The sequence below is a fragment of the Eutrigla gurnardus genome, assembly GCF_963514095.1.
Source record: "Eutrigla gurnardus genome assembly, chromosome: 23".
Lineage (NCBI taxonomy): Eukaryota > Metazoa > Chordata > Actinopteri > Perciformes > Triglidae > Eutrigla > Eutrigla gurnardus.
The window spans coordinates 4,621,844-4,682,791 of record NC_139934.1 but is presented as its reverse complement, the minus strand read 5'-3'; the positions used below and the strand labels follow the sequence as shown (position 1 = coordinate 4,682,791).

At 41.8% G+C, this 60,948-nt stretch overlaps 1 protein-coding gene across 4 annotated transcripts; it reads left to right on the top strand.

The window, feature by feature from the left end:
- The first annotated feature begins 3,873 nt into the window (after positions 1-3,873).
- On the top strand, positions 3,874-46,476 carry LOC311008713 (uncharacterized protein). Of its 4 annotated transcripts, XM_084002540.1 has the most exons (13): positions 3,874-4,049; positions 5,135-5,279; positions 5,445-5,486; positions 40,303-40,357; positions 40,480-40,668; positions 40,788-40,883; positions 41,316-41,448; positions 43,821-44,011; positions 44,137-44,328; positions 44,448-44,543; positions 44,856-44,988; positions 45,081-45,251; positions 45,356-46,476. In XM_084002540.1, the coding sequence occupies exons 2-13, from the start codon at positions 5,137-5,139 to the stop codon at positions 45,397-45,399; spliced, it is 1,485 nt and encodes a 494-aa protein (XP_083858666.1). In that variant the 5' UTR covers positions 3,874-4,049; positions 5,135-5,136; the 3' UTR covers positions 45,400-46,476. The 4 variants fall into 4 exon arrangements, with proteins under 4 accessions (XP_083858666.1, XP_083858665.1, XP_083858668.1 ...); XM_084002539.1 differs by lacking the exons at positions 3,874-4,049; positions 5,135-5,279; XM_084002542.1 differs by lacking the exons at positions 3,874-4,049; positions 5,135-5,279; positions 5,445-5,486 and adding an exon at positions 6,158-6,179.
- The last annotated feature ends 14,472 nt before the right edge of the window (positions 46,477-60,948 follow it).

Here is a 60,948-nt window from a genome sequence, read left to right as displayed (position 1 = left end):
GGCTTTTTATGGCTGTTTTGGACTCACTACGCTCAGACTTTGATTGACATACATTAACAAGCAAATGTTATGACTTTTAAAATCATTTTTACAACAATTTATGAATTTTGTCGATTTTTCACTTTTTTTTCGACATGCTATAGTATGACTTTTTTTATTTTTTTGAAAAATTTGACCATGGCTTTTAATGCCTGTTTTGGACTCACTACACTCAGACTTGGTGCTACAGGCGATACGAGTGATTTTTATGACTTTTTAATATTTTTTTAATAATATTTTATGAATTTATTTTGACTGACTTTTTCCTGAATTTTCGACATCCAATAGTATGACTTCTTCTTTTGGGAAAAATTTGACCATGGCTTTTTATGCCTGGTTTGGACTCACTACACTCCGATTTGGTGCGACAAGCGATATGAGCGATTGTTATGACTTTTTAATATTTATAATAATATTTTATCAATTTATTTTGACTGACTTTTTCCTGAATTTTCGACATGCTATAGTATGACTTTTTTTCTAAAAAAAAATAACTAGACACAGGTAGACACAACTGTGGTCTCTAAACCCCGAAGAAGAGGCAAAAGATAGACAATAGGTGTATTACTTATATGAATAAAGTTTATTCATATTGAGAATGAAAGGTTTACAGCTTTGTGAGCAAACTGCAAGGGGGCTAACTAGACAAATCACCTTTTCAGTTTTTTATTACAAGGGATAAAACAGAAGACCTCACTAAGCTGGTCCTGCAAAGTGGGGCATCAGGATTAGCAGGCTTGCTACCACAAGGTACATAGAAAGGAAAGAGAACGGAGATTTGGGGAGGTGTGCACTGACCATAACATCCTTCACTGCGACTCTACGGTTGACAACAACACGTCTCTGCAGAAGCATTATTCAGGCTTAAGGATGCAGGCCTACACAGAGAAAACCCTGGAGGTGCACCATAGCAGCGTAACGCTCATTTACAAGGTGAACACAATCCGAATCTTGGAAAATAAAGGGCCATTATGTCGCTCCCTCCCTGCTAGCTGGTAGGTCGCATTATGATAAGTGAAAAAACGACTTCAGTCGTGACTCTACCAAGGTTAAAACATCCACATACAGTTTGCTTCTTCCTCTTCAGCACAGTGATCCTAATTCAGTGCTCACACAGCAGCGGTATGGCTCGGCTATTTACACAATGATCAAATGGAGGAGTAAATATTTGGGTATTCAGAATTTGTATTTAATCTTATTGAAGCAAGAAAGCGATGTGTAAACAGAGAGCCGGCCTCGTGTTTGTTTGATAGCAGCGCTCCAACGTACTAATCTCCAGGGTGATCGAAGGGAAATAACTGAATACAAAATTTGTATAAATTTAAAAAAAAGGTGGACAATAGATTGTTTCATTATAGAGGTTTCCTATCACTTTAAGGAACAGATTTACCGAGTGTTACGTGGATCATTTCCTTGTGCCAACAGCCAAAAACCAGTTGAATGAGCTTTTGGTTTCGTCGGCCTGTTGATCCCTTAGATCTCTACCTCGCCTCACCTCTACATTGAATGGCTTTAGAAATCAAATTAAAAGCATATAAAAAAAAAATGCCTTTGTCATTGTTTGAAATCATCAAATCATCTTTCCGGTGAAGTGACAAAGTATAGTGGGCAAAGAAAGTATATTTTTAGAAGCTACGCACACTTTCCAATGACGTCTTAACTATTACGACGTAGCAGTTACAACACACCACGCCTTTTGGTTTTACCCGTCGATTTCTGCGCTTCATCAAACTTGCGCTTGATTCACCGCATGGCTATGTGCTGAGACAAATCACAAGACTGAGTTTCATAACGCAATTCCTTCTCTGCCGTGCCAACCAAACAGGTTTGACACTTCAAGGATATGACCGCGGCTTGCGTGGCACAACGTGACTCACAGTCCATACCATTGTCTGTTCCTTTATCTTGTTTGTGCTTAACTATCTGTAGAGTGAAGCATTCACAATCTTGAATGTAATTTCACTATAATCATAAACAAAGCAATGTTAAATCGTCAACCAATGATAAGTATTTTTAACAGCTGGTCTAAAGATGTTTCTAACATCCGGGCAAACCCCCTTCACTTAAATTAGCACTTCACAGAAACGTGGTTAAGGTCTTCAGTAGGGATGGGACAACATAGGATTTTATTGCAGATTTTAAAAAAACAACAACAAAAACACTCACAATGAATTGTGGTGAATTTTCAATATTGGGATTATTGTAAAAAAAAAAACTTGAAAAATAGAGCCTGATTTAAAAAAAAAGGATACAAAAAAATATTTGTTTAAAAGTATTCATGATTTATTAAAATCTTATCAAAGAAGGACGTCCACTAAACAAAAAAAATGTGTCACAGATAAAACCTGTTCACTTTAAAAAGTCAAATAATAACTTATGAGATTTTACTTACAATCCATCGGATTGTGGCAGTAGTCCCTAGTAGGCCCTATACACATATCTGTTCATAAATTGCCAGCACAATAAAAATCTGTGGAGAGCAGATCATTTCGTAACTCATCCCGTATTTAGAGTACAGGTCACATTCTCATCTGACCGCTTGTAAAACAATATTTCTGCTTCCATTGTAAGATATCACGTTTGAAAAAGTCTATTCCTGTCATCCCACAATTATAGACTGACTGGTCAGAGTTGCCTGTATTTGCCTGCTCAATAAGTTAAAGAGGGTAAACGCTCTGAAAAACACAATGGCCATATTGAAGCAAACACGACACCTCGAGCATCTACTGACAAACCAGTTCTTGTTCTTGGCATTGTGCCACCACCCATGTTACTTTACAAATGCACACACATTTGCCCCGGTGGAGCTTGGTGTGTTATTTAAGGGCTATTGTAGGCACTGACTTGTTTTGGTGTTAAATTACATTTACTGATTGTCCTATCTATGGTCTTTCTTATTTACTGGTGTAAACAACGTTTCCATAGCATGATGACCAGGTATTAGGAAATCCCTTAAATGCGTTTCTGAAATGTTATGCTTTTGTAGCTAACATTAATAAAGTATGTTAGCAAGTCAAGGTATACGGTATGTATACAAATGCTGCTTTTGCTTTTGAATGATTCGAACAGTGAATATAGAGGCCTTGCAGGAACAGTGTTTTCAGGCAGTTCATCTTTACGCTGTCTGTAAACTTTAGCTTCTATCTAAAATAAATTGTTTTAGTATGATATCAGTTTGATATCCTGGATATATCCTTCAAATGCATTAGATGCGTCTGCTAGCATAATGTTTATTCAGGGAATGTATCTAGTGACAGTGTGGGCTCCATGGCAGATCCGACAGCTTTACGGAGAAGAGATAAGATAAGATTTCTTTTAATTAAAGTTAGAAATCACAGTATTCCCACAACTGGATTACAGCCTAAACTCACTGAAATTTCTGAAGACATAGTATGTAGTATGTATGTCTCAAGTAAGCAAGTATGTCTCAAGCTTAAAATGTAACATTTCATATTACACATTATTTACAAATATTTAATCACCACAATTAAGATGTTGTTTTCCATGACCCAAATTGTGCTACTTAATAATGGACCCAGCCATGAAGCTACGGTAAACAGCTAAAATAGCGTTTGTTTCCCTCTCCTCATCATGTCAGTCATGTGGGTTACGGCCATTGTGAGTCCTCAAGGAAGTAATGCGTTTAGGAGCTGAACCCGAGCAGAGATAAAGAGATTTAGTTATGCAATGACATGGCAAAATCCACGTGCGTTTTTTCAATCACACACAGCCTTAAACCCATATTCCCAGCCCAACCCTCTAGAAGCATCATCCATGATGTCAGAAGTTCTGACTCTTCCCAACCCCTTCATATAAATAGTGACCATATTTAAATAGGTGTCACAACTCTACCTGGGAACCTGCAAAGAACAAACGGACATCAAGCAGTCCACCTGAAAGCCGCATCTGACACTAAAACTACACCAGCTCTTCATTTCAACAAACTGCACACCTTTTTGCTTCTGAATCCAACTCCAAGCATCTTTGGAACAGGTGACAATCATCCACAGGTAGGCTTAAACATCATTTTTGATATCTTTTGGTATTGATATCTATGACTTGTGGAGGAATACACGGTGTTTCATGAATAGCTTTCGCTTCAAATTTAGGTTTCATTTGCAAATTCAGTTATTTAAATTATCGGAAATAATTATTAACTAATTACCTTCACCTATGATATATTAATAGTTCCAAATTGGATGAAATTTTGTTTTTCATTATTAAGGGTGCCATCATTAACGATCTTCTCATTTGCATAGTCTGCTGCATACTTTTACACAATATAAATATACTTCTAGATTATATAGACGTACACTTTTACAAGAATAAGATTCTGAATTTTTACTTGTAACAGTTTTTAATTGTGCTACCTTCATCCACCTGTGGTATTAATCAATGACACTTGCTCCTCGTCCTCCTCGCTCGCCTTATAATCAGCATAACCAAGTGCAAACATGTGATATGAGCCCACAGAGTGAAAGAGCATTTCTGCTTTGCGTACAAAAATGAGAGCCCTCGAGCGCAGGGCTGTGAAGAGCGTGAGCTCAACCCTCCCTGTACGCGTTCTACTCTGTCAACACTCGCTGGCTTGTCTGCTCCATAATGATTATCGTGCACTCGCAATGAATCTTATGACCACGTGAAATAGGCCATCTTCACAGCAGCCATGTTGACATATAATTGCATGATAAAGACAGATAGTTGATTAAATAAATGATGGTGCTGTTCTATTTAGTGCAATTCCATTGAGCACAATGCCAGGGCCCCGGCTCACCTAAATGGAACAGGGCCATAATTATTGGTATGAATTACACTTGTGTTTACCCTGCATTGACATGTCAAAATGGCAGATCATAACTCGCACCATCGCAACAAGTCTCAAGTCCTGTCCAAACAGCATAAAAATACCACTGTATGTTTGTAAAAGTATTGCAAATTACTTATTACTTAATCACTTATATATATTGTGTTTGTTGGGTGTTTAACCGTTATTGATCTGTCTGAACTCAACTGATACAATCCCTGACTGACACAACTACCCGAATGATGAAATATCTGTTTACATTATTTAACGGAATAATCTTACCCACTCCAGGCATGGACAATAAACTGGTCCTCACCGTCCTATTTGTGACGCTGTCCTGGATATCTGTGGGCACCTACGCCCAGGCAACAACAACAGGAAGCATGACGACAGGAAGCATGACAACTCCAACAACAACAACCATGACAACTGCAGTGTCCACATCAGGAATCATGACAACAGGTAGCATGACGACAGGAAGCATGACAACTCCAACTCCAACAACAACAACCATGACAACTGCAGTGTCCACATCAGGAATCATGACAACAGGTAGCATGACGACAGGAAGCATGACGACGGGAAGCATGACGACAGGAAGCATGACAACAGGAAGCATGACAACTCCAACTCCAACAACAACAAACATGACAACTGCACCAGGAAGCATGACAACAGGAAGCATGACGACAGGAAGCATGACAACGGGAAGCATGACAACGGGAAGCATGACAACTCCAACTCCAACAACAACAACCATGACAACTGCACCAGGAAGCATGACGACAGGAAGCATGACAACAGGAAGCATGACGACAGGAAGCATGACGACAGGAAGCATGACGACAGGAAGCATGACAACTCCAACTCCAACAACAACCATGACAACTGCACCAGGAAGCATGACAACAGGAAGCATGACGACAGGAAGCACGACGACAGGAAGCATGACAACAGGAAGCATGACGACAGGAAGCATGACGACAGGAAGCATGACGACAGGAGGCACGACGACAGGAAGCATGACAACAGGCAGCATGACAACGGGAAGCATGACAACTCCAACTCCAACAACAACAACCATGACAACTGCACCAGGAAGCATGACGACAGGAAGCATGACAACAGGAAGCATGACAACAGGAAGCATGACGACAGGAAGCATGACGACAGGAAGCATGACAACTCCAACTCCAACAACAACCATGACAACTGCACCAGGAAGCATGACAACAGGAAGCATGACGACAGGAAGCACGACGACAGGAAGCATGACAACAGGCAGCATGACGACAGGAAGCATGACGACAGGAAGCATGACAACTCCAACTCCAACAACAACCACGACAACTATAGCTCCCCCACTGATTGCTAACACCACAGTGGAACCACTTCAGGTGAGTGATGTCAAAAACTAGCGCATAGTGGAATACAATAGAACAAAAACCACATGTATTGATGGTGAACAATATCAGAGGGCACAATTCCAACCTGCTTAAAAGTTTCCAATCTTCCTTGCAGACAACCGTTTCTAGGACACAATGTGGTACCCAACAGCTCTGTGGAGCCGAGCCAGCTGACTGCGACCCCGAATCCTCAGGCTCATGTTTCTTTATTGCTGCCGAGCGAATAAACGGCAACAACTTCATGTTTGAGCTCTCAGGAGATTCAGACGGCTACCTTGCTGCCACCGTGTCATCTGGTATACTGGTATGTCAAGTTCTGTCACTCACAAAGTACCATTAAGACTTACCCAGGGCCATTCACATAGTGTGTTTGAAGTTGTCTGTGTAAACAGGGTATTTACCATTTCTGGTTTTGCACCACAGGGAGGTAGTGACCCAACCTACGTCTGTGCAAATGACAATGGTGTGGTCCGATTCTTTAGCACTCGCCTCAACAACGGCATGCTGACTGTGACTGAGGTGAGTTCAACTCAGGGTTATGGTGGTACTTAAAAAAAGAACAAAAACTCAATGAGTATCAAATAGTCTTAGATAGCTGGCTGTTGTGTATCATGCAGCTGCTACTAACACTGTACTACACAAATGTGTGTAAAGAATATTGATATGAACAGCACTAGACAAAGCTGTGGTCTGATTATGAAGCTAATTTGCATGTCTATAGTTTACTTATGTTTTAAATTGTTTTTGTTTTTGTTCTACATGTCAAATACTGAACAGATGCAATTTGAATGGTTCAATCTTTAAGTACAAATAGCTAAACGTGCAGCACGAGCAACGTCAAGGCAAACATTGATTTAAACCATCACCATCTGCGTGGGATAAAACTATTTTCATAATAATAGACTACTGAAAATGAACTATCTTCACGGTCATGTGGGTTTTGCTCTGCAGCTGAACGTGAACTCTGTGAGGGGCAGAGTTAATGGCAGGAGAATCCAGTGTACATTTGCCGCCACTGTACCAGACCAAACTACCAGGGCATCAGGTGTTTCGCTGTCAGTCTCTACTGGAAATTTCAACAGTAGTAAGTCCACAGATTGGAAACACACACACACACACACACACACACACACACACACACACACACACACACACACACACACAGAGTCAATCTTCCGATGTGCAAAAGAATATCGATAAACGTTATGTCTTCTGCTTGCACTCTCAGCTTCTGGCTCTCTGGGAAGCCCCACCGCCCAATTACAGAGCACTGTTGCAGACCTGGGAAATCCTAACGCCACCGTCGTCAACCAGATTTCAAACACCACCACCAACATGACAACTACAACTCCAACAACAACAACCACGACAACTACAGCTCCCCCACTGATTGCTAACACTACAGTGGAAGCCCTTCAGGTGAGTGATGCCAAAAAACTAGCACATAGTGGAATAGAATAGAACAAAATCCACATGTATTGATGGTGAACAATATCAGAGGGCACAATTCCAACCTGCTTAAAAGTTTCCAATCTCCCTTGCAGACAACCGTTTCTAGGACACAATGTGGGACCCAAAAGCTCTGTGGAGCCGAGCCAACTGACTGCGACCCCGCATCCACAGACTCATGTTTCTTTATTTCTACCGAGCAAATAAACGGCAACAACTTCATGTTTGAGCTCTCAGGAGATTCAGACGGCTACCTTGCTGCCACCGTGTCAACTGACAACACACTGGTATGTCAAGTTCTGTCACTCACAAAGTACCATTAAGACTTACCCAGGGCCATTCACATAGTGTGTTTGAAGTTGTCTGTGTAAACAGGGTATTAACCATTTCTGGTTTTGCACCACAGGGAGGTAATGACCCAACCTACGTCTGTGCAAATGACAATGGTGTGGTCCGATTCTTTAGCACTCGCCTCAACAACGGCATGCTGACTGTGACTGAGGTGAGTTCAACTCAGGGTTATGGTGGTACTTAAAAAAAGAACAAAAACTCAATGAGTATCAAATAGTCTTAGATAGCTGGCTGTTGTGTATGATGCAGCTGCTACTAACACTGTACTACACAAATGTGTGTAAATAATATTGATATGAACAGCACTAGACAAAGCTGTGGTCTGATTATGAAGCTAATTTGCATGTCTATAGTTTACTTATGTTTTAAATTGTGTTTGTTCTACATGTCAAATAGTATTTTCATATAAATAGACTACTGAAATGAATACCATCTTCATGGTCATGTGGGTTTTGCTCTGCAGCTGAACGTGAACTCTGTGAAGGGCAGTGTTAATGGAAGGAGAATCCAGTGTACATTTGTCGCCACTGTACCAGACCCAAGTACCCGGGCATCAGCTGCCTCGCTCTCAATCACCACTGGAACTTTCAACAGTAGTAAGTCAACAGATTGGAGACACACACACAGTCAATCTTCCGATGGGCTCAAGAATATCAATTAATGTTATGTCTTCTGCTTGCACTCTCAGTTTCTAGCTCTCTGGGAAGCCCCACCGCCCAATTCCAGAGCCGTGTTGTAGACCTTGGAAATACTAACGCCACCATCGCCAACCAGATTTCCACCACCACCACTGTCCCTCCTACCACTGACCACGCCATTAGACTACAGCAATCTCTGACACAAGGTAAGCCAGGGTTTTTATCGTAAGAGAGCAACGTTTTCCAAAAAGTGTGTTGGAACAATACTTAATAAATCTTTTTTTTTTGTTCTCCTATCGTCCCCTATAGCTCTGCTGATCACTGTCGTTCTGCTGGGTCTGTCTATTCTGTGAGGAAACTGAAACCCCCATGAGCCAAAACAAGAAAACCCTAATTACCTGTTTGTATATGTGTTCTACTGAATAGAAACATCTCACAATAAGTTTACTATAAACAGTGCAACCAATATTAATAGGATCATGCAAGATTTAGCATCAACTTACTGCAGGTGAAAGTAGGAATGGTGGAGGGTGATCACTCTTCTACAGCATTTGTGAAGGCTCTGAAAGAAACAAGTTAAAATTTAGTTTAGTTAGTTTTTACATTTAATGTGGAATGCAGCTTTGTTTGTTTTGTACCCATCGGACGGCTGGATTTCTGTCCTTTAATGACTCTATTTCCTTGGTGAAAAGCAATCTTTGCATGAGTGAGAATGTGGTGCAAATTAGAAGCACTATAAGAATTAGAACCACTAAGAGCAATCAAACATCAAATACAAATCAATTGAATCACTACCTTGCTTTCACCAGTAGATATCATGATCTACACAAATTTGGGGTTTGGGGGGTCTGGTTACCTTTTAAACCTACATTTCTTCTGTCATGTAAACACCTCATGACTTTATAATTCCACAATAGCCACTGGACTCATTAAATTATTTCTTATTGTTAAACTGTGATGTCAGGAATAGATATCTTGCTAAATTTCAACAATGCATATATAACAAATCCAGATGAGATGTAATGCTTTTGTTAACCTGGTATTATTATTTCATGTGCCCTCATGAAGGACCTTAAATATTTTGGTGTGTATGTCACTACACAAGACAAGCAGAGAAACTTTCCCTTCTTCTGTCACTCAAAATGATCCTAGAAAATGGCAGAAATGTGTTTGTCTTGTGTTTTTATTATTATTATGACTTTATTCTCTCTGCGTGAATGTACATATGGATAATTCAACTATACTTTTACAATGACGCCTTCATCGGCTGACATGTTTATGTGCAAGCACACATGAAAATGAGCAGTTGCTGCTCATAAAGAATGTTATATGATACCAAATAATTGGTGAAACTGTTTTTTGCACATTGCATTATGTAATTCATACTTCATTACATATTTTTTTTAAATAAATATTTTATGCAAAATGTCTGACTGTCTCAATGCAATTAGATATTGTCGACAGGTGCAAAACCTGAACTGTACACGACATGAAATAGTATAATGAATACATCAATGTCACTGGCTAATCAAAACTACGTAGCTAGCATACTTATTGTTAATTTACTTCAGCTAGCTCAGTTGCCCAGGCAACTAGCTAGCTATCTAGCTAGCAGGTCGAGTTTAGGTCCGTCGTCTAGAGTAAAGCTGCGCTAAATATGCTCTAAAAATAATTTTAAACGAGTGTTTACACGTTGAAGGTTACACATCACACACGGCTAGCTAACCCGTTGCTATGCTAGCCAAGACGTTGCTAGTTAGTTATTTCACGTTACTTTACTTATGTTTAGATGTGCGACTTCTGCGTACTTTACAGCTATTGTTTTATTACAAACCAAACAAATATAATCCGATAACACTTACCCGCTGTTTCAGATATTTCCCTAAATGTCTACCGACTGAAGAATACGTTATATTCCGTGGAGCGGATGACGTTTCCGGTTTCGCTACTTTTTCCGGCAACAACAAAGATGGTCGCCAGAAGTGACACGGCGTCTTGCTCATCTTGGTGAGTCAAATCACAAAAAACTATTCTCATCAACAGGTTTGTCTTCGTATCGATTATTTTTTCTATTAGTTTTCTATTTGTGGATATAAAAATGTTGAAATTACTTGAAAGTGAAATTTACATTAGGCTGTCTTCATAATGAGCAGCAAAAGGCATTCAGCCTACTAGTGAATAAGTCTGTGAGCAACTCTTCTATTTGTTTTTATTAGTTATTTTAGGATTATCTTTTTTTTTTTTTTCAATCAGTGTACCTTTTTAATAAGACTCTGTTAAAGGTAGATGCAACCTTATGGTGTGAGAGAGTTGACACAGCACTCAGAGGACACGGAGGTTCAGTAGAGAAGAGGGATACTTTTTATTTTCTCCCAAAAAGGCCAAAATGGCAATTCTTTCAAAAAAGAAGTTAACATTTCAAACAAAACAAAACTGACATGATAGTCAAAAAACAACAACATATACCTAAGTTTTGTCACTTGAGGTTGAGATTCCGATGTGCAGAGAACCGAGCCTGGACAGTCACCTGTTTTCCACCAGCCCTCTTGTCTCCATGAACACCTGGCCTTAAATAGGCCCTGCACTGATTACCCTAATTGGTAGAAACCAAGCTGCCCGTTTGACAGGGGTGCTTCAGCACAACTACACGAGGCAGTGAAATTACCCCTCTGTATATTTATATATATTAATCTGTAAAGACTTGTAATCAGTCTAAAACTCATGGACAAATCAGATTTGATTTAATGCTAATCAATGACAGAGTCAAATCAACCCCAGCAGCCTAAACAATATTTACTTTTACTTTATTTCAAACGTTCGGATCCCTATAAAAATAACAATACATGCGAAATGAAAACAAAGTGTAGCGTGGTTATTTGCTACATATGAAATAGCAAATGGAATGAAAAATACAGCAACATAAGCATAAACACAGAGTCTTTTAATGAAGGTAGCGCATTGCTGCCGTGACGGGCTGCTCGTCCCGTCACACACCCCCCTCCTTATGGGAGAGCGTCCCTGTCCGGACGCGAAAGAAAGTCAGCTACTACATTGTCCTTGCCCGCGTTGTAGCTTACAGTGAACTTGTAAGGCTGCAAAGACAAGTGCCACTGTGTTATTCTTGAGTTAAAGTCCCGCATACGGTGTAGCCACTGCAAGGCCCTGTGATCCGTCTCTAGGACAAACTCCTTGCCGACCAGGTAGTATTTTAATGTGTCCAGGGCCCACTTGATGGCCAGACACTCTTTCTCAATAGTGGAGTATCGAGTCTCGCGGGGAAAAAGTTTTCGACTGACATACTGTACTGGTCTCTTGTCCTCCCCCTCACCCTGCAACAACACAGCCCCAAGACCTAATCCAGAGGCATCAGTCTGGACGGTAAAAGGCAAGGAGAAGTCTGGACTCTGTAGCACAGGCTCGTGGCACATGCTCTCCTTGAGGTCCTGGAAGGCTTGTTCACACTCTGAGGACCAGACCACCTTGTTAGGGCTGGTTTTGCGTGTGAGATCGGTCAAGGGTGCAGCTCGGCTGGAAAAGTCTGGAATGAAACGTCGATACCATCCAATGAGCCCCCGAAATGATCTCACCCCCTTCTTAGTAGAGGGTGGCTGGCAGCAGCGGATGGCGTCCACTTTATTGACCTGGGGTTGGATTGTGCCACCTCCCAGTACATAACCAAGGTAGCACACCTGTGACCTAGCGAGCTGGCACTTGCTAGCGTTGACCACCAGACCTGCCCGGCGGATACGCTGAAAGACGTCATCAAGATGTCGAAGGTGTTCCTCCCACGAAGAACTGTAAATCACAACATCGTCAATATATGCTGCAGTGTAGTCCTCAGCGCCCCTCAGCACCTGATCCATCAGGCGTTGGAAGGTCGCTGCAGCCCCGTGTAGTCCAAAGGGCATGACCCGGAACTGGAACAGGCCGGATGGAGCTCTGAAAGCAGTCAGCTCCCGTGCTTGTTGAGACAGTGGGACCTGCCAGTACCCCTTACCCAAATCTAAAGTGCTGAGGTACTTTGCCTTTCCGAGACGCTCCACCAACTCGTCCACATGGGGCATGGGGTAGGGGTCAAATGCAGAGATGTTGTTCAGCTTGGAAAAGTTGATACAGAAGCGGAGTCCTCCGTCCTTCTTAGGCACCAGGACCACGGGACTGCACCACTCACTCTGCGACGGCTCGATCATCCCCATCTCCAGCATAGCCTGGACCTCCTGTTTCAGCACAGGGATCAGTCGTGCTGGAACCCTGGTAGCCGTCTGCCGGATGGGGCCTGGGGAGGTCAATCTGATGTTGTGGGTGGTGAGGTTGGTCCTGCCCGGCTCATCCCTGAAGAGGCCCCTGGGGATGATATGCAGCAGGTCCTCCTGCTGCTCAGGTGTCAGGTGGGTAGTGGTTGGGTAGGTGGATTCCCCACCAGCAGTGGGAAAATACTGCTCAGTCGGTTCTTCCTCCTGCTCCACTGTTCGTGCCCACAGCTGGTCCTGGATGGAGGTTGGTCGGTCATTCCACAGCTTTAACAAATTGACATGGAAGATTTGCTTTGGGCGGCGTCTTCCTGGCATAGCAATTTCGTAGGTCACCTCTCCAACCCTGCGAAGCACCTCGAACGGACCTTGCCACTTTGCCAGCAGACTGCTCTCAGAAGACGGTAACAACAGCAGCACCTTTTCTCCGGATACGAAGATGCGACTGCGAGCAGTTCGGCCGTACCATGTCTTCTGCCGTATTTGTGCCTGTGCCAGGTGTTCGTTGGCCATGGAGCTCAGCTGGTCCAGCTTCTCCCTCATCCGCAGGACATAGCTCGCGATGTTGGATAGCTGGCGTGGAGCGTCCCCCTCCCAGCTCTCGCGAAGGATGTCAAGCGGGCCTCTCACCTCCCGCCCGAACAACAGCTCGAAAGGGGAGAACCCGGTGGATGCCTGCGGAACTTCTCTGTAGGCAAACAGAAGATAGGGGAGCCACTGGTCCCAGTCGGCCCCCGAGTCAGACACAAACTTCCTCAACATGGCTTTCAAAGTCTGGTTGAACCTTTCAACCAGTCCGTCGGTCTGCGGGTGGTACGGTGTGGTTTTAATGCCCTGTATCCCTAACAGAGTGTAAACCTGCTTCAGCGTTCTACTAGTAAAGTTGGTGCCCTGATCGGTTAAAATCTCTTTAGGGATCCCCACTCGGGAAAAGAGCTGGATTAAACAATTTGCTATCTGCCTAGCCTTTGTGTTTCTGAGGGGGAACGCCTCAGGGTACCGTGTTGCATAGTCACATATTACCAGGATGTAGCGGTGCCCTGCAGTACTCCTCTCTAGGGGACCTACGACGTCCATGGCAATACGTGTAAAAGGAACGTCAATAATGGGGAGGCTGATCAGGGGAGCTTTCAGCCCTCTCTTAGAGCGTGCTGCTAATTGACACTCAGGGCATGACTTGCAATACTCTGTAATGTCCCTGTGAAAACCTGGCCAGTAAAATCTGTTTAAGATTCTGCTCTCCGTCTTCTCCTGGCCTAGATGTCCTGCCCATGGAATACTGTGCCCAAGATTTAACACTTTGGCTCTAAGAGCCTTAGGCACTACCAACTGCTCAGTATTAGCACCCACTCTATACAGTCTCCCTTGTCGCTTTACAAAACACACCTCTCCTTCTCCAATAGATTCCCTAGCTTCCTCAGAAGTCTTGGCAGCAGAAATGCATGAGCTAAGTGTAGGGTCCCCTCCTGCTGAAGCTTCCCAAATTCTACAACTAGGACTTCCTTCTCATCTAGCGGTGGGGAAGAGGAGCTTTCCTGCACTGCAGTACCTAACACCTTAGCTCTACGTCTCTCTGCCCTTGTCTTTTTAACCTTACAACCGGGCCAACTACTCTCAAATGGCAACTCTGACCAAAGCTCCTGGTCTGACTTCCCTTTGGCCTGGGCCCTTGTGGTGACATAACCTGTAGTTGTGCTAACATTACCCTGCAGCAACTCTGTCAGTACCGGCAAATCCTGGCCTAGAATCACTGGATATGGACATTTATCCATCACACCTACTGTTAACAAGTACTTCTGGCCCTTCACTTCAATACTGACATTAACTGTTTGATGCTCCGACTCATCGCCATGGATGCAACGTACCCTCACTTTGCCCATAGACTGAAACTCATCTGGCCGTAAGCAAGACCTGCGCACAAACGTTTGGCTGCTGCCTGAATCAATTAATGCTCTCCATGTCCTACCTCTGAGTTTAACAGGAATAGTTACATCTGAGGAAATGACAGAACAGACAACAGACACCTATCAGGGCCTGGAAGGTAACACAGTCTAGTGTCTGTAACCTTTTTGATGGGGCAATTTGGCTTAATATGACCCTGCTGACCACAGCCGTGACAAATGATTATCCTAGGTGTAGCAGATTGAGTGTGACTACTACTAGGGCTATTGGGCCTATTGAAGGGCCTAAACACACGACCAGTCCCACCCACAGACTTACCAGAGGTTGACTTCTCGGCTTCCCGCATGGCCCCCTGGTGATATCTCTTCCAGGATTCTTGAGGGCCCAACTGGTAGCCTCTCCTGCTTTGCCTGGCAGCAACGAAAGTTTCCACCATCTCTGCTGCTTCTGTTGAGGTCTGTGGCTTGCGTTCTTTGACCCACACCTGCAGTTCAGGGTTTAGCATGCCCAAAAACTGCTCTAGGATTAACTGTTCACACATCTGCTCTTTGGTCTTCATCTTTGGATTCAGCCATTTCTCAAACAGGTCCCTGAGTCTTGTTTGAAGCTCTTTAGCTGTTTCGCCCTCCAGGATGGTTTTGGAGCGGAACCGTTGGCGGTAAGTTTCAGCATTGATCTCAAACTTGTCCAAGATTGCGTGTTTGACTCTAACATAGTCTCTGCTGTCATCCACATTCATTGCTACATAGGCAGCTCTGGCTTTTCCTTTTGACAGGGGTACAAGGTGCAAAGCCCAGCTGTCGAGAGTCCAATTAGTGACTAATGCAAGTCTTTCGAATGTGGTTAAATAATGTTCAATGTCTTCATCCTCTTCATAGGGTGGCATCCTTGGAGCTTTCCACCCTACATGTGCTGGAGGTAAATGCATGCCCAGGCTGGAAGTGTTCAATGAGGAGCTTTGCATTCCGGACCCAGGGTCTTGAACTGCTGCTGATAGGGAGGCAGGTTGCCTGAGGAGCCCCTCTTGCGCCGTAGTGGGGCGGGAGTTGGGTGGGTTGATTTCCTGCAACTCTGCAAGCGACTGCCGCACTGACTGCATGTCATCCGACTCTTCTTTCACCAGCCGCTGTAGTTGCTGGAACTGGTGCTCTATTGCCCTCCAACGCTGGTCTTGGCGTCGAGCCTCTGCATCCCCTCGGTCCTGTTGTACCCGCTGGGTCTCTGCAACTGCCATCAGCAACCTCTCCAGTCGATCAGTCCGGTCCTCAGCCACTGCCTGTGACCCGGTCATTGCCGATGACTTGGGCCTAGCTCCAAGCTCTCCTACTGGACCCTCCGCCGGGGGTGTCAGATCTCCGCCACGCCTCTCCATGTTAGATAAAAAACAACTGAGTGCCTCTCACTGCTACTCGTTTTCCCTTTTTCACTGCCACCACATGTTAAAGGTAGATGCAACCTTATGGTGTGAGAGAGTTGACACAGCACTCAGAGGACACGGAGGTTCAGTAGAGAAGAGGGATACTTTTTATTTTCTCCCAAAAAGGCCAAAATGGCAATTCTTTCAAAAAAGAAGTTAACGTTTCAAACAAAACAAAACTGACATGATAGTCAAAAAACAACAACATATACCTAAGTTTTGTCACTTGAGGTTGAGATTCCCATGTGCAGAGAACCGAGCCTGGACAGCAGTGGCGTGTCTAGAATTTTTTTCTTGGGGGGGCAAGCTAGGGGCACAGACTGTGGAAGGGTGGCACACTGAAATTACATTTTTTTTTAATAACCCCACAGTCTTAGATCATATTAAACAGTAGGCTGAGTTATAATTTTCACTGGTATCTAAGCTTACGTCTTTGTTAACTTACAGAGACAGAAACCACCATGTTAGAAAACTTTAGATTAGCCTTTGGTCTTGATCTTAGACACAAACACAAATAATACAAATACACTTGTCAATAACACCATCAGGATGGGTCTGCTAAATGTAAGGTCTCTTAATAACAAATCATTTTTAGTCAATGATTTTATTACCACTTCTAAACTTGATTTTATGTTTTTAACTGAAACATGGCTAGAACAAAATAACAGTGCAAGCATTCTGATCGAGACAGCACCCCCCAACTATAATTTTATTGATGTTTGTAGATCTGGGAAAAGAGGTGGAGGGGTTGCTGCTATATTTAAAAATACATTTCAGGGGAAACAGATGTCCCTTGGTGTTTTTCCATCATTCGAATATCTTTGTGCTGTGTTGAAATGCTCTCCCAGAGTTCTCCTGTTAATTATTTACAGGCCACCTAAATATTCGTCAAATTTTTTCGATGATTTTACTGAATTATTGTCTAGCATCTCCACTGATTTTGACTGCCTAGTTATAACTGGTGACTTTAATTTTCATATTGATGATTTGAATGACAAGGGTGCAAAAGAACTTTGTAATATTCTAGACACATTTGACCTTTCTCAACATGTGAAAGAGGCTACTCATTGTAAGGGACACACCCTGGACCTGATTATCACAAAAGGTCTCAATGTTTCTGATGTTTTTGTGACTGATCCTTCATTGTCTGATCACTTCTGTGTTTTCTTTAATATTTCTTTCATTCCTGACACACAAACAGAATCAAATAAGGTCAAAAAGCGGTACATCAATGAACATGCCAATGTACTCTTTAAAAATGCCATCTCCTCGTTACCACCTCTAAACCCATGTCATGCTGATGATCTTGTAAACATCTTTAATTCCAAAATTCTGAATGTCATAGATGTCATTGCACCTGCTACGGTTAAAACAATTTCTGGTAAGCAAAAGGCACCCTGGAGAAAAGCTGCTGTTGTGACAGCCCAGAGAAGAGAGTGCAGGAAGGCTGAACGAATCTGGCGGAGTACTAAACTTCATATTCACCATGACATCTATAAAGAGAGCCTCCGGGCCTACAATTTAGTCTTAAAAAGTGCGAGAGAAACATACTTCTCCAATATCATAAACAACAACACTAATAAGGCGAGAACCCTATTTGCAACTGTTGACAGACTGACCAACACAAATACCAGCTAAACTCCACTCCACGCAGAAATGCAATGAGTTTGCATTCTTTTATACTAATAAAATTGAAGGCATCAGACGCGCCATCAATATCTCAAACAAAAAAGTTGGATCACCACCCTGTTCAGGCAAAAGTAACACAGCAATGATGGCAAGCTTTAATGCCATAGACTCTAAAACTCTAGTGGAAACGGTGACAAATCTAAAATCATCCACCTGCTGCCTTGATGCTTTACCTACCAACTTTTTTAAGAATGTTTTTGACTGCCTATCAATAGACGTATTGCAAATAGTTAATAACTCCATTCAATCAGGCAATTTCCCAAAGGCCTTCAAAACTGCAGTCATTAAACCTCTTCTAAAAAAGCGGAGCCTAGATGCCTCTATTATCAACAACTACAGACCAATTTAAAATCTACACTTCATAAGTAAAATAATTGAGAAAGTTGTCCTCCAACAACTAAATCACTTCCTGGCTTCAACTGGCTGCCACAACAACTTCCAGTCAGGATTTCGACCTTTTCATAGCACCGAGACGGCCCTTATTAAAGTTGTAAATGACATCCGTCTTAACACAGACTCTGGCAAAACTTCAATATTAATGCTATTAGACCTCAGTGCTGCATTTGACACTGTCGACCACTCAATACTCTTGGACAGGTTGGAAAACTGGGTGGGGCTCTCAGGCACAGTCTTAAACTGGTTCAAGTCATATCTACAAGATAGGAACTATTTTGTTTCCATTGGCGACTTTGTATCAGAACCTACCAATGTAACGTGTGGAGTCCCCCAAGGTTCAATCTTGGGGCCAACTTTATTCAACATCTACATGCTCCCACTAGGACAAATCATGCAAAATAATAACATTGACCATCATTGCTATGCCGATGACACCCAAATCTATGTAGCACTATCACCAAACGACTATCGCCCCATAGATCTTCTGTGCCAGTGCATTGAGCAAGTCAAAGACTGGATGTGCCAAAACTTCCTACAACTAAATGAGGACAAAACTGAGATAATTGTTTTTGGTGCTAAAAAAAGAAAGGTTTAAAGTAATTCAACACCTTCACTCTCTGTCCCAGAAAACCTCAAACAAAGCCAGAAATTTTGGGGTTATTATGGATTCTGATTTACATTTCGACAGTCACATTAAATCAGTAACAAAATCAGCCTACTATCACCTCAAAAATGTAGCAAGACTTAGAGGGCTCATGTCAGCTCAAGACTTAGAAAAACTTGTACATGCCTTTATTACTAGTAGGCTAGACTACTGTAATGGTCTCCTTGCAGGTCTTCCGAAAAAAACTGTCAGGCAGCTACAGCTTGTTCAGAACGCTGCTGCTAGAGTTCTTACAAAGACCAAAAAATGTGAGCACATTACACCAATTCTTAAATCCTTACATTGGCTCCCTGTATGTCAGAGGATTGATTTCAAAATCCTCCTGCTCACATATAAATCACTACATGGTCTAGGACCGAAGTATATCACTGATATGCTCCCACTACATAAGCCTTCTAGACCACTAAGATCTTCTGAGACCAATCTGTTAGTGATTCCCAGAGTAAACAACAATCACGGGAGAGCATCATTTAGTCACTATGCAACAAATGGCTGGAATAAACTTCCTGAAGATGTAAGACTTGCCCCAACTCTGACCACTTTTAAAACTAGACTGAAAACTTTAATGTTCACCATAGCTTTCTGCTAAATCTTTTAATGTCTGCACTGTTTTTAACTATTGCAAATATGTTTTTATTCTATTTTCTTTCTGAAATGCATTTTTAAAATTTGTATTATTTTCTTTTAATTCTTCTATTTTTCTTTTCTTTTTTCTTCTCACTTTGTTTTATGATGTGAAGCACTTTGAGTCTGCCTTGTGTATGAAATGTGCTATACAAATAAAGTTGCCTTGCCTTGCCTTGCCTTAAACAAATCAGTCTCACTACACACCAAAGCACTAGTCTGCCTGTACATGTGCCATTAATGTGAGAATTACATCAGCTTTGACTAGGAGACTCCTGTTGGCTCGCATCTTCGTGATCCAACTGATCACTAGGGGAGGTGTCTGATCACACAAAGAAATATTCAATTATTGCATCAATAAGTTATTTAAACACACTTTTTATTTAATTGCTTAGGGTTATCCATTATGACTTAAATATAGGCTAAATATTTAGCCTACCTGCAGAATGCTGAATTGCAGATGATGGGCCCTCAACCTCATCATTATGCAAAGTTCCTGGGAAATGTTGTATCAGTTACTCAAAATGTCAATACAAGTATAGCATCAACTGGACTTTTAATACTTATTCAAATGTGATCAATTTTAAAGACATCCTGCTGCCTTTCTTGACATTGTGGACATATCCTGTTCAGTTCATTTAAACTTCTTATGCTATAGGCTACTAGTCTATTCCTTCCTATTTGATTGATAGACAGATAGATAGATTCAACTTAGCTCATAAAAACAACAACCATACTTCCTCTCATCAACAATAAAGAGTATTAAAATAGACGTAAAGTAATAAAAAAGAATTGAAATAATAATTCTGATTAAATAAAAATTGCCCATTCCACAGTCCAGCCTAATTGTGGCAGAGGTGGTATTTGAGTCTGAGTGTGACTGATTCAGGATGCAGTGACTGATACCTTGATCACCGTTATCTGCAGCCTGTAAAAAAAAAAAGGTCTCAATATTTTGAGTCCTTTTTATCCTGCTGTTTTTCTCTCTCCCTATAACATTTTTGTTCAACCAGAGTGTATTCAAGGTTTTCAAGGATTCAAGGAGAGAGTGACTTATTAAGGTGCCGGTTGATGGAAATGATCCAAAATTAGGGGCCGGAAAAATATGGCTTGAAAATGAGGAGCATCACATTAATAGCTACAGATACTGTAAAACACTATTAACTATTAACTAACGACATATGAGTGCATATATTGTCTTATTTTATCAAGTAAAATATAAGTTATAGGTTTACTCAACAGCCTAATAGTTCATAGAAATTCAGGTAGAAATAGGTTAACTCAGAGTTCCACAGCTTATCAAAAACAATCCTTATTTTATTAGGCTGCCTATGGCTTGATGTTGTTTTTAAGGAGCGCCGTCTCTGCATATATTTATCGACAACACTCGACCTGCATCAGCGAATGTGCGCACGAGCCGATCTGTGCGAGCAGGCAGCGCGAGGAAAGCGGATTTTGGACGGAGACACACAGCGGCATTTTCCGGTACCGGTCCGGTTCCGCTCACACCACGAGTCTGAAGAGTGCAACAGCTTATCAAAATACAGTGTCAACTTTCCGTGTTTTCAAAGTAGAAAGGGACATCGCAGTGGTTTGACGAGGCAGAGCGGCATCAGAACAACATCAAGCGCGTGAGCGCGCGGCGAGGATTGTTGTGGCTGCGCGTCTTGCGGAGCAAGTCTACTGTGCTGCGTGGAGGTGCTCCTAATGTAAATGATTATTGATTTATGAATGAATTGGTTGGTGGCTTATTTTTAGCGTATTGATTTTTTTTTTGCCTAGCGGCAGGTCTCCTTGGCCTGGCAGCCCCGCAGCTCTGGTGGGGGGGCAGGCAGGGTGGCCAATCATATTCCAGGGGTAGCCGGTGCCACCCCCAGCCACCCCGGTGGCCACGCCACTGCTGGACAGTCACCTGTTTTCCACCAGCCCTCTTGTCTCCATGAACACCTGGCCTTAAATAGGCCCTGCACTGATTACCCTAATTGGTAGAAACCAAGCTGCCCGTTTGACAGGGGTGCTTCAGCACAACTACACGAGGCAGTGAAATTACCCCTCTGTATATTTATATATATTAATCTGTAAAGACTTGTAATCAGTCTAAAACTCATGGACAAATCAGATTTGATTTAATGCTAATCAATGACAGAGTCAAATCAACCCCAGCAGCCTAAACAATATTTACTTTTACTTTATTAACGTTCGGATCCCTATAAAAATAACAATACATGCGAAATGAAAACAAAGTGTAGCGTGGTTATTTGCTACATATGAAATAGCAAATGGAATGAAAAATACAGCAACATAAGCATAAACACAGAGTCTTTTAATGAAGGTAGCGCATTGCTGCCGTGACGGGCTGCTCGTCCCGTCACAGACTCCATGTTCCAAATGCATTTCCTAACAAAAGTCAAACTGGTTCCTATTCAATTGCATCACTGTCCTTAAAACAAACTATAGGGTTCATAGTCAGTAAATACTTGCAGGGCAGAACAGCATTTGCAAATTGCAATTCTCTGGACATTACTCGACGATATCCATACAAAACAAATAGTTACTACTATATTAACACTCTTTCAGTGTTTCCCCTACCATTGTACAGGCCTGGCGGGACGTTCTTCTTCGCGTACTTTATGCGCTTGATGTTGTTCTGATGCCGCGCTGCCTCGTTAAACCACCACGATGCCGCTTTCTACTTTGAAAACACGGAAAGTTGACACTGTATTTTGATAAGCTGTTGCACTCTTCAGACTCGTGGTGTGAGCGGAACCGGACCGGTACCGGAACCGGACCGGTGCATTTATAAGAAAAATGCTGCTGTGTCTCCGTCCAAAATCCGCTCTCCTCGCGCTGCCTGCTCGCACAGATCCGCTCGTGCGCACATTCGCTGATGCAGGTCGAGCGTTGTCGAGAAATATATGCAGAGACGGCGCTCCTTAAAAACAACATCAAGCCATAGGCAGCCTAATAAAATAAGGATTGTTTTTTGATAAGCTGTGGAACTCTGAGTTAACCTATTTCTACCTGAATTTCTATGAACTATTAGGCCGTGAGTAAACCTATAACTTATATTTTACTTGATAAAATAAGACAATATATGCACTCATATGTCGTTATAATGTTTTATAACGTATAAAAGTATCTGTAGCTATTAATGTGATGCTCCTCATTTTCCAGCCATATTTTTCCAGCCCCTAATTTTGGATCATTTCCATCAACCGGCACCTTAATAAGTCACTCTCTCCTTTAATCCTTGAAAACCTTGAATACTCTCTGGTTGAACAAAAATGTTGAATGCAAATATAATAATTGCAGAATTGCAGACTGCTTACTGTGCCACCTGACTTAATCCAACTGCACCAATACACCATCCCACGCGTCTTGTCTGTTTAGGGTTTTTTCGGTGGGTACCACCGGGCCTGAAAAAAATTCTAGGGGAAACACTGCTCTTTATTTCAAATTTGGCTCTTTTTTAAATGATGGGAGGGTAATAATTAAACAGTATCTTGTAACATATCAATGTTCAGAAGGCAACACTCAAGAAATATGTTGGGACCTAACCGTTAGGACTACACAATGTGGCCTACAAAGCCTACACAATGCGGCCAGACAATGGGACAAAGGAGATAAAAAAACTACAACCACCATTTTAGTGTCACCTCCACCTGGTCGCGAGATCTGACGTCACACAACTGGTGCCCTATTGGCTGGCAACTGCATGGGACTCCAGGGGGTCCCCCGGACCAGCCGTGAGCTATAAATCCCGCGGCCACCAGAAAAACTTTCTCTCTCCAAAGTAACTCGCGTTACGCCAGGAGGTGAAGATTACGTCTGCAGCGTTTTCCTTTGTCCTAGGCCGCAGTCTTTCCCCCAAACTCGCTGGATGAGCAACAGACTGTTTTACCCCTCTTTTTCTCTACTCGTTTTATTTTTCTTTTGTTTATCATTTTGGATCCCGAGGAGACCACCGCGACAGCGCGACTCTCCCGTTCCCCGCGGTAAGAAGAAAACTTTCTTCATCCCAGCTGCCAGCAGAACGGATAACTCGACCCGTCTTTGTCTGAAATCAGCTGACTAAATCGCCGAGCCCCGCGATTGTTCATCATTTCCCTGCAGAAGGAAGAATTACTAACGGTTTTCTTCAACCAAGTGGATCCGGCGCTGAACGAGCGCCCACGAACTACCGTCCGTTGCCAGCGTCAAGGAACGCCATCCCTGCACGGGACGAAACCCTCACATCGACGCATCTCACATCGACAAAAGTAAGAGGCTATTTGTCTGGGCAGAAGCAGAGATTCGATAGTGTAGGACATGCTTGTAATTCTTGTTAATGTGTTTTAAGTTCTGATTGCGGATCGCCGAGTCCGTTGGTTCATGTGCTGCTGTATGTGAATGCTGATCGTGTACCCACGCAGCTGGGTTGATTTCTGTAACAGTGTTTGCGACTAACCTCCGCCATATTCGCGAGCTCAGAAAGCCTCTACTATCAGTTAAAAGACCGGTCTCTGGAATAAACGCCAGTTCATTCACGCGCGCCCGGGTGATAGCGGCACGTTTTCTGTGCCTCAGAATATCGCTCGCGCATTCTCTCTCTCTTTGTTTGTGTCCCGCTAACACACACACACACACACACACACACACACACACGCCGCACACCAAGTCCTATGGCCAGCTGTTCCCGGCGGTCGCTAGGGACATAGCTACATCTGGTGGCTACATACGGCTCTCTCTCTCTCTCTCTACTCCATCGGACGTCAGTGGCTCCGCCCCTGAACGCTGCGAGGAATAGCTCCACCTCTCTCTCTCTCTCTCGTTACCCAATCGGACGTCAGTGGCTCCGCCCCTGAACGCTGTGAGGAATAGCTCCATCTGGTGGCCGCACATAGCCATCTCTCCCTCTCTCGACACACACACACACATACGCACACAAACACACTCCACGTGTGTCTCTCCTTCTGTTTAGCTTAGTTTTGTGTGTTAGGTAGTTAGGTAATAAGGCTTTGTTAATTGCAGTGTTATTGATTGTGATCATTATTACTGATTTTAATAAATCTTATTATATTATAACTAGCGGTCTCTTGTGCTTGTTGTGTATATGTCACTGGATAACAGCAGGTTGTGAAGGCTAGTGCTTGAATTTCACGCCCTTCTTAATTGTTAGATTGTTTTTATGCTTCCATGCCAATGATCACGATGATTGGCATGTGAGTATAAAACCTTTATATTGAGACTGAATACAGTTTTAGGTTATCTTTTCCCTGATCCCAGGGTGGTGCCCCGTTTATTAATGATTATATCATGATAATATATTAAATTTAATTATTAATACCGATAATCATATTGATATTGATAGTTAACTGTTGATAACCAAATCTGCTCCTGCTACAACCCCAACAAATATAATATAAATATAATTTTGTTAGAATTATGCAAATATCAGGAAAAATAAGTATTATAGGCTGAGGCTATATATGGTTTAAATAAGGTTATTGTCAGGCAGTAAAAAAAACGATATAAATATATATTTATATTAAAATGGGACAAAAAAGGTTATGAACAGAGAGGAGAGAATTGTTTGCACTGAGCAGATTTCTATCTCGCTTTGCCGTCCTTCATGCAAACATCACTGTCTGCAAATTTACATGTTCTCGTGGAGCAGAACAAAATCCTTCAGCAGGCTGCAGTGCGATTGTTAACGATCAGAGGAAAAACTCAAAAGAAGCTGAAGTAAGTCTCCATACTGGTTTGATTGTTGTAACCTTGATTCTGGGATTCCCTCCAAAGACATGAATGTGAGTCAGTGCATCCGGATCCTCAATGGTAAGTCACAGCATCTTATACATACATTTGCATTATTATTATTTGCATTTCTTGATCAATTTATAATGATAGTTTGCTTTTTGCAGATTAATTAAAGCCTTTTACATTATTATTACCAATAGGGGGCAAGCAAAAATCCCAAAACATCTAAACAAGGTGACAGATCCAGAGCCACCTCCAAATTCCCAGCTCTTAAAATTGCAGCAGATGCGAAGTGCATAGCCATTTACATGTATGTAAAGATATTCAGGGTTTTATTCTAAAAAGAGGCTAAAAAGCTCAGCAGAGCTGCAAGGCAATAATTGGAATTTGCGTTAACTATATATATATATTTAGCACCATTTTGAATTCCAGCAGGTTTTAGGGCAAACCAGCTGATTTTAGACCCAACTCAGCCATGTTTCCCTTTGTTATAATTTACTTACGCCTCATTTACATATCAGTATTTCACCGACATGCCAGCAGTGATGTTGGGCCTCACCAAAGACAAAATTAAGATGCCTCTTCTGTCATTTAAATTGTGTTTGAACTGATTAGTTCAAGATATAACTAGCATGTACTGTATGTGAAAAAATGCACACATCTAACCTTGTTGTCATATCACTTAAAAGGCATTTCTCTCCTGCTGACATCTGGAGCACTGGCAGGTAAACTTGTTTTATAGAGAAGGAATTGCGTTATGAAGCTCAGTCTTGTGATTTGTCTCAGCACATAGCCATGCGGTGAATCAAGCGCAAGTTTGATGAAGCGCAGAAATCGACGGGTAAAACCAAAAGGCGTGGTGTGTTGTAACTGCTACGTCATTGGAAAGTGTGTGTAGCTTCTAAAAATATACTTTCTTTGCCCACTATACTTTGTCACTTCACCGGAAAGATGATTTGATGATTTCAAACAATGACAAAGGCATTTCTTTTAATATGCTTTTAATTTTACTTCTAAAGCCATTCAATGTAGAGGTGAGGCGAGGTAGAGATCTAAGGTATCAACAGGCCAACGAAACCATAGGCCTACATATTTCCCTCCGTAATGTAGTGGATTAGAAAGTCGCATTTAAGTTGTACTTGAGTACAGCATTTGAGTAATTATACTTAGTTTCTTTCCGTTGGACCAATGCGTTACCAAAAAACGCATTAACGGCCTTGCGCCCTCTTATTTAGCTGACCTGCCAACCAAACAGGTTTGACACTTCAAGGATATGACCGCGGCTTGCGTGGCACAACGTGACTCACAGTCCATACCATTGTCTGTTCCTTTATCTTGTTTGTGCTTAACTATCTGTGAAGCATTCACAATCTTGAATGTAATTTCACTATAATCATAAACAAAACAATGTTAAATCGTCAACCAATGATAAGTATTTTGACAATATTGTTGCCCTCAGTTACAAAGTTGGCAAGGCTCGTCACTTCAGGGAGAACAGCTGGTCTATAGATGTTTCTAACATCCGGGCAAACCCCCTTCACTTGAATTAGCACTTCACAGAAACGTGGTTAAGGTCTTCAGTAGGGATGGGACAACATAGGATTTTATTGCAGATTTAAAAAAAAACAACAACAAAAACACTCACAATGAATTGTGGTGAATTTTCATTATCGGGATTATTGTAAAAGAAAAAATAGAAAAATAGAGCCTGATTTAAAAAAGGGGGATAAAAAATATTTATATTTCCTGATTTATTAAAATCTTATCAAAGAAGGACGTCCACATTAATAAAGTATGTTAGCAAGTCAAGGTATACGGTATGTATACAAATGCTGCTTTTGCTTTTTAATGATTCGAACAGTGAATATAGAGGCCTTGCAGGAACAGTGTTTTCATGCAGTTCATCTTTACGCTGTCTGTAAACTTTAGCTTCTATCTAAAATAAATTGTTTTAGTATGATATCAGTTTGATATCCTGGATATATCCTTCAAATGCATTAGATGCGTCTGCTAGCATAATGTTTATTCAAGGAATGTATCTAGTGACAGTGTGGGCTCCATGGCAGATCAGGCAGCTTTACGGAGAAGAGATAAGATAAGATTTCTTTTAATTAAAGTTAGAAATCACAGTATTCCCACATCTGGATTACAGCCTAAACTCACTGAAATTTCTGAAGACATATTAAGTATGTCTCAAGCTTAAAATGTAACATTTCATATTACACATTATTTACAAATATTTTATCACCACAATTAAGATGTTGTTTTCCATGACCCAAATTGTGCTACTTAATAATGGACCCAGCCATGAAGCTACGGTAAACAGCTAAAATAGCGTTTGTTTCCCTGTCGTCATCATGTCAGTCATGTAGGTTACGAGCATTGTGAGTCCTCAAGGAAGTAATGCGTTTAGAAGCTGAACCCGAGCAGAGACAAAGAGGGTTAAATATGCAATGACATGGCAAAATCCATGTGTGGTTTCCAACACACACACCCTTAAACCCATATTCCCAGCCCCACCCTCTAGAAGCATCATCCATGATGTCAGAAGTTCTGACTCTTCCCAACCCCTTCATATAAATAGTGACAATGTTTGAATAGGTGTCAGAACTCTACCTGGGAACCTGCAAAGAACAAACGGACATCAAGCAGTCCACCTGAAAGCCGCATCTGACACTAAAACTACACCAGCTCTTCATTTCAACAAACTGCACAGCTTTTTGCTTCTGAATCCAACTCCAAGCATCTTTGGAACAGGTGACAATCATCCACAGGTAGGCTTAAACACCATTTTTGATATCTTTTGGTATTGATATCTATGACTTGTGGAGGAATACACGGTGTTTCATGAATAGCTTTCACTTCAAATTTAGGTTTCATTTGCAAATTCAGTTATTTAAATTATCGGAAATAATTATTAACTAATTACCTTCACCTATGATATATTAATAGTTCCAAATTGGATAAAATTGGATTTTGTTTTTCATTATTAAGGGTGCCATCATTAACGATCTTCTTTAGTAACATCTATGAGACTAACTTTTCGAAATTTCTGAGGTTGGCGGACCAGCACCCCTTTTTTTGGGAACGCATTGGTCCCACGGAAAGAAACTAAGTCTAATTACTCAAATGCTGTACTCAAGTACAACTTAAATGCGACTTTCTAATCCACTACATTACAGAGGGAAATATGTACTATTGGAGCCAGCTACAACATTTAAATGCACCAGACGTGTTACTTTTGATTTACTTCTTTATTTATTTATTTATGGATCAAAAACACATAAAACGGAAATCCAAAAGGATAACATGCAAAAGTATAACACTTATTTCCAGCATGGTCCTTGATTTCCAGCATGGTCCTTGATTTCCAGCATGGTCTGCATCAATAATAATTTAATATTACAATATATAATAATATAACAACTAAAGAACACATTTGCATAGTTTGCTGCATACTTTTAAACAATATAAATATACTTCTAGATTATATAGACGTACACTTTTACAAGAATAATATTATGAACTTTAACTTGTAACAGTGTTTTTTTTAATTGTGCTACCTTCATCCACCTGTGGTATTAATCAATGACACTTGCTCCTCGTCCTCCTCGCTCGCCTTATAATCAGCATAACCAAGTGCAAACATGTGATATGAGCCCACAGAGTGAAAGAGCATTTCTGCTTTGCGTACAAAAATGAGAGCCCTCGAGCGCAGGGCTGTGAAGAGCGTGAGCTCAACCCTCCCTGTACGCGTTCTACTCTGTCAACACTCGCTGGCTTGTCTGGTTGACTTGGAGGCGGGGATGGAATAAACAGTGGCTGATGTCTTCGCTCCATAATGATTATCGTGCACTCGCAATGAATCTTATGACCACGTGAAATAGGCCATCTTCACAGCAGCCATGTTGACATATAATTGCATGATAAAGACAGACAGATGAAATAAATGATGGTGCTGTTCTATTTAGCGCAATTCCATTGAGCACAATGACAAGGCCATGGCTCACCTAAATGGAACAGGGCCATAATTATTGGTATGAATTACACTTGTGTTTACTTGACATGTCAAAATGGCAGATCATAACTCGCACCATCGCAACAAGTCTCAAGTCCTGTCCAAAGAGCATCAAAATACCACTGTATGTTTGTAAAAGTATTGCAAATTACTTATTACTTAATCACTTATATATTGTGTTTGTTGGGTGTTTAACCGTTATTGATCTGTCTGAACTCACCCGATACAATCCCTGACTGACACAACTACCCGAATGATGAAATTTCCATTTACATTATTTAACGGAATAATCTTACCCACTCCAGGCATGGACAATAAACTGGTCCTCACCGTCCTATTTGTGACGCTGTCCTGGATATCTGTGGGCACCTACGCCCAGACAAACACCACCAACACAACAACAACAACAACAGGAAGCAACATGACAACTACAATGTCCACACCAGGAAACATGACAACTACAATGTCCACACCAGGAAACATGACAACTACAATGTCCACACCTGGAAACATGACAACTACAATGTCCACAACTGGAAACATGACAACTACAATGTCCACACCAGGAAACATGACAACTACAATTTCCACACCTGGAAACATGACAACTACAATGTCCACACCAGGAAACATGACAACTACAATGTCCACACCTGGAAACATGACAACTACAATGTCCACACCTGGAAACATGACAACTACAATGTCCACACCAGGAAACATGACAACTACAATGTCCACACCTGGAAACATGACAACTACAATGTCCACACCTGGAAACATGACAACTACAACTCCAACAACAACAACAATTGTCGTGGTTGTTGTGGAACCACTTCAGGTGAGTGATGCCAAAAACTAGCGCATAGTGAAATAGAATAGAACAAAATCCACATGTATTGATGGTGAACAATATCAGAGGGCACAATTCCTACCTGCTTAAAAGTTTCCAATCTCCCTTGCAGACAACCGTTTCTAGGACACAATGTGGGACCCAAAAGCTCTGTGGAGCCGAGCCCGCTGGCTGTGACCCCGCATCCCCAGGCTCATGTTTCTTTATTTCTACCGAGCAAATAAACGGCAACAACTTCATGTTTGAGCTCTCAGGAGATTCAGACGGCTACATTGCTGCCACCGTGTCAACTGACAACACACTGGTATGTCAAGTTCTGTCACTCACAAAGTACCATTAAGACTTACCCAGGGCCATTCACATAGTGTGTTTGAAGTTGTCTGTGTAAACAGGGTATTAACCATTTCTGGTTTTGCACCACAGGGAGGTAATGACCCAACCTACGTCTGTGCAAATGACAATGGTGTGGTCCGATTCTTTAGCACTCGCCTCAACAACGGCGTGCTGACTGTGACTGAGGTGAGTTCAACTCAGGGTTATGGTGGTACTTAAAAAAAGAATAAAAACTCAATGAGTATCAAATAGTCTTAGATAGCTGGCTGTTGTGTATGATGCAGCTGCTACTAACACTGTACTACACAAATGTGTGTAAAGAATATTGATATGAATAGCACTAGACAAAGCTGTGGTCTGATTATGAAGCTAATTTGCATGTCTATAGTTTACTTATGTTTTAAATTGTGTTTGTTCTACATGTCAAATAGTATTTTCATATAAATAGACTACTGAAATAAATACCATCTTCATGGTCATGTGGGTTTTGCTCTGCAGCTGAACGTGAACTCTGTGAGGGGCCGTGTTATTGGAAGGAGAATCCAGTGTACATTTGCCGCCACTGTACCAGACCCAAGTACCCGGGCATCAGCTGCCTCGCTCTCAATCACCACTGGAACTTTCAACAGTAGTAAGTCAACAGATTGGACACACAAACACAAACACACAGTCAATCTTCCGATGTGCTTAAGAATATCAATTAACGTTATGTCTTCTGCTTGCACTCTCAGCTTCTGGCTCTCTGGGAAGCCCCACCGCCCAATTACAGGGCAGTGTTGTAGACCTTGGAAATACTAACGCCACCATCGCCAACCAGATTTCCACCACCACCACCCCCACCACCACTGTCCCTTCTACCACTGACCACGCCATTAGACTACAGCAATCTCTGACACAAGGTAAGCCAGGGTTTTTATCGTAAGAGAGCAACGTTTTCCAAAAAGTGTGTTTGAACAATACTTAATAAATCTTTTTTTTTTTGTTCTCCTATCGTCCCCTATAGCTCTGCTGATCACTGTCGTTCTGCTGGGTCTGTCTATTCTGTGAGGAAACTGAAACCCCCATGAGCCAAAACAAGAAAACTCTAATTACCTGTTTGTATATGTGTTCTACTGAACAGAAACATCTCACAATAAGTTTACTATAAACAGTGCAACCAATATTAATAGGATCATGCAAGATTTAGCATCAACTTACTGCAGGTGAAAGTAGGAGTGGTGGAGGGTGATCACTCTTCTACAGCATTTGTGAAGGCTCTGAAAGAAACAAGTTAAAATTTAGTTTAGTTAGTTTTTACATTTAATGTGGAATGCAGCTTTGTTTGTTTTGTACCCATAGGACGGCTGGATTTCTGTCCTTTAATGACTCTTTCCTTGGTGAAAAGCAATCTTTGAATGAGCGAGAACGTGATGCAAATTAGAAGCACTATAAGAATTAGAACCACTAAGAGCAATCAAACATTAAATACAAATCAATTGAATCACTACCTTGCTTTCACCAGTAGATATCATGATCTACACAAATTTGGGGTTTGGGGGGTCTGGTTATCTTTTAAACTGACATTTCTTCTGTCATGTAAACACCTCATGACTTTATAATTCCACAATAACCACTGGACTCATTAAATTATTTTTTATTGTTGAACTGTGATGTCAGGAATAGATATCTTGCTAAATTTCAACAATGCATATATAACAAATCCAGATGAGATGTAATGCTTTTGTTAACCTGGTATTATTATTTCATGTGCCCTCATGAAGGACCTTAAATATTTTCGTGTGTATGTCACTACACAAGACAAGCAGAGAAACTTTCCCTTCTTCTGTCACTCAAAATGATCCTAGAAAATGGCAGAAATGTGTTTGTCTTGTGTTTTTATTATTATTATGACTTTATTCTCTCTGCGTGAATGTACATATGGATAATTCAACTATACTTTTACAATGACGCCTTCATCGGCTGACATGTTTATGTGCAAGCACACATGAAAATGAGCAGTTGCTGCTCATAAAGAATGTTATATGATACCAAATAATTGGTGAAACTGTTTTTTGCACATTGCATTATGTAATTCATACTTCATTACATATTTTTTTTAAATAAATATTTTATGCAAAATGTCTGACTGTCTCAATGCAATTAGATATTGTCGACAGGTGCAGAACCTGAACTGTACACGACATGAAATAGTATAATGAATACATCAATGTCACTGGCTAATCAAAACAACGTAGCTAGCTTACTTATTGTTAATTTACTTCAGCTAGCTCAGTTGCCCAGGCAACTAGCTAGCTATCTAGCTAGCAGGTCGAGTTTAGGTCCGTCGTCTAGAGTAAAGCTGCGCTAAATATGCTCTAAAAATAATTTTAAACGAGTGTTTACACGTTGAAGGTTACACATCACACACGGCTAGCTAACCCGTTGCTATGCTAGCCAGGACGTTGCGTAGTTAGTTATTTCACGTTACTTTACTTATGTTTAGATGTGCGACTTCTGCGTACTTGACAGCTATTGTTTTATTACAAACCAAACAAATATAATCCGATAACACTTACCCGCTGTTTCAGATATTTCCCTAAATGTCTACCGACTGAAGAATACGTTATATTCCGTGGAGCGGATGACGTTTACGGTTTCGCTACTTTTTCCGGCAACAACAAAGATGGTCGCCGGAAGTGACGCGGCGTCTTGCTCATCTTGGTGAGTCAAATCACAAAAAACAATTCTCATCAACAGGTTTGTCTTCGTATCGATTATTTTTTCTATTAGTTTTCTATTTGTGGATATAAAAATGTAGCAGCAAAAGGCATTCGGCCTACTAGTGAATAAGTCTGTGAGCAACTCTTCTATTTGTTTTTATTAGTTATTTTAGGATTATCTTTTTTTTTTTTTTTAAGAAGGCTTGGTGGTTATTAATTATCAAAAATGTACGTGTCTTTCAAATTACTCTTGGCCCAAAACACTGTGACGTAAATCAAACCAATCAGTGTATCTTTTTAATAAGACTCCATGTTCCAAATGCATTTCCTAACACAAGTCAAACTGGTTCCTATTCAATTGCATCACTGTCCTTAAAACAAACTATAGGGTTCATAGTCAGTTAATACTTGCAGGGCAGAACAGCATTTGCAAATTGCAATTCTCTGGACATTACTCGACGATATCCATACAAAACAAGTAGTTACTACTATATTAACACTCTTTATTTCAAATTTGGCTCTTTTTTAAATGATGGGAGGGTAATAATCAAACAGTATCTTGTAACATATCAATGATCAGAAGGCAACACTCAAGAAATATAATATAAATATAATTTTGTTAGAATTATGCAAATATCAGGAAAAGTAGGTATTATAGGCTGAGGCTATATATGGTTTAAATAAGGTATTGTCAGGCAGTAAAAAAAAACAATATAAATATATATTTATATTAAAATGGGACAAAAAAAGGTTATGAACAGAGAGGAGAGAGTTGTTTGCACTGAGCAGATTTCTATCTCGCTTTGCCGTCCTTCATGCAAACATCACTGTCTGCAAATTTACATGTTCTCGTGGAGCAGAACAAAATCCTTCAGCAGGCTGCAGTGTGATTGTTAACGATCAGAGGAAACACTCAAAAGAAGCTGAAGTAAGTCTCCATACTGGTTTGATTGTTGTAACCTTGATTCTGGGATTCCCTCCAAAGACATGAATGTGAGTCAGTGCATCTGGATCCTCAATGGTAAGTCACAGCATCTTATACATACTTTTGCATTATTATTAATTGCATTTCTTAATCAATTTATAATGGTAGTTTGCTTTTTGCAGTTGAATTAAAGCCTTGTACATTATTATTACCAATAGGGGGCAAGCAAAAACCCCAAAACATCTAAACAAGGTGACAGATCCAGAGCCACCTCCAAATTCCCAGCTCTTAAAATTGCAGCAGATGCGAAGTGCATAGCCATTTACATGTATGTAAAGATATTCTGGGTTTTATTCTAAAAAGAGGCTAAAAAGCTCAGCAGAGCTGCAAGGCAATAATTGGAATTTGCGTTAACTATATATATATATTTAGCACCATTTTGAATTCCAGCAGGTTTTAGGGCAAACCAGCTGATTTTAGACCCAACTCAGCCATGTTTCCCTTTGTTATAATTTACTTACGCCTCATTTACATATCAGTATTTCACCGACATGCCAGCAGTGATGTTGGGCCTCACCAAAGACAAAATTAAGATGCCTCTTCTGTCATTTAAATTGTGTTTGAACTGATTAGTTCAAGATATAACTAGCATGTACTGTATGTGAAAAAATGCACACATCTAACCTTGTTGTCATATCACTTAAAAGGCATTTCTCTCCTGCTGACATCTGGAGCACTGGCAGGTAAACTTGTTTTATAGAGAAGGAATTGCGTTATGAAACTCAGTCTTGTGATTTGTCTCAGCACATAGCCATGCGGTGAATCAAGCGCAAGTTTGATGAAGCGCAGAAATCGACGGGTAAAACCAAAAGGCGTGGTGTGTTGTAACTGCTACGTCATTGGAAAGTGTGTGTAGCTTCTAAAAATATACTTTCTTTGCCCACTATACTTTGTCACTTCACCGGAAAGATGATTTGATGATTTCAAACAATGACAAAGGCATTTCTTTTAATATGCTTTTAATTTTACTTCTAAAGCCATTCAATGTAGAGGTGAGGCGAGGTAGAGATCTAAGGTATCAACAGGCCAACGAAACCATAGGCCTACATATTTCCCTCTGTAATGTAGTGGATTAGAAAGTCGCATTTAAGTTGTACTTGAGTACAGCATTTGAGTAATTAGACTTAGTTTCTTTCCGTGGGACCAATGCGTTACCAAAAAACGCATTAACGGCCTTGCGCCCTCTTATTTAGCTGACCTGCCAACCAAACAGGTTTGACACTTCAAGGATATGACCGCGGCTTGCGTGGCACAACGTGACTCACAGTCCATACCATTGTCTGTTCCTTTATCTTGTTTGTGCTTAACTATCTGTGAAGCATTCACAATCTTGAATGTAATTTCACTATAATCCTAAACAAAGCAATGTTAAATCGTCAACCAATGATAAGTATTTTGACAATATTGTTGCCCTCAGTTACAAAGTTGGCAAGGCTCGTCACTTCAGGGAGAACAGCTGGTCTATAGATGTTTCTAACATCCGGGCAAACCCCCTTCACTTGAATTAGCACTTCACAGAAACGTGGTTAAGGTCTTCAGTAGGGATGGGACAACATAGGATTTTATTGCAGATTTAAAAAAAAACAACAACAAAAACACTCACAATGAATTGTGGTGAATTTTCATTATCGGGATTATTGTAAAAGAAAAAATAGAAAAATAGAGCCTGATTTAAAAAAGGGGGATAAAAAATATTTATATTTCCTGATTTATTAAAATCTTATCAAAGAAGGACGTCCACATTAATAAAGTATGTTAGCAAGTCAAGGTATACGGTATGTATACAAATGCTGCTTTTGCTTTTTAATGATTCGAACAGTGAATATAGAGGCCTTGCAGGAACAGTGTTTTCATGCAGTTCATCTTTACGCTGTCTGTAAACTTTAGCTTCTATCTAAAATAAATTGTTTTAGTATGATATCAGTTTGATATCCTGGATATATCCTTCAAATGCATTAGATGCGTCTGCTAGCATAATGTTTATTCAAGGAATGTATCTAGTGACAGTGTGGGCTCCATGGCAGATCAGGCAGCTTTACGGAGAAGAGATAAGATAAGATTTCTTTTAATTAAAGTTAGAAATCACAGTATTCCCACATCTGGATTACAGCCTAAACTCACTGAAATTTCTGAAGACATATTAAGTATGTCTCAAGCTTAAAATGTAACATTTCATATTACACATTATTTACAAATATTTTATCACCACAATTAAGATGTTGTTTTCCATGACCCAAATTGTGCTACTTAATAATGGACCCAGCCATGAAGCTACGGTAAACAGCTAAAATAGCGTTTGTTTCCCTGTCGTCATCATGTCAGTCATGTAGGTTAAGAGCATTGTGAGTCCTCAAGGAAGTAATGCGTTTAGAAGCTGAACCCGAGCAGAGACAAAGAGGGTTAAATATGCAATGACATGGCAAAATCCATGTGTGGTTTCCAACACACACACCCTTAAACCCATATTCCCAGCCCCACCCTCTAGAAGCATCATCCATGATGTCAGAAGTTCTGACTCTTCCCAACCCCTTCATATAAATAGTGACAATGTTTGAATAGGTGTCAGAACTCTACCTGGGAACCTGCAAAGAACAAACGGACATCAAGCAGTCCACCTGAAAGCCGCATCTGACACTAAAACTACACCAGCTCTTCATTTCAACAAACTGCACAGCTTTTTGCTTCTGAATCCAACTCCAAGCATCTTTGGAACAGGTGACAATCATCCACAGGTAGGCTTAAACACCATTTTTGATATCTTTTGGTATTGATATCTATGACTTGTGGAGGAATACACGGTGTTTCATGAATAGCTTTCACTTCAAATTTAGGTTTCATTTGCAAATTCAGTTATTTAAATTATCGGAAATAATTATTAACTAATTACCTTCACCTATGATATATTAATAGTTCCAAATTGGATAAAATTGGATTTTGTTTTTCATTATTAAGGGTGCCATCATTAACGATCTTCTTTAGTAACATCTATGAGACTAACTTTTCGAAATTTCTGAGGTTGGCGGACCAGCACCCCTTTTTTTGGGAACGCATTGGTCCCACGGAAAGAAACTAAGTCTAATTACTCAAATGCTGTACTCAAGTACAACTTAAATGCGACTTTCTAATCCACTACATTACAGAGGGAAATATGTACTATTGGAGCCAGCTACAACATTTAAATGCACCAGACGTGTTACTTTTGATTTACTTCTTTATTTATTTATTTATGGATCAAAAACACATAAAACGGAAATCCAAAAGGATAACATGCAAAAGTATAACACTTATTTCCAGCATGGTCCTTGATTTCCAGCATGGTCCTTGATTTCCAGCATGGTCTGCATCAATAATAATTTAATATTACAATATATAATAATATAACAACTAAAGAACACATTTGCATAGTTTGCTGCATACTTTTAAACAATATAAATATACTTCTAGATTATATAGACGTACACTTTTACAAGAATAATATTATGAACTTTAACTTGTAACAGTGTTTTTTTTAATTGTGCTACCTTCATCCACCTGTGGTATTAATCAATGACACTTGCTCCTCGTCCTCCTCGCTCGCCTTATAATCAGCATAACCAAGTGCAAACATGTGATATGAGCCCACAGAGTGAAAGAGCATTTCTGCTTTGCGTACAAAAATGAGAGCCCTCGAGCGCAGGGCTGTGAAGAGCGTGAGCTCAACCCTCCCTGTACGCGTTCTACTCTGTCAACACTCGCTGGCTTGTCTGGTTGACTTGGAGGCGGGGATGGAATAAACAGTGGCTGATGTCTTCGCTCCATAATGATTATCGTGCACTCGCAATGAATCTTATGACCACGTGAAATAGGCCATCTTCACAGCAGCCATGTTGACATATAATTGCATGATAAAGACAGACAGATGAAATAAATGATGGTGCTGTTCTATTTAGCGCAATTCCATTGAGCACAATGACAAGGCCATGGCTCACCTAAATGGAACAGGGCCATAATTATTGGTATGAATTACACTTGTGTTTACTTGACATGTCAAAATGGCAGATCATAACTCGCACCATCACAACAAGTCTCAAGTCCTGTCCAAAGAGCATCAAAATACCACTGTATGTTTGTAAAAGTATTGCAAATTACTTATTACTTAATCACTTATATATTGTGTTTGTTGGGTGTTTAACCGTTATTGATCTGTCTGAACTCACCCGATACAATCCCTGACTGACACAACTACCCGAATGATGAAATTTCCATTTACATTATTTAACGGAATAATCTTACCCACTCCAGGCATGGACAATAAACTGGTCCTCACCGTCCTATTTGTGACGCTGTCCTGGATATCTGTGGGCACCTACGCCCAGACAAACACCACCAACACAACAACAACAACAACAGGAAGCAACATGACAACTACAATGTCCACACCAGGAAACATGACAACTACAATGTCCTCACCAGGAAACATGACAACTACAATTTCCACACCTGGAAACATGACAACTACAATGTCCACACCAGGAAACATGACAACTACAATGTCCTCACCAGGAAACATGACAACTACAATTTCCACACCTGGAAACATGACAACTACAATGTCCACACCAGGAAACATGACAACTACAATTTCCACACCTGGAAACATGACAACTACAATGTCCACACCAGGAAACATGACAACTACAATGTCCACACCTGGAAACATGACAACTACAATGTCCACACCTGGAAACATGACAACTACAATGTCCACACCAGGAAACATGACAACTACAATGTCCACACCTGGAAACATGACAACTACAATGTCCACACCTGGAAACATGACAACTACAATGTCCACACCAGGAAACATGACAACTACAATGTCCACACCAGGAAACATGACAACTACAATGTCCACACCTGGAAACATGACAACTACAATGTCCACACCAGGAAACATGACAACTACAATGTCCACACCTGGAAACATGACAACTACAATGTCCACATCTGGAAACATGACAACTACAATGTCCACACCTGGAAACATGACAACTACAATGTCCACACCTGGAAACATGACAACTACAATGTCCACACCAGGAAACATGACAACTACAATGTCCACACCTGGAAACATGACAACTACAATGTCCACACCTGGAAACATGACAACTACAATGTCCACACCTGGAAACATGACAACTACAATGTCCACACCAGGAAACATGACAACTACAATGTCCACACCTGGAAACATGACAACTACAATGTCCACACCTGGAAACATGACAACTACAATGTCCACACCAGGAAACATGACAACTACAATGTCCACACCAGGAAACATGACAACTACAATGTCCACACCTGGAAACATGACAACTACAATGTCCACACCAGGAAACATGACAACTACAATGTCCACACCTGGAAACATGACAACTACAATGTCCACACCTGGAAACATGACAACTACAATGTCCACATCTGGAAACATGACAACTACAATGTCCACACCTGGAAACATGACAACTACAATGTCCACACCTGGAAACATGACAACTACAATGTCCACATCTGGAAACATGACAACTACAATGTCCACACCTGGAAACATGACAACTACAATGTCCACACCTGGAAACATGACAACTACAATGTCCACACCTGGAAACATGACAACTACAATGTCCACACCTGGAAACATGACAACTACAATGTCCACATCTGGAAACATGACAACTACAATGTCCACACCTGGAAACATGACAACTACAATGTCCACACCAGGAAACATGACAGCTACAGTGTCCACACTAGGAAACATGACAACTACAATGTCCACACCAGGAAACATGACAACTACAATGTCCACACCGGGAAACATGACAACTACTATGTCCACACCGGGAAACATGACAACTACAATGTCCACACCCGGAAACATGACAACTACAATGTCCACACCTGGAAACATGACAACTACAATGTCCACACCTGGAAACATGACAACTACAATGTCCACACCTGGAAACATGACAGCTACAACTCCAACAACAACAACCACGACAACTACAGCTCCCCCACTGATTGCTAACACCACAGTGGAACCACTTCAGGTGAGTGATGTCAAAAACTAGCGCATAGTGAAATAGAATAGAACAAAATCCACATGTATTGATGATGAACAATCAGAGGGCACAATTCTGACCTGCTTAAAAGTTTCCAATCTCCCTTGCAGACAACCGTTTCTAGGACACAATGTGGTACCCAACAGCTCTGTGGAGCCGAGCCAGCTGACTGCGACCCCGAATCCTCAGGCTCATGTTTCTTTATTGCTGCCGAGCGAATAAACGGCAACAACTTCATGTTTGAGGTCTCAGGAGATTCAGACGGCTACCTTGCTGCCACCGTGTCATCTGGTACAATGGTATGTCAAGTTCTGTCACTCACAAAGTACCATTAAGACTTACCCAGGGCCATTCACATAGTGTGTTTGAAGTTGTCTGTGTAAACAGGGTATTAACCATTTCTGGTTTTGCACCACAGGGAGGTAATGACCCAACCTACGTCTGTGCAAATGACAATGGTGTGGTCCGATTCTTTAGCACTCGCCTCAACAACGGCGTGCTGACTGTGACTGAGGTGAGTTCAACTCAGGGTTATGGTGGTACTTAAAAAAAGAACAAAAACTCAATGAGTATCAAATAGTCTTAGATAGCTGGCTGTTGTGTATGATGCAGCTGCTACTAACACTGTACTACACAAATGTGTGTAAAGAATATTGATATGAACAGCACTAGACAAAGCTGTGGTCTGATTATGAAGCTAATTTGCATGTCTATAGTTTACTTATGTTTTAAATTGTTTTTGTTTTTGTTCTACATGTCAAATACTGAACAGATGCAATTTGAATGGTTCAATCTTTAAGTACAAATAGCTAAACGTGCAGCACGAGCAACGTCAAGGCAAACATTGATTTAAACCATCACCATCTGCGTGGGATAAAACTATTTTCATAATAATAGACTACTGAAAATGAACTATCTTCACGGTCATGTGGGTTTTGCTCTGCAGCTGAACGTGAACTCTGTGAAGGGCAGAGTTAATGGCAGGAGAATCCAGTGTACATTTGCCGCCACTGTACCAGACCAAACTACCAGGGCATCAGGTGTTTCGCTGTCAGTCTCTACTGGAAATTTCAACAGTAGTAAGTCCACAGATTGGAAACACACACACACACACACACACACACACATTTTAAATATTTATTTATGCCCACATATAAAGAAGTACAAGGGTTCTTGCACAAGGGACATAAACACTGCCAGTGCAGTTGACAATGGAAGACGGTCAGACACAAAACGCCTGGGCAGCTGAACGCAGTTACATACAAAATGACCTACAGGTCAGATAGAAAACAGACATTTAAGGATACAAAAAACAACGTCTCCTCCAGATTGAACGGCTACCAATAATAACTGAGACTGAGCAGTACCTGGCCAACTGTTTAGCTCTTCTTTAAGGGAGGCCGGCCATCTGAAGGCCCCTCACAACCAACTTATGCGCATGCCCCAGACTACCAAATATAAAGACTAGAAGTTTACACCTGTAGCCTAGCTGAGAGATGGTCTGCTTCAGCTGCTGATATTTCAGCACTTTGGTCAGAAAGGCCTCCTCTAGGCTGTAATCAAAGGTACAGCCGACCTCCAGAATGAGCACCTCTCTATGATTTTCATTAACAACAACAACATCAGGAGTATTAGCTGTTACATGAGAGAACATTGAGACATCATTACACAGGCTGAACATACTCGGCTTCACAGTAGAATGTTTATACAGCATGATGGAAGACCTGAAGATAGAAGAGATATCTGCTGATATCAAATCTACAATCTAAAAATGTATCCCCACTGCCACTCATCATGAAGCTGGAGGCAGTTAGAGTAATTGCATTGTCCAAGGTACAACATCTTCTTTCTAATGTACATGTTCCACGAAAATCACTATGTGATTTGACGGATAAAACTGTATATTTTGTAAGACAATGGACTGGCCTAAATACACATACAACACGCAATATCATATTTCATAGTAAGAGTGAGGGTGGTCTGGGTGTTCCTAATTTTGAATGGACATATATTGCTACGAGACTTTCCCATCTGTTGAATATGTTGAACAATGATGATAAATATGTCAGAGAGCTTGCCCGAGCTTCTCTGTTCCTGGACCTAAGAAGACGCAAGGTCCCTCTGGCTCGTGGGTCGGAGCCTAACTTCCTGGGATTCAAGAGGAAATCCAGTGGAAAGCTGGACAGCCGCTCTCCTGGCTTCGGTGTGTGGTCAGACTGGCCTGACCTGAACGATCTGTGTTGCTGGGCTGATGTTACCCTGGAGTGGACGGGGTCTGACTCTGAGACCGTGGAGGTCTCAGAGGAGGTTATATCCGACCCCAACATCTCTGTAAAAGCAACTGTGAATGTATGTGGGACAAAACATCTACTCCCACTGAGAAATGCTCGAGGTCACCTCTTGGGGGCGCAACAACGGAGGCAGCGGCAGCAATGGACTGAGCTGAGACTTCAAGGGAAGATTGCATGTCTCCCAGCTGCAGACCACTCTGTCTCACACGCTGTGTTCAGAAATGCTGCCCTGGATGAGAACATTGTTACATTTGCTATAAAAGCGAGACTGCAGGTTTTACCAACTAAACTGAACCTGTCCATCTGGTTTCCAGGAAGTCATGCTCCTTACTGTATACACCATGGCAGTGAACAAATAGCTGAAACCATGTCTCACATCTTAAATGGTTGCCATGTTTACAGAGGGCTCTACATATGTAGGCATGACAGAATTGTAGATTTGATATCAGCAGATATCTCTTCTATCTTCAGGTCTTCCATCATGCTGTATAAACATTCTACTGTGAAGCCGAGTATGTTCAGCCTGTGTAATGATGTCTCAATGTTCTCTCATGTAACAGCTAATACTCCTGATGTTGTTGTTGTTAATGAAAATCATAGAGAGGTGCTCATTCTGGAGGTCGGCTGTACCTTTGATTACAGCCTAGAGGAGGCCTTTCTGACCAAAGTGCTGAAATATCAGCAGCTGAAGCAGACCATCTCTCAGCTAGGCTACAGGTGTAAACTTCTAGTCTTTATATTTGGTAGTCTGGGGCATGCGCATAAGTTGGTTGTGAGGGGCCTTCAGATGGCCGGCCTCCCTAAAAGAAGAGCTAAACAGTTGGCCAGGTACTGCTCAGTCTCAGTTATTATTGGTAGCCGTTCAATCTGGAGGAGACGTTGTTTTTTGTATCCTTAAATGTCTGTTTTCTATCTGACCTGTAGGTCATTTTGTATGTAACTGCGTTCAGCTGCCCAGGCGTTTTGTGTCTGACCGTCTTCCATTGTCAACTGCACTGGCAGTGTTTATGTCCCTTGTGCAAGAACCCTTGTACTTCTTTATATGTGGGCATAAATAACACACACACACACACACATACACACACACACACACACAGAGTCAATCTTCCGATGTGCAAAAGAATATCGATAAACGTTATGTCTTCTGCTTGCACTCTCAGCTTCTGGCTCTCTGGGAAGCCCCACCGCCCAATTACAGAGCACTGTTGCAGACCTGGGTAATCCTAACGCCACCGTCGTCAACCAGATTTCAAACACCACCACCAACATGACAACTACAACTCCAACAACAACAACCACGACAACTACAGCTCCCCCACTGATTGCTAACACCACAGTGGAAGCCCTTCAGGTGAGTGATGCCAAAAAACTAGCACATAGTGGAATAGAATAGAACAAAATCCACATGTATTGATGGTGAACAATATCAGAGGGCACAATTCCAACCTGCTTAAAAGTTTCCAATCTCCCTTGCAGACAACCGTTTCTAGGACACAATGTGGGACCCAAAAGCTCTGTGGAGCCGAGCCAACTGACTGCGACCCCGCATCCACAGACTCATGTTTCTTTATTTCTACCGAGCAAATAAACGGCAACAACTTCATGTTTGAGCTCTCAGGAGATTCAGACGGCTACATTGCTGCCACCGTGTCAACTGACAACACACTGGTATGTCAAGTTCTGTCACTCACAAAGTACCATTAAGACTTACCCAGGGCCATTCACATAGTGTGTTTGAAGTTGTCTGTGTAAACAGGGTATTTACCATTTCTGGTTTTGCACCACAGGGAGGTAATGACCCAACCTACGTCTGTGCAAATGACAATGGTGTGGTCCGATTCTTTAGCACTCGCCTCAACAACGGCATGCTGACTGTGACTGACGTGAGTTCAACTCAGGGTTATGGTGGTACTTAAAAAAAGAACAAAAACTCAATGAGTATCAAATAGTCTTAGATAGCTGGCTGTTGTGTATGATGCAGCTGCTACTAACACTGTACTACACAAATGTGTGTAAAGAATATTGATATGAACAGCACTAGACAAAGCTGTGGTCTGATTATGAAGCTAATTTGCATGTCTATAGTTTACTTATGTTTTAAATTGTGTTTGTTCTACATGTCAAATAGTATTTTCATATAAATAGACTACTGAAATGAATACCATCTTCATGGTCATGTGGGTTTTGCTCTGCAGCTGAACGTGAACTCTGTGAAGGGCAGTGTTAATGGAAGGAGAATCCAGTGTACATTTGCCGCCACTGTACCAAACCCAAGTACCCGGGCATCAGCTGCCTCGCTCTCAATCACCACTGGAACTTTCAACAGTAGTAAGTCAACAGATTGGAGACACACACACAGTCAATCTTCCGATGTGCTTAAGAATATCAATTAATGTTATGTCTTCTGCTTGCACTCTCAGCTTCTAGCTCTCTGGGAAGCCCCACCGCCCAATTCCAGAGCCGTGTTGTAGACCTTGGAAATACTAACGCCGCCATCGCCAACCAGATTTCCACCACCACCACCACCCCCACCACCACTGTCCCTTCTACCACTGACCACGCCATTAGACTACAGCAATCTCTGACACAAGGTAAGCCAGGGTTTTTATCGTAAGAGAGCAACGTTTTCCAAAAAGTGTGTTGGAACAATACTTAATAAATCTTTTTTTTTTTGTTCTCCTATCGTCCCCTATAGCTCTGCTGATCACTGTCGTTCTGCTGGGTCTGTCTATTCTGTGAGGAAACTGAAACCCCCATGAGCCAAAACAAGAAAACCCTAATTACCTGTTTGTATATGTGTTCTACTGAATAGAAACATCTCACAATAAGTTTACTATAAACAGTGCAACCAATATTAATAGGATCATGCAAGATTTAGCATCAACTTACTGCAGGTGAAAGTAGGAGTGGTGGAGGGTGATCACTCTTCTACAGCATTTGTGAAGGCTCTGAAAGAAACAAGTTAAAATTTAGTTTAGTTAGTTTTTACATGTAATGTGGAATGCAGCTTTGTTTGTTTTGTACCCATCGGACGGCTGGATTTCTGTCCTTTAATGACTCTATTTCCTTGGTGAAAAGCAATCTTTGCATGAGTGAGAATGTGGTGCAAATTAGAAGCACTATAAGAATTAGAACCACTAAGAGCAATCAAACATCAAATACAAATCAATTGAATCACTACCTTGCTTTCACCAGTAGATATCATGATCTACACAAATTTGGGGTTTGGGGGGTCTGGTTACCTTTTAAACCTACATTTCTTCTGTCATGTAAACACCTCATGACTTTATAATTCCACAATAGCCACTGGACTCATTAAATTATTTCTTATTGTTAAACTGTGATGTCAGGAATAGATATCTTGCTAAATTTCAACAATGCATATATAACAAATCCAGATGAGATGTAATGCTTTTGTTAACCTGGTATTATTATTTCATGTGCCCTCATGAAGGACCTTAAATATTTTGGTGTGTATGTCACTACACAAGACAAGCAGAGAAACTTTCCCTTCTTCTGTCACTCAAAATGATCCTAGAAAATGGCAGAAATGTGTTTGTCTTGTGTTTTTATTATTATTATGACTTTATTCTCTCTGCGTGAATGTACATATGGATAATTCAACTATACTTTTACAATGACGCCTTCATCGGCTGACATGTTTATGTGCAAGCACACATGAAAATGAGCAGTTGCTGCTCATAAAGAATGTTATATGATACCAAATAATTGGTGAAACTGTTTTTTGCACATTGCATTATGTAATTCATACTTCATTACATATTTTTTTTAAATAAATATTTTATGCAAAATGTCTGACTGTCTCAATGCAATTAGATATTGTCGACAGGTGCAAAACCTGAACTGTACACGACATGAAATAGTATAATGAATACATCAATGTCACTGGCTAATCAAAACTACGTAGCTAGCATACTTATTGTTAATTTACTTCAGCTAGCTCAGTTGCCCAGGCAACTAGCTAGCTATCTAGCTAGCAGGTCGAGTTTAGGTCCGTCGTCTAGAGTAAAGCTGCGCTAAATATGCTCTAAAAATAATTTTAAACGAGTGTTTACACGTTGAAGGTTACACATCACACACGGCTAGCTAACCCGTTGCTATGCTAGCCAAGACGTTGCTAGTTAGTTATTTCACGTTACTTTACTTATGTTTAGATGTGCGACTTCTGCGTACTTTACAGCTATTGTTTTATTACAAACCAAACAAATATAATCCGATAACACTTACCCGCTGTTTCAGATATTTCCCTAAATGTCTACCGACTGAAGAATACGTTATATTCCGTGGAGCGGATGACGTTTCCGGTTTCGCTACTTTTTCCGGCAACAACAAAGATGGTCGCCAGAAGTGACACGGCGTCTTGCTCATCTTGGTGAGTCAAATCACAAAAAACTATTCTCATCAACAGGTTTGTCTTCGTATCGATTATTTTTTCTATTAGTTTTCTATTTGTGGATATAAAAATGTTGAAATTACTTGAAAGTGAAATTTACATTAGGCTGTCTTCATAATGAGCAGCAAAAGGCATTCAGCCTACTAGTGAATAAGTCTGTGAGCAACTCTTCTATTTGTTTTTATTAGTTATTTTAGGATTATCTTTTTTTTTTTTTTCAATCAGTGTACCTTTTTAATAAGACTCTGTTAAAGGTAGATGCAACCTTATGGTGTGAGAGAGTTGACACAGCACTCAGAGGACACGGAGGTTCAGTAGAGAAGAGGGATACTTTTTATTTTCTCCCAAAAAGGCCAAAATGGCAATTCTTTCAAAAAAGAAGTAAACATTTCAAACAAAACAAAACTGACATGATAGTCAAAAAACAACAACATATACCTAAGTTTTGTCACTTGAGGTTGAGATTCCCATGTGCAGAGAACCGAGCCTGGACAGTCACCTGTTTTCCACCAGCCCTCTTGTCTCCATGAACACCTGGCCTTAAATAGGCCCTGCACTGATTACCCTAATTGGTAGAAACCAAGCTGCCCGTTTGACAGGGGTGCTTCAGCACAACTACACGAGGCAGTGAAATTACCCCTCTGTATATTTATATATATTAATCTGTAAAGACTTGTAATCAGTCTAAAACTCATGGACAAATCAGATTTGATTTAATGCTAATCAATGACAGAGTCAAATCAACCCCAGCAGCCTAAACAATATTTACTTTTACTTTATTTCAAACGTTCGGATCCCTATAAAAATAACAATACATGCGAAATGAAAACAAAGTGTAGCGTGGTTATTTGCTACATATGAAATAGCAAATGGAATGAAAAATACAGCAACATAAGCATAAACACAGAGTCTTTTAATGAAGGTAGCGCATTGCTGCCGTGACGGGCTGCTCGTCCCGTCACACACCCCCCTCCTTATGGGAGAGCGTCCCTGTCCGGACGCGAAAGAAAGTCAGCTACTACATTGTCCTTGCCCGCGTTGTAGCTTACAGTGAACTTGTAAGGCTGCAAAGACAAGTGCCACTGTGTTATTCTTGAGTTAAAGTCCCGCATACGGTGTAGCCACTGCAAGGCCCTGTGATCCGTCTCTAGGACAAACTCCTTGCCGACCAGGTAGTATTTTAATGTGTCCAGGGCCCACTTGATGGCCAGACACTCTTTCTCAATAGTGGAGTATCGAGTCTCGCGGGGAAAAAGTTTTCGACTGACATACTGTACTGGTCTCTTGTCCTCCCCCTCACCCTGCAACAACACAGCCCCAAGACCTAATCCAGAGGCATCAGTCTGGACGGTAAAAGGCAAGGAGAAGTCTGGACTCTGTAGCACAGGCTCGTGGCACATGCTCTCCTTGAGGTCCTGGAAGGCTTGTTCACACTCTGAGGACCAGACCACCTTGTTAGGGCTGGTTTTGCGTGTGAGATCGGTCAAGGGTGCAGCTCGGCTGGAAAAGTCTGGAATGAAACGTCGATACCATCCAATGAGCCCCCGAAATGATCTCACCCCCTTCTTAGTAGAGGGTGGCTGGCAGCAGCGGATGGCGTCCACTTTATTGACCTGGGGTTGGATTGTGCCACCTCCCAGTACATAACCAAGGTAGCACACCTGTGACCTAGCGAGCTGGCACTTGCTAGCGTTGACCACCAGACCTGCCCGGCGGATACGCTGAAAGACGTCATCAAGATGTCGAAGGTGTTCCTCCCACGAAGAACTGTAAATCACAACATCGTCAATATATGCTGCAGTGTAGTCCTCAGCGCCCCTCAGCACCTGATCCATCAGGCGTTGGAAGGTCGCTGCAGCCCCGTGTAGTCCAAAGGGCATGACCCGGAACTGGAACAGGCCGGATGGAGCTCTGAAAGCAGTCAGCTCCCGTGCTTGTTGAGACAGTGGGACCTGCCAGTACCCCTTACCCAAATCTAAAGTGCTGAGGCACTTTGCCTTTCCGAGACGCTCCACCAACTCGTCCACACGGGGCATGGGGTAGGGGTCAAATGCAGAGATGTTGTTCAGCTTGGAAAAGTTGATACAGAAGCGGAGTCCTCCGTCCTTCTTAGGCACCAGGACCACGGGACTGCACCACTCACTCTGCGACGGCTCGATCACCCCCATCTCCAGCATAGCCTGGACCTCCTGTTTCAGCACAGGGATCAGTCGTGCTGGAACCCTGGTAGCCGTCTGCCGGATGGGGCCTGGGGAGGTCAATCTGATGTTGTGGGTGGTGAGGTTGGTCCTGCCCGGCTCATCCCTGAAGAGGCCCCTGGGGATGATATGCAGCAGGTCCTCCTGCTGCTCAGGTGTCAGGTGGGTAGTGGTTGGGTAGGTGGATTCCCCACCAGCAGTGGGAAAATACTGCTCAGTCGGTTCTTCCTCCTGCTCCACTGTTCGTGCCCACAGCTGGTCCTGGATGGAGGTTGGTCGGTCATTCCACAGCTTTAACAAATTGACATGGAAGATTTGCTTTGGGCGGCGTCTTCCTGGCATAGCAATTTCGTAGGTCACCTCTCCAACCCTGCGAAGCACCTCGAACGGACCTTGCCACTTTGCCAGCAGACTGCTCTCAGAAGACGGTAACAACAGCAGCACCTTTTCTCCGGATACGAAGATGCGACTGCGAGCAGTTCGGCCGTACCATGTCTTCTGCCGTATTTGTGCCTGTGCCAGGTGTTCGTTGGCCATGGAGCTCAGCTGGTCCAGCTTCTCCCTCATCCGCAGGACATAGCTCGCGATGTTGGATAGCTGGCGTGGAGCGTCCCCCTCCCAGCTCTCGCGAAGGATGTCAAGCGGGCCTCTCACCTCCCGCCCGAACAACAGCTCGAAAGGGGAGAACCCGGTGGATGCCTGCGGAACTTCTCTGTAGGCAAACAGAAGATAGGGGAGCCACTGGTCCCAGTCGGCCCCCGAGTCAGACACAAACTTCCTCAACATGGCTTTCAAAGTCTGGTTGAACCTTTCAACCAGTCCGTCGGTCTGCGGGTGGTACGGTGTGGTTTTAATGCCCTGTATCCCTAACAGACACTGCATGAAAAGTCGGATTTTCGTCCCTGTAAACGCCCGAAAATCTCCCTAATTTTCGGGAGTTAACGACAATTTACAGGCTGCGAACGCCGCGTTCGTCTATGCCGAAAATTGTCGGAAACGAACCACAGCGAAGGCTCTAATTAGCATATGAATAGCGGCGAAACCCCGCCTGGCCAGAGATGGCTTGAATATCCTCACTCAGGATTGGATGAAACCACTAGTTTTAAACAAGTATAATCGCTCGTGATTGGTTGGCAGATCTGGTCATTATAAATGTAAAGCCAACCCACGTTGGTAGATCTGTCACTATTGGTCAACCTGATGAGTCATTATAAATGTAAACCCCACCCCCGTTGGCAGATGTGTTACTATTGGTCACACTGGGTCTTTTAAACAAGAATAATCACTAGTGATTGGTTAGCAGATCTATCACTATATATATATATATATATATATATATATATATATATATATATATATATACATACATATATACATATATATATATATACATACATACACACATATATATATATATACATATGTTTATATATATATATATATATGTATATTTATACATACACACATTTATTTTTATCTATTTATATATTTATAAATATAAATATGAATGAATTAATTGAGGAAAGGAAAAATTGCCAGGAGGAAGTATTCAAAGAAAGAGCTTTATTGACAACACAACACACAACTGTACAAATTTGCCCACACAACAAACAAATGAACTGGCGACGTTCTGTCCGAATTTGGTCAATTTTACAGCCGCCTGCGGTGCGTGGCCCTGTACTTGGGAGTCTTCTCTAATCGCGACTGTAGAGTCGCACAGAGCTCGGTGAGCTCCTGGCTACGAGAGGATGGAGGTCGCACAATCCATCCAGACACCCCGCCAACGACGCCGTCCTCCTCATCAGACATCATGTCTGTGGTGGCGCACTTCCAACGGTCCGCCTCATCGCCAGCAAGCACACTCCGTCTCGCTTCCAGCAGCTGTAAAACAATCAATAAAGACAATCAGTACTGCGCGATGCACTGCGCATGGACACAAAACATCTATTAATGCACCTGAAAAATAGGTTTAGGTAGGTTTGGTCACATTGACCAAAAACGGATCTAATAAGTCTTACCCTCTTTCTCCTGGAACGACTCCGAGCTGACGTCTTCACAGCTTCCGCCTGCGATGCGAGATCAGGCTGTGTGTGTCTGAAGCTCCTGCGTACCGTTTCATAGAATGTCTTACAGGCAGCTGGAAAACAATTAAATGAGTGGTATGAATACAGTTAAGATCGGTATCTACTGTTAACGCATCTATTTCCTTATACAGCAGAATGAAAGCATATTCTTTAAATCGTACCCTTGCTCCGGTTCGTAGCGCCTACAATTCGTCTCCGAGTTGTGAAGACGGCGTACTGCTTCCTGTAAAAGACCAACAACATACACTCAACAAAGCAACTTAACGTTACACTGGTTCCTCTCTCTTGTTCTTTTACAAGGCTACTATGCTACTTTTAGCTTGGACTATTAGCGTTTAAGCTACTTTTAGCTTGGGCTTGCTTTGCTAATTTTAGCTTAGCTAGCAGTCACCGAACATATTCTTACCGCAATCATCCTGAGAGTCTCCAGCAGTCCTGGGACATCCTGAGAGTCTCCAGCAGTCCTGGATATAAGAATTATAACATTTAAACCACATTTTCTTAAGTGAAGCCTCTCAGAGCAGCATCCCTCCTGCCGGTGAACGTCTCGTCATCGTTCCCCCCCCTGAATGAGGCGCCCGGTGTCTGCCGTCCCTTTAGCGGACAACGGTGCACGGCGTTATTAATCACCGTTAGTAAATATATAACCACGGTTTAACATAAGCACTATATTATTAGTTAACGTCGGTAAAAACGGCACATTTTCCGCTTCGCTTGCGCTCGCTAACCCCTAAATGGTAAATTAGCGTCAGTAGGCTAGCCGGCTGGAAGGACCTTCGATTCGTAAGGTTAACGTACAATTCCAACAACAATAAAGTAACGTTCATTATCAATACGATTTAAAAGTCAGCTGGAAACGTAAAAGTCATGTTACAGTATACTTACATGTGTACGCGGTTTGTGTCGGGCTGTCGCCAGAATCACCGCAGTCGTCCGCCATTATCCAAAACTTGTGAAGTCAGACGAGCCGCAATGCATTTTGGGAAGTTGAGTAGATTTAGCAAGGTCCGCTGTACTCAGAAATTCTTGCCAATGCAGTATACATCCGGGCATTTCTCGCGTGCACAAATTCACATACTATTGTATGTGAACGCACTACGTACTCAAATTTACGTCACAATTAAGTACGAGTAGGACGTTAGTATGGCATTTCGAACACAGCCGAGATCTATGATCTATGAACCCATCCTTGACCCTCAGAACTACGACCAGCCATTTAATTATAAAGCAGTTTATAGTTGTTAATGTTGTGTCAAAAGGTACTGCATTTAAACATGTTACTGCGCAAGTTTCCTGGCTTCATCCCCATCCGGACAGACATTTTTATGGAAAGCCAATAGAAGTTTGGAGCTTGCAGGGAACAGACACGTCATACCCAGCATAATTTCTGCCTGTTGAGCGCATTGCTGGGAGATGTGTGGTTAACACATCCACTGTGCATTTAAGCACAGAAAGGGTCACTGTAGTCATGCCACTATGCACAGTGGTTGAGCTCTAGGAGACTGTGATGTTGTTTGCATGAATGTACATTTTACCTTTGTGGCAAAGCCTGTTTAAAAGTAATTGTTGAAGCAAATTGTTTTGTGTATCTTTGAATGAAGATGAAATTAAGTTATATCTTTGAATGAAGATGAAATGAAGTTAACACCTTTCAGAAAAATGTCACCTGGGGGAAAACTCCCCCTGCTACCCGGATTTGCATTTGTATAGCTCACAGCATTTTCATTTACATGTTAAAGCCTCCCCTAGGATTACGGGGAGGGGGGTCATGGGGGGACAACTGCCAAGCAAGGCCCACGTCAATTCCCGGCAATTTACGTCAGTTTTCGGTGTTTCCTGCAAATTGCCGTTTGCAGTCGTAAACCTGAACTTCCACGTCAATTTACAGGGCCGCTAACTGACGAAAATCCCACTTTTCATGCAGTGAGAGTGTAAACCTGCTTCAGCGTTCTACTAGTAAAGTTGGTGCCCTGATCGGTTAAAATCTCTTTAGGGATCCCCACTCGGGAAAAGAGCTGGATTAAACAATTTGCTATCTGCCTAGCCTTTGTGTTTCTGAGGGGGAACGCCTCAGGGTACCGTGTTGCATAGTCACATATTACCAGGATGTAGCGGTGCCCTGCAGTACTCCTCTCTAGGGGACCTACGACGTCCATGGCAATACGTGTAAAAGGAACGTCAATAATGGGGAGGCTGATCAGGGGAGCTTTCAGCCCTCTCTTAGAGCGTGCTGCTAATTGACACTCAGGGCATGACTTGCAATACTCTGTAATGTCCCTGTGAAAACCTGGCCAGTAAAATCTGTTTAAGATTCTGCTCTCCGTCTTCTCCTGGCCTAGATGTCCTGCCCATGGAATACTGTGCCCAAGATTTAACACTTTGGCTCTAAGAGCCTTAGGCACTACCAACTGCTCAGTATTAGCACCCACTCTATACAGTCTCCCTTGTCGCTTTACAAAACACACCTCTCCTTCTCCAATAGATTCCCTAGCTTCCTCAGAAGTCTTGGCAGCAGAAATGCATGAGCTAAGTGTAGGGTCCCCTCCTGCTGAAGCTTCCCAAATTCTACAACTAGGACTTCCTTCTCATCTAGCGGTGGGGAAGACGAGCTTTCCTGCACTGCAGTACCTAACACCTTAGCTCTACGTCTCTCTGCCCTTGTCTTTTTAACCTTACAACCGGGCCAACTACTCTCAAATGGCAACTCTGACCAAAGCTCCTGGTCTGACTTCCCTTTGGCCTGGGCCCTTGTGGTGACATAACCTGTAGTTGTGCTAACATTACCCTGCAGCAACTCTGTCAGTACCGGCAAATCCTGGCCTAGAATCACTGGATATGGACATTTATCCATCACACCTACTGTTAACAAGTACTTCTGGCCCTTCACTTCAATACTGACATTAACTGTTTGATGCTCCGACTCATCGCCATGGATGCAACGTACCCTCACTTTGCCCATAGACTGAAACTCATCTGGCCGTAAGCAAGACCTGCGCACAAACGTTTGGCTGCTGCCTGAATCAATTAATGCTCTCCATGTCCTACCTCTGAGTTTAACAGGAATAGTTACATCTGAGGAAATGACAGAACAGACAACAGACACCTATCAGGGCCTGGAAGGTAACACAGTCTAGTGTCTGTAACCTTTTTGATGGGGCAATTTGGCTTAATATGACCCTGCTGACCACAGCCGTGACAAATGATTATCCTAGGTGTAGCAGATTGAGTGTGACTACTACTAGGGCTATTGGGCCTATTGAAGGGCCTAAACACACGACCAGTCCCACCCACAGACTTACCAGAGGTTGACTTCTCGGCTTCCCGCATGGCCCCCTGGTGATATCTCTTCCAGGATTCTTGAGGGCCCAACTGGTAGCCTCTCCTGCTTTGCCTGGCAGCAACGAAAGTTTCCACCATCTCTGCTGCTTCTGTTGAGGTCTGTGGCTTGCGTTCTTTGACCCACACCTGCAGTTCAGGGTTTAGCATGCCCAAAAACTGCTCTAGGATTAACTGTTCACACATCTGCTCTTTGGTCTTCATCTTTGGATTCAGCCATTTCTCAAACAGGTCCCTGAGTCTTGTTTGAAGCTCTTTAGCTGTTTCGCCCTCCAGGATGGTTTTGGAGCGGAACCGTTGGCGGTAAGTTTCAGCATTGATCTCAAACTTGTCCAAGATTGCGTGTTTGACTCTAACATAGTCTCTGCTGTCATCCACATTCATTGCTACATAGGCAGCTCTGGCTTTTCCTTTTGACAGGGGTACAAGGTGCAAAGCCCAGCTGTCGAGAGTCCAATTAGTGACTAATGCAAGTCTTTCGAATGTGGTTAAATAATGTTCAATGTCTTCATCCTCTTCATAGGGTGGCATCCTTGGAGCTTTCCACCCTACATGTGCTGGAGGTAAATGCATGCCCAGGCTGGAAGTGTTCAATGAGGAGCTTTGCATTCCGGACCCAGGGTCTTGAACTGCTGCTGATAGGGAGGCAGGTTGCCTGAGGAGCCCCTCTTGCGCCGTAGTGGGGCGGGAGTTGGGTGGGTTGATTTCCTGCAACTCTGCAAGCGACTGCCGCACTGACTGCATGTCATCCGACTCTTCTTTCACCAGCCGCTGTAGTTGCTGGAACTGGTGCTCTATTGCCCTCCAACGCTGGTCTTGGCGTCGAGCCTCTGCATCCCCTCGGTCCTGTTGTACCCGCTGGGTCTCTGCAACTGCCATCAGCAACCTCTCCAGTCGATCAGTCCGGTCCTCAGCCACTGCCTGTGACCCGGTCATTGCCGATGACTTGGGCCTAGCTCCAAGCTCTCCTACTGGACCCTCCGCCGGGGGTGTCAGATCTCCGCCACGCCTCTCCATGTTAGATAAAAAACAACTGAGTGCCTCTCACTGCTACTCGTTTTCCCTTTTTCACTGCCACCACATGTTAAAGGTAGATGCAACCTTATGGTGTGAGAGAGTTGACACAGCACTCAGAGGACACGGAGGTTCAGTAGAGAAGAGGGATACTTTTTATTTTCTCCCAAAAAGGCCAAAATGGCAATTCTTTCAAAAAAGAAGTTAACGTTTCAAACAAAACAAAACTGACATGATAGTCAAAAAACAACAACATATACCTAAGTTTTGTCACTTGAGGTTGAGATTCCCATGTGCAGAGAACCGAGCCTGGACAGCAGTGGCGTGTCTAGAATTTTTTTCTTGGGGGGGCAAGCTAGGGGCACAGACTGTGGAAGGGTGGCACACTGAAATTACATTTTTTTTTAATAACCCCACAGTCTTAGATCATATTAAACAGTAGGCTGAGTTATAATTTTCACTGGTATCTAAGCTTACGTCTTTGTTAACTTACAGAGACAGAAACCACCATGTTAGAAAACTTTAGATTAGCCTTTGGTCTTGATCTTAGACACAAACACAAATAATACAAATACACTTGTCAATAACACCATCAGGATGGGTCTGCTAAATGTAAGGTCTCTTAATAACAAATCATTTTTAGTCAATGATTTTATTACCACTTCTAAACTTGATTTTATGTTTTTAACTGAAACATGGCTAGAACAAAATAACAGTGCAAGCATTCTGATCGAGACAGCACCCCCCAACTATAATTTTATTGATGTTTGTAGATCTGGGAAAAGAGGTGGAGGGGTTGCTGCTATATTTAAAAATACATTTCAGGGGAAACAGATGTCCCTTGGTGTTTTTCCATCATTCGAATATCTTTGTGCTGTGTTGAAATGCTCTCCCAGAGTTCTCCTGTTAATTATTTACAGGCCACCTAAATATTCGTCAAATTTTTTCGATGATTTTACTGAATTATTGTCTAGCATCTCCACTGATTTTGACTGCCTAGTTATAACTGGTGACTTTAATTTTCATATTGATGATTTGAATGACAAGGGTGCAAAAGAACTTTGTAATATTCTAGACACATTTGACCTTTCTCAACATGTGAAAGAGGCTACTCATTGTAAGGGACACACCCTGGACCTGATTATCACAAAAGGTCTCAATGTTTCTGATGTTTTTGTGACTGATCCTTCATTGTCTGATCACTTCTGTGTTTTCTTTAATATTTCTTTCATTCCTGACACACAAACAGAATCAAATAAGGTCAAAAAGCGGTACATCAATGAACATGCCAATGTACTCTTTAAAAATGCCATCTCCTCGTTACCACCTCTAAACCCATGTCATGCTGATGATCTTGTAAACATCTTTAATTCCAAAATTCTGAATGTCATAGATGTCATTGCACCTGCTACGGTTAAAACAATTTCTGGTAAGCAAAAGGCACCCTGGAGAAAAGCTGCTGTTGTGACAGCCCAGAGAAGAGAGTGCAGGAAGGCTGAACGAATCTGGCGGAGTACTAAACTTCATATTCACCATGACATCTATAAAGAGAGCCTCCGGGCCTACAATTTAGTCTTAAAAAGTGCGAGAGAAACATACTTCTCCAATATCATAAACAACAACACTAATAAGGCGAGAACCCTATTTGCAACTGTTGACAGACTGACCAACCCCCCAACACAAATACCAGCTAAACTCCACTCCACGCAGAAATGCAATGAGTTTGCATTCTTTTATACTAATAAAATTGAAGGCATCAGACGCGCCATCAATATCTCAAACAAAAAAGTTGGATCACCACCCTGTTCAGGCAAAAGTAACACAGCAATGATGGCAAGCTTTAATGCCATAGACTCTAAAACTCTAGTGGAAACGGTGACAAATCTAAAATCATCCACCTGCTGCCTTGATGCTTTACCTACCAACTTTTTTAAGAATGTTTTTGACTGCCTATCAATAGACGTATTGCAAATAGTTAATAACTCCATTCAATCAGGCAATTTCCCAAAGGCCTTCAAAACTGCAGTCATTAAACCTCTTCTAAAAAAGCGGAGCCTAGATGCCTCTATTATCAACAACTACAGACCAATTTAAAATCTACACTTCATAAGTAAAATAATTGAGAAAGTTGTCCTCCAACAACTAAATCACTTCCTGGCTTCAACTGGCTGCCACAACAACTTCCAGTCAGGATTTCGACCTTTTCATAGCACCGAGACGGCCCTTATTAAAGTTGTAAATGACATCCGTCTTAACACAGACTCTGGCAAAACTTCAATATTAATGCTATTAGACCTCAGTGCTGCATTTGACACTGTCGACCACTCAATACTCTTGGACAGGTTGGAAAACTGGGTGGGGCTCTCAGGCACAGTCTTAAACTGGTTCAAGTCATATCTACAAGATAGGAACTATTTTGTTTCCATTGGCGACTTTGTATCAGAACCTACCAATGTAACGTGTGGAGTCCCCCAAGGTTCAATCTTGGGGCCAACTTTATTCAACATCTACATGCTCCCACTAGGACAAATCATGCAAAATAATAACATTGACCATCATTGCTATGCCGATGACACCCAAATCTATGTAGCACTATCACCAAACGACTATCGCCCCATAGATCTTCTGTGCCAGTGCATTGAGCAAGTCAAAGACTGGATGTGCCAAAACTTCCTACAACTAAATGAGGACAAAACTGAGATAATTGTTTTTGGTGCTAAAAAAAGAAAGGTTTAAAGTAATTCAACACCTTCACTCTCTGTCCCAGAAAACCTCAAACAAAGCCAGAAATTTTGGGGTTATTATGGATTCTGATTTACATTTCGACAGTCACATTAAATCAGTAACAAAATCAGCCTACTATCACCTCAAAAATGTAGCAAGACTTAGAGGGCTCATGTCAGCTCAAGACTTAGAAAAACTTGTACATGCCTTTATTACTAGTAGGCTAGACTACTGTAATGGTCTCCTTGCAGGTCTTCCGAAAAAAACTGTCAGGCAGCTACAGCTTGTTCAGAACGCTGCTGCTAGAGTTCTTACAAAGACCAAAAAATGTGAGCACATTACACCAATTCTTAAATCCTTACATTGGCTCCCTGTATGTCAGAGGATTGATTTCAAAATCCTCCTGCTCACATATAAATCACTACATGGTCTAGGACCGAAGTATATCACTGATATGCTCCCACTACATAAGCCTTCTAGACCACTAAGATCTTCTGAGACCAATCTGTTAGTGATTCCCAGAGTAAACAACAATCACGGGAGAGCATCATTTAGTCACTATGCAACAAATGGCTGGAATAAACTTCCTGAAGATGTAAGACTTGCCCCAACTCTGACCACTTTTAAAACTAGACTGAAAACTTTAATGTTCACCATAGCTTTCTGCTAAATCTTTTAATGTCTGCACTGTTTTTAACTATTGCAAATATGTTTTTATTCTATTTTCTTTCTGAAATGCATTTTTAAAATTTGTATTATTTTCTTTTAATTCTTCTATTTTTCTTTTCTTTTTTCTTCTCACTTTGTTTTATGATGTGAAGCACTTTGAGTCTGCCTTGTGTATGAAATGTGCTATACAAATAAAGTTGCCTTGCCTTGCCTTGCCTTAAACAAATCAGTCTCACTACACACCAAAGCACTAGTCTGCCTGTACATGTGCCATTAATGTGAGAATTACATCAGCTTTGACTAGGAGACTCCTGTTGGCTCGCATCTTCGTGATCCAACTGATCACTAGGGGAGGTGTCTGATCACACAAAGAAATATTCAATTATTGCATCAATAAGTTATTTAAACACACTTTTTATTTAATTGCTTAGGGTTATCCATTATGACTTAAATATAGGCTAAATATTTAGCCTACCTGCAGAATGCTGAATTGCAGATGATGGGCCCTCAACCTCATCATTATGCAAAGTTCCTGGGAAATGTTGTATCAGTTACTCAAAATGTCAATACAAGTATAGCATCAACTGGACTTTTAATACTTATTCAAATGTGATCAATTTTAAAGACATCCTGCTGCCTTTCTTGACATTGTGGACATATCCTGTTCAGTTCATTTAAACTTCTTATGCTATAGGCTACTAGTCTATTCCTTCCTATTTGATTGATAGACAGATAGATAGATTCAACTTAGCTCATAAAAACAACAACCATACTTCCTCTCATCAACAATAAAGAGTATTAAAATAGACGTAAAGTAATAAAAAAGAATTGAAATAATAATTCTGATTAAATAAAAATTGCCCATTCCACAGTCCAGCCTAATTGTGGCAGAGGTGGTATTTGAGTCTGAGTGTGACTGATTCAGGATGCAGTGACTGATACCTTGATCACCGTTATCTGCAGCCTGTAAAAAAAAAAAAGTCTCAATATTTTGAGTCCTTTTTATCCTGCTGTTTTTCTCTCTCCCTATAACATTTTTGTTCAACCAGAGTGTATTCAAGGTTTTCAAGGATTCAAGGAGAGAGTGACTTATTAAGGTGCCGGTTGATGGAAATGATCCAAAATTAGGGGCCGGAAAAATATGGCTTGAAAATGAGGAGCATCACATTAATAGCTACAGATACTGTGAAACACTATTAACTATTAACTAACGACATATGAGTGCATATATTGTCTTATTTTATCAAGTAAAATATAAGTTATAGGTTTACTCACGGCCTAATAGTTCATAGAAATTCAGGTAGAAATAGGTTAACTCAGAGTTCCACAGCTTATCAAAAACAATCCTTATTTTATTAGGCTGCCTATGGCTTGATGTTGTTTTTAAGGAGTGCCGTCTCTGCATATATTTATCGACAACACTCGACCTGCATCAGCGAATGTGCGCACGAGCGGATCTGTGCGAGCAGGCAGCGCGAGGAAAGCGGATTTTGGACGGAGACACACAGCGGCATTTTCCGGTACCGGTCCGGTTCCGCTCACACCACGAGTCTGAAGAGTGCAACAGCTTATCAAAATACAGTGTCAACTTTCCGTGTTTTCAAAGTAGAAAGGGACATCGCGGTGGTTTGACGAGGCAGAGCGGCATCAGAACAACATCAAGCGCGTGAGCGCGCGGCGAGGATTGTTGTGGCTGCGCGTCTTGCGGAGCAAGTCTACTGTGCTGCGTGGAGGTGCTCCTAATGTAAATGATTATTGATTTATGAATGAATTGGTTGGTGGCTTATTTTTAGCGTATTGATTTTTTTTTTGCCTAGCGGCAGGTCTCCTTGGCCTGGCAGCCCCGCAG

Bases quoted from the DNA above. Each gene is read 5' to 3' on its own strand.
- LOC311008713 (XM_084002540.1), top strand. From the start codon at position 5,137: ATGGACAATAAACTGGTCCTCACCGTCCTATTTGTGACGCTGTCCTGG. The intron at 5,487-40,302 runs AAACATGACAAC...AACAACAACAAC, and splicing joins ACTCCAACTCCAACAACAAC to CACGACAACTACAGCTCCCC. The intron at 44,329-44,447 runs GTATGTCAAGTT...TTTGCACCACAG, and splicing joins TGTCAACTGACAACACACTG to GGAGGTAATGACCCAACCTA.